At 41.8% G+C, this 72,089-nt stretch overlaps 1 protein-coding gene across 1 annotated transcript; it reads right to left on the bottom strand.

The window, feature by feature from the left end:
- Positions 1-39,212: 39,212 nt before the first annotated feature.
- LOC120026383 (T-box transcription factor TBX5-A-like) lies at positions 39,213-59,365 on the bottom strand. The gene is made up of 8 exons (XM_038971232.1): positions 59,222-59,365; positions 58,483-58,577; positions 56,706-56,825; positions 55,049-55,196; positions 48,414-48,566; positions 42,903-42,994; positions 39,976-40,208; positions 39,213-39,802 (listed from the first exon to the last, which is right to left on the bottom strand). The coding sequence occupies exons 1-8, from the start codon at positions 59,363-59,365 to the stop codon at positions 39,213-39,215; spliced, it is 1,575 nt and encodes a 524-aa protein (XP_038827160.1).
- Positions 59,366-72,089: the final 12,724 nt, after the last annotated feature.

The raw sequence follows: 72,089 nt of genomic DNA, 5'->3' as shown, positions 1-72,089 counted from the left end.
TAGTGTACTGTATTGTTCCCTACTTTACTCTAATGTAATCTATTCTACTGAACTAAACTGCATTGTACTGTATTGTACTCTACTGAATTAAACTATTATGTATTTTACCGTACTCTCCTGAATTAAACTATGCTGTACTGTAGTGTACTGTACTCTACTGTGCTCTACTAAATTAAGCTCTACTGTGCTGTAGAGTACTGTACTATACTCTACTGAATTAAACTATACTGTACTCTACTCCGAGTTAAACTCTACTGTAATGTGCTGTACTCTACTAAATACAACTACTGTCCTGTACCGTACCATACCGTACCGTATTGTACTGTGCTCTACTGTACTAAACTGTGCCGTACTGTACTGTGATGTTCAAACTTGTGAAACATAGCCTAGACAACTATGCTTCGTTCAGATTTAGATCTTGTCCGCACCAAATGTGTACTTGTTTTGGGGCGGAGCTCATTAGAACAACACCCAGCATACTTGGAAAGTTTGTTTTTACATTTACAGTTGAAGTCGGAAGTTTACATACACCTTAGCCAAATACATCCTAGTAAATATTCCCCGTCTTAGGTCAGTTAGGATCACCACTTCCTTTTAAGAATGTGAAATGTCAGAACAATAGTAGAGAGAATTATTTATTTCAGCTTTTATTTCTTTCATCACATCTCACAGGAGTTTACATACACTCAATTAGTATTTGGTAGCATTACCTTTAAATTGTTTAACTTGGGTCAAATGTTTCAGGTAGCCTTCCACAAGCTTCCCACAATAAGTTGGGTGAATTTGGCCCATTCCTCCTGACAGAGCTGGTGTAACTGCGTCAGGTTGGTAGGCCTCCTTGCTCACACACGCTTTTTCAGTTCTGCCCACAAATTTTCTATAGGATTGAGGTCAGGGCTTTGTGATGGCCACTCCAATACCTTGACTTTGTTGTCCTTAAGCCAATTTGCCACAACTTTGGAAGTATGCTTTGGGTCATTGTCCATTTGGAGGACCCATTTGCGACCAAGCTTTAACTTCCTGACTGATGTCTTGAGATGTTGCTTCAATAGATCCACATAATTTTCCATTCACATAATTTTCTTTTCTCATGATGCCATCTATTTTGTGAAGTGCACCAGTCCCTCCTGCAGCAAAGCACCCCCACAACATGATGCTGCCACCCCCGTGCTTCATGGTTGGGATGGTGTTCTTCGGCTTGCAAGCCTCCCCCTTTATGCTCCAAACATAACGACGGTCATTATGGCCAAACAGTTATATTTTTGTTTCATCAGACCAGGGGACATTTCTCCAAAAAGTGTGATCTTTGTCCCCATGTGCAGTTGTAAACTGTAGTCTGGCTTTTTTATGGAGGTTTTGAAGCAGTGGCTTCTTCCTTGCTGAGCGGCCTTTCAGGTTATGTCGATATAGGACTCGTTTTACGGTGGATATAGATACTTTTGTACCTGTTTCCTCCAGCATCTTCACAAGGTCCTTTGCTGTTATTCTGGGATTGATTTGCACTTTTAACATCAAAGTATGTTCATCTCTAGGAGACAGAACGCGTCTTCTTCCTGAGTGGTATGACGGCTGCGTGGTCCCATGGTGTTTATACTTGCGTACTAATGTTTGTACAGATGAACGTGGTACCTTCAGGCGTTTGGAAATTGCTCCCAAGGATGAACCAGACTTGTGGAGGTCTACAATTATTTTTCTGAGGTCTTGGCTGATTTCTTTTGATTTCCCCATGATGTCAAGCAAAGAGGCACTGAGTTTGAAGGTAGGCCTTGAAATACACCCACAGGTACACCTCCAATTGACTCAAATTATGTCAAATTATGTCAATTAGCCTATCAGAAGCTTGTAAAGCCATGACATCATTTTCTGGAATTTTCCAAGCTGTTTAAAGGCACAGTCAACTTAATGTATGTAAACTTCTGACCCACTGGAATTGTGATACAGTGAATTATAAGTGAAATAATCTGTCTGTAAACAATTGTTGGAAAAATGACTTGTGTCATGCACAAAGTAGATGTCCTAAACGACTTGCCAAAACTATAGTTTGTTAACAAGAAATTTGTGGAGTGGTTGAAAAACGAGTTTTAATGAGTCCAACCTAAGTGTATGTAAACTTCCGACTTCAACTGTACATTTTGATAATTCAACACACCCTTCCTCGTATCCAGAGGGACTTACATTCAGTGCATTCAACTAAGGTAGGTCTGTTGGTTTATCCCATATGTTTGACTTCTTTGAACATCGTCACTGCCGCTTTTTAAGCTTTTGAAAACTAACTTAAGTGCATGTGATAGAAGGGAGCAATAATCAATCTTTTGTTGTAATCTTCAACTAGCTCCTCTTTCCTATTAAGAGGCATGACAAATTATTATTGTGACATAATGCTTACTTAATTGAGAATGTATAGCAGTTGAAATTTGGCCAGGGACTGAATGACTGAAATATATGTTTATTCAGTGTCTGTAAATTACATCTTTTCAATGTCTGGAAAATATGTATTTTTATCTTTCATTCAGCACCTAAAATGCACTTGATTTCAACGTCTGAATTTTTTCAAATGTTCAACGTCCTGAAAATACGTCTTTTCGACGTCCGTAAAAGACGGCTTTTCAACGTCCATATAAGAATACAGGTTCACCGGACCCACTTATTGTATGGGATTCTTTTAATGTGCCTTTAGAGGCCATTCAATTTTCGTCCCCAAAACGGTATCGGTCAACGGAGAAAAGACTTATAACACAAGTAGAAAATCTAACATTATACATCAATGGTGTTGAGAATTTGTACTACAGAAGCACTCTATAATCTAGATATAAAATGTGTTTGAGGAATTTATTCAGGAAAGATCGAGTTTCATTTATCTAAAAAACAAAGAAAATTGGATGGACAATGGCGAAAAGTTTTTCCTCAACCGTCAATATGGAAACGCGACCAAAAAGAACCTACAGAAAATAATTACATTAGATGGACAAATACTTATCTTAACAAAGGAGATTCTGAATGAGGAAGTAAAATGTTTTAAACAAGTGTTATCTTGTCAAGTTCCTCCAACCTCACTCGACGATGAGTTTTGTGATATCCTTCTCCCAAAAAAATCTATCTGTGACATTAAACAAGATCTTGTGAAGCCCTATTTGCACAGGACGAACTATGGTTGGCAATTGATTCCTTTCTGACAAGGAAAACCCCTGGCTTCGATGCCATTCCAATAGAGATATATCAAACTTTTTATGAACTACTGAAATAGCCATTACTATCATGTTTTAATTACTTGTATCTAAATGGTAAATTGTTGGACACACAAAAAGAGGGACTGATCTCTGTCCTACTGAAGCAGGAGTTAGGGGGGCAGTACAAATACCCTGTTTCCTAAAAAATGTTGCAACGCAAAAATATTGGCAAAATGTATTGCTCATAGATTTAAAAAGGTCCTTCCAAACGTTATTCATCATGATCATCTAGGAATATTAAAAGGAAGATATATTGGAGACAACATTAGACAACAACTGTAACTAATTGAAAACTATGAGAATGTATAGAAACCAGGTATTATATTCATAGCAGATTTGAGAAAGCCTTTGATACAGTATGTCTAGAATCTGTGCCTGGAATTTTTCCACTTTGGAGAATCTCTCATAAAATGTACAAAATCCTTTGTGTAAAATAATAAATAATGGTTACTTCTCTGAGAACTTTGAATTATCAAGAGGATTAAAACAAGGTTGCCCTCTGTCACCATACTTATTTATATTGGCCATTGAACTGTTTTCTATATAAATCACATTTTAATGATAACATTAAGGGGCAAAACATTTATGGATTAGAGACAAAAGTAGCGTTATTCTGGACCTGCATAATTTCTCCAGTTTCTCTGGACTAAAACCCAACTATGATGTACTATATTACGGATTGGGTCTCTAAAAGATACAAACTTTAAATTGCCATGTGGTCTCCCAATTAAATGGGCAAATGGCGAAGTTGATGTGCTTGGACATATCCCAGAAAAGTTGAGCGATCTTGTAACTATTAACTTTGATAGAAAACTTTGCAAAATAGAAAGGATCTTGAAAACATGGAGAGGGAAACACCTGTCCATCTACTGGAAAATGACCCTGATAAATTTTCTAGTGATATTGCAGTTTACGTATTTATTCAAGGCTCTACCGACTCCAGGAGAATCTTTTTTCAAATAATGCATGAAAAAAGTATTACATTTTATTTGGAATAGCAAACCAAATAAAGTTAAACGGGCATATTTATATAATCAACATGAGTTTGGAAGGTTACAACTATTACACATGAAGGCATTAAACCTCTCTTAAAGCTTCCATTATACCTAAATTATATTTGATTCCAAACTAGTTTTCCAGCAGGCTATTAAGTGAGGCACATCTAATATTCAAAAGGTTTTCGCCATTATACAGATTAAAACCAACCATTTCAGTTGGATTGACAATGGATCCCTGCTTTTAAAGTAGCCTATCCTCCTTTTTAAATGAAGCCATACAGAGTTAGTTATAATTTCAATTTCATCCTCCTGATGTGGCAAAACAAATATTACAGCAAATAATATGGCTAAACTTTAAAGCACTGATAGAGGAAAGACCAATTATCATGTATCATGTTTATGAATGACATTGTACATAAAGACGGTAAAAAGTGTTCACCAAGTCCTCCAACCAGGGGAGAGGGTGTAGGGGCATAATAAAATAATAATAATAATAATTTAGATATAAAAAGGGGATTACAAATGATGCAGGTAATGTTATTTGTTAAAGACTTCAATTATATCTACTGATTTCATAGATCTAGTTATCCCCTATAAAAAAAAACAGGGACTTCAATCATTTTGGCGTAAGAAAATGTGTTAAAAGGTCTCTAAAAGACATGTTTTGTATTTGTATTTCCCATGAACAACAAATGTGATACACAAAAAACACGTCCGAGAGGAAGAGAAGAGTTAGGGATAGAATTGTTACACATGATTAATTCCCAGAAATATCCAATATTTTTTCTTGGTCTCAAGGATATGAGAGTTTCATTCCTTTGGGTTGCTAGACATTTGCGTTATACGCCCATCTATCCACCCCGACCAATCATCCTACTTTCATTTATGCCTTAAGTAACCATCTGTTTTATGTGACAATACCAAACATGTATCATACTAATTTGAATGTCCCGGATATACGTTTACTATGTTACATCTGAGACTAGGCTGGGCCTACAAGTGTATTTTCACGTGACACAATAAGCCTACAGTCCTCGAATGGCAACAGAGAAAGGGCATGCCCCATTTGTTTGTTTACAATTAGCACGGTTTCAGCGGTATCGTCCTTCGCGGATGACAAGCCACAGGCCAGAAATCTCCGTAGAAGTGTGGCGAGCAAATGTTTCCCGGTTGGGTAACCAAACAATGTCTGTCAACCATCTCCGTGTGACAAGACGGACAGGGTGCAGACATTTAATTAGAGATAGCGCGAGGAGCCCCCAAACCGCTAGTGTGAGCTGTGTTGGGTCATAAGCTTTTGCCTCCATCCTTAATGACTTTAGATGTTGTTTGTTTTGATAAATGACATACCACAGAATCCTGTAGCTGAACAGAACTGAACAGAACTGAATCCTGTAGCAGAACTGTTGAAAATTGACTGGGGAATTTGTTCAAAAATCATATTATATTTCTATCATTAAACAGGCCTATACTTTTTCATAGCCTACTCTCGCTTATTTGCATGCCTTTCTCTTTCTTACACACACTTTGCTCCTTTGTTGGTTTTGATTGTATTTTTCAAGATTTCATTTAAAACCATTGTAGTGTCTGGCATAACTAAATGTATTATTCGTAATTATGCAAATACTATCCTTCCATGGTGATGCCTGCTAACTTAGATAATGGAATACATTTAATAATACTTTTCTTATTGGTTATTGCTGACATTAAAACATTTCTACATTACATTACATATTGGACCAGTAATTGACAGATTTGTATAATCCAGAAGGAGCCATGTTCTGGGCAGCAGTGAAACAGTGTAACGGCTTTCGTCTTCCTCCTCGTCTGAGGAGGAGAAATTAGAAGGATCGGAGGACCAATGTGCAGCGTGGTAATTGTTCATCTTCATTTAATAAAAGTGAACACTCAAAATAAAAATAAAAAACAAATGTGAAAAACCGAAACAGTTCTGTCTGGTGCAGACACACGAAGACTGAAGACAAAACAAAGGAAATAAAGGTCAGAACGTGACAGTACCCCCCCCCCCCTCAAGGTGCGGACTCCGGCCGCAAAACCTGAACCTATAGGGGAGGGTCTGGGTGGGCATCTGTCCGCGGTGGCGGCTCTGGCGCTGGACGTGGACCCCACTCCACCATTGTCTTTGTCCGCTTTCTTAGCGTCCTTTGAGCGGCGATCCTCGCCGCCGACCTTGGCCTGGGAACCCTAATAAAGGGCCCCACTGGACTGAGGAGCGCCTCTGGACTGAGGAAACTCCTCCGGACTGAGGGGCAGCTCCGGACTGAGGGGCAGCTCCGGACTGAGGGGCAGCTCCGGACTGAGGGGCGGCTCCGGACTGAGGGGCTTCTCCGGACTGAAGGGCGGCTCCGACTGAAGGGCGGCTCTGGCGGCTCCTGACTGGCGGGCGGCTCTGGCGGCCGGCTCCGGCGGCTCAGGACAGACGGGCGGCTCCGACCGCTCAGGACAGACGGGCGGTTCAGACGGCGCTGGGCAGACGGGCGGCTCAGACGGCGCTGGGCAGACGGGCGGCTCAGGCGGCACTGGGCAGACGGGCGGCGCTGGGCAGACGGGCGGCTCAGGTGGCGCTGGGCAGACGGGCGGCTCAGGCGGTGCTGGACAGACGGAAGACTCTGGCCTGCTGAGGCGCACAGTAGGCCTGGTGTGTGGTGCCGGAACTGGTGGTACCGGGCTGGGAACACGCACCACTGGGCGAGTGCGGGGAGCAGGAACAGGGTATACAGGGCTCTGGAGACGCACAGGAGGCTTGGTGCGTGGTGCCGGATCTGGTGGTACCGGACTGGGGACACGCACCACTGGGCGAGTGCTGGGAGGAGGAACAGGACCCACAGGACTCTGGAGACGCACAGGAAGCCTGGTGCGTGGTGTTGGCACTGGTGGTACTGGGCTGGTGCGAGGGGCTGCCACAGGCGGACTGGTGCGTGGAGAAGGCACCGGATAGACCGGACCGTGGAGGCGCACTACAGGTCTCGAGCATCGAGCCTGCCCAACCCTACCTGGCTGAATACTCCCAGTGGCCATGCCAGTGCGGCGAGGTGGAATAAGCCACACTGGGCTATGTACACGTATGGGAGACACCATACGTAGGGCTGGTGCCATGTACCCCGGCCCAAGGAGACGCACTGGTGACCAGATGCGTAGAGCCGGTTTCATGACACCTGGCTCGATGCCCACCCTAGCCCGGCCGATACGAGGTGCTGGAATGTACCGCACCGGGCTATGCACACGCCCCGGGGACACCGTGTGCATCTCTGCATAACAAGGTGCCTGCCCGGTCGCTCTCTCTCCACGGTAAGCACGGGGAGTTGGCTCAGGTCTCCTACCTGGCTTAACACCACTCCCCGTGTGCCCCCCCCAATACATTTTTGGGGCTGCCTCTCTGGCTTCCAGCCACGCTTTCGTGCAGCCTCCTCATACCACCGCCTCTCCGCTTTTGCTGCCTCCAGCTCAGCTTTGGGGCGGCGAAACTCACCAGCCTGTGCCCAGGGTCCCTTACCATCCAGAATTTCCTCCCATGTCCAGGAGTCCTGTGTACTTTGCAGCTGCTGTCCTTTACCACGCTGCTTGGTCCGGTTTTGGTGGGTGGTTCTGTAACGGCTTTCGTCTTCCTCCTCGTCTGAGGAGGAGAAATTAGAAGGATCGGAGGACCAATGTGCAGCGTGGTAATTGTTCATCTTGATTTAATAGAAGTGAACACTCAAAATACAATAAAACAACAAATGTGAAAAACCGAAACAGTTCTGTCTGGTGCAGACACACGAAGACTGAAGACAAAACAAAGGAAATAAAGGTCAGAACGTGACAAACAGCATGTTCTGGGCAGCAGTGAAACAGCATGTTCTGGGCAGCAGTGAAACAGCATGTTCTGGGCAGCAGTGAAACAGCATGTTCTGGGCAGCAGTGAAACAGCATGTTCTGGGCAGCAGTGAAACAGCATGTTCTGGACAGCAGTGAAACAGCATGTTCTGGGCAGCAGTGAAACAGCATGTTCTGGGCAGCAGTGAAACAGCATGTTCTGGGCAGCAGTGAAACAGCATGTTCTGGGCAGCAGTGAAACAGCATGTTCTGGGCAGCAGTGAAACAGCATGTTCTGGGCAGCAGTGAAACAGCATGTTCTGGACAGCAGTGAAACAGCATGTTCTGGGCAGCAGTGAAACAGCATGTTCTGGACAGCAGTGAAACAGCATGTTCTGGGCAGCAGTGAAACAGCATGTTCTGGGCAGCAGTGAAACACCATGTTCTGGGCAGCAGTGAAACAGCATGTTCTGGGCAGCAGTGAAACAGCATGTTCTGGGCAGCAGTGAAACAGCATGTTCTGGGCAGCAGTGAAACAGCATGTTCTGGGCAGCAGTGAAACAGCATGTGTTGCAGTTAGAGCTAGGGGCCCAGTCAGTGTGTTCATGGCATGTGATCCCTAAAGGAGTTGCATATGTATGTTCACAGTGTGACTGCATTGTGCACCTGTAATTTATAGTAAACAGGTCTCTTGGTGTTTTTTTATAGCTTTTTCCAGTCTTGTTAATTCGGACACAGAAACAGGTCTCTTTCCTCGGGGCTCGCTGACTGCTCCATGAACATGCTTTTGTTATGGGAACCGTCGGTTGGGCTCCCTCACGGCTGTGTCAATACCAGGGACTGAAATCATATTTCTCCCACGCTTGGCCTAACACGGGACAGTGTGTCTGATTGGGGATGGCTGATCACTGACAGTTTGCTCAGGATCAAAACTATGTCTTTTAATTTCCCGTCAGCCACTTGGTTATAGGGCTATATATTTTAAAGAGGATGTACGGAAAATCCATAACATTATGTGGCTGTGATGTTTGTGGAGTAGCTAGCTAATAGTTATGTAAGAGATGTAGGTTAAAAGTAAATCTTTAGTCTGAGTGGTGTAGTAGGTTGCAGGTTAACTATTTGAAGCCCAGGTATGGCCATGTCCTATTCCAAATGAGAAAACAATCATGTTATGGAACCTGATATAATGTAATTGACTCAGGTAAAGTGGTGGAGCAGGACTGTAAGAGACTTTCCGGTAGCTTCTTGTTGTATAAATTATGGTCAATAATAATCTGCAAATGTGTCAGAGTAGGATGAGAGGGGAGATGGAAGAGGGTGGGGGGTAGAAGAGGAGGGTGGAAGCGAATTCTTGTCCAAACATCCTGCATTTAGATTTCTATTTATTGTACCCCTGCTGCTATTGATATCATTATGCGGGGCGCTCATGCTGAGAGGGGGGGCTGGGCGGGAGACGGGGAGGTCACGGAGCCCAGGGCCCTAACAAGAAGTGACACTGGCTCCAGGTCGGCCAAGCATCCATCGGAATTCAATGGGAGCCGCACTTTCTCAGTCAGCGCATTAGATCAAAGATCATTACCTGCTAATCACAACACATGAGCTCGAGGGCTTCCCTTCCCTTCCCTTCCCTTGGCTTCGCTACACTTCGCTGGACTTAGTCCGGCTTTACAAGAGGCGGCAACTACTGGATTGGGCAGCCGGACCTCCACAGCCCCCTTGAGAACTGGAGGAGGCTCCCCCACTCACCCACCCCATCCGCCTTGTCTCCCTCCTGTGTTGGTCAGATTGGGAGACTACTGCTAGCTTGATGAGAGACTACTGCTAGATTGATGGGAGACTACTGCTAGCTTGATGAGAGACTACTGCTAGCTTGATGGGAGACTACTGCTAGCTTGATGGGAGTCTACTGCTAGCTTGATGGGAGACTACTGCTAGCTTGATGGGAGACTACTGCTAGCTTGATGGGAGACTACTGCTAGCTTGATGGGAGACTACTGCTAGATTGATGGGACACTACTGCTAGATTGATGGGAGACTACTGCTAGCTTGAGAATCTGACTCTCCAATAGTATTTGAGCTGTTGTAGCGTTAGCTGGTCTGGGATAAATCTACAGTTACAGTTGAAGTCGGAAGTTTACATACACTTAGGTTGGACTCATTAAAACTCGTTTTTCAACCACTCCACAAATTTCTTGTTAACAAACTATAGTTTTGGCAAGCCGGTTAGGACATCTACTTTGTGCATGACACAAGTCATTTTTCCAACAACTGTTTACAGACAGATTATTTCACTTATAACTCACTGTATCACAATTCCAGTGGATCAGAAGTTTACATACACTAAGTTGATTGTGCCTTTAAACAGCTTGGAAAATTCCAGAAAATTATGTCATGGCTTTACAAGCTTCGGATAGGCTAATTGACATAATTTGAGGCAATTGGAGGTGTACCTGTGGATGTATTTCAAGGTCTACCTTCAAACTCATTGCCTCTTTGCTTGACATCATGGGAAAATCAAAAGAAATCAGTCAAGACCTCAGAAAACAATTGTAGACCTCCACAAGTCTGGTTCATCCTTGGGTGCAATTTCCAAACGCCTGAAGGTACCACATTAATCTGTACAAACAATAGTACGCAAGTATAAACACCATGGGACCACGCAGCCGTCATACCGCTCAGGAAGGAGACGTGTTCTGTCTCCTAGAGATGAACGTACTTTGGTGCAAAAAGTGCAAATCAACCCCAGAATAACAGCAAAGGACCTTGTGAAGATGCTGGAGGAAACAGGTACAAAAGTATCTATATCCACATTAAAACGAGTCCTATATCGACATAACCTGAAAGGCCGCTCAGCAAGGAAGAAGCCACTGCTTCAAAACCTCCATAAAAAAGCCAGACTACGGTTTGCAACTGCACATGGGGACAAAGATCATACTTTTTGGAGAAATGTCCTCTGGTCTGATGAAACAAAAATAGAACTGTTTGGCCATAATGACCATCGTTATGTTTGGAGGAAAAAGGGGGAGGCTTGCAAGCCGAAGAACACCATCCCAACCGTGAAGCACTGGGGTGACAGCATCATGTTGTGGGGGTGCTTTGCTGCAGGAGGGACTGGTGCACTTCACAAAATAGATGGCATCATGAGGAAAGAAAATTATGTGGATCTATTGAAGCAACATCTCAAGACATCAGTCAGGAATTTAAAGCTCGGTCGCAAATGGGTCTTCCAAATGGACAATGACCCCAAGCATACTTCCAAAGTTGTGGCAAATTGGCTTAAGGACAACAAAGTCAAGGTATTGGAGTGGCCATCACAAAGCCCTGACCTCAATCCTATAGAACATTTGTGGGCAGAACTGAAAAAGCGTGTGCGAGCAAGGAGGCCTACAAACCCGACTCAGTTACACCAGCTCTGTCAGGAGGAATGGGCCAAAATTCACCCAACTTATTGTGGGAAGCTTGTGGAAGGCTACCTGAAACGTTTGACCCAAGTTAAACAATTTAAAGGTAATGCTACCAAATACTAATTGAGTGTATGTAAACTTCTGACCCACTGGGAATGTGATGAAAGAAATAAAAGTAAAAAAATAAATAATTCTCTCTACTATTATTCTGGCATTTCACATTCTTAAAATAAACTGGTGATCCTAACTGACCTAATTTTACTTGGATTAAATGTAGGAATTGTGAAAACTGAGTTTAAATGTATTTGGCTAAGGTGTATATAAACTTCCGACTTGAACTGTATATGTCTGATCAGTCAAATACTAATAGCCTTTTTTTCCTCTTTATTTAAACATAAAAAATGTACAATTTTACCCAGTGTTCTATGTGGTCCGCTATGTTTAACACTGCTACTGTGTCTATGTAATTAACATGGGAACAGCCTTGGAGGTTGTGAAGTGCCTCTCCGCAGAGCACAGCGCCAAGAGGCCAGGCCAGCGAGGCCCTTCAGAGCTGTGGTCTAATAAACCCTCTCTAATCCCATTTGGACCTGCACCACTGGTGCCTCGTTAGGTCACATCCTCCACCCGAGCGTGGTCAAACAAGTTTGAGCTCCTGCACTCCACGAGGGATTGAGACGACGCTCTTAAGGCTGGATGGAGACTGGCTGGATGAGGGGAGATCTTTTAGCCTCATCTGTCCGACCGATTTTAACCTTTATTTAACTAGGCAAGTCAGTTAAGAACAATTTATTATTTACAATGACGGACTACACCGGCCAAACCTGGACGTCGCTGGGCCAATTGTGCGCCGCCCTATGGGATTCCCAATCATGGCCGGTTGTGATACAGCCTAGATTTGAACCAGGGTGTCTGTAGTGACGCCTCTAGCACTGAGATGCAGTGTTTTAAGTCACTGTGTCACTCGGGAGACGCCAGGATGACTGTACAGTGTCACACACACACGCATGCATTCAATCTGGTCCTCTGATAGGTCCACAATGAGTGGCCATGACAACACATTTGATTGCCATGGGGCTACAGCAGCCATAGAAGACCCAAAGGCTGTAGTTCAATACAAATGGCTTTCATTATGTTCATGCTATGTCTTTGTGTGGAAACATTTTAATTTGGTTTGACACCTGTTGTAGTACATATTACATAATGTCCTTGGGAAATGGCTGCTGTGGCATGGTAGCATCGCTCACTCCTCCTCTGTCCTTACCCTGCTGGTTCAGGGGGCTCCACAGAACACAAAGCGGAGGGGGAAAGGGTTGGCAGAAATATGTAGTCTCTGTGCAGTGGCCTGGGTCTTGAAATGCCAGCCTCTGAACCCCGACCTACATGGGCGTATGTGGACGGGAGGGATTGAGATGGGGGGTGTGGAAAAGGGGGGAGGTGTACTGAAGGCTCCATGAGCCATTAATCGTTTGTTTGAGTTTCCACCCTGGCGAGCATGTCATGTCTCCATTTGAAAGGGTTTGTATCTTCTTCCTGTCCGCCTCTTGGCAGCAGGGGGCTCTCACACATCTCACTTGGCTGTGTGCTGTTGTCTGGTGCCAGGCAGACTGTCCTCTGTGTGTGTGTGTGTGTGTGTGTGTGTGCATGCGTGCGCGTGTAGAGGAGTGGGAATCGGGCAGGGATTAATTGCATTGACTAAGGACTGGGAAGATGGGACGAAGGCTAGAGAGCTGCTCACTAATTCATTAATCCCATGTTTTGTATTTGGGCAGCCATTGTGTCTCAAGCATTCATTTCATGTACTATATCGGTTGTTGATTTGAATTGAATACAGACAGTCAATAGCATTATTGAATTAGCAAACTGCTATTCCTCACATGAACACAAAATAGCAGTATGAACAAAATGGATAAGTCTTCAATAGTGTAATTTAAATCCCTTGACTTCTAAAAAGTAAAGGCTTGCTTGATTTTGATATTCAGCCAACACAACAGAGTGTAAATTTACTACCTGCTAATGCTACAACCACTATAACACATCTATAATTGCTGTATTACACAATACAATATTACATACTGTAATATAATATAATGATGTGTTAACATCATAACATAACAGCCAGTCTGTGGGTCTAGCCAGTCACCCTGCTGGTCCGACGAGGCTGACCTGCGCTGTCATATCTTGATGTTAGTTTGACCTTTGACCATGTTATTTGCTGTAGACAGTGGCCTGCTGACCTTTCCAATGGACCCTTTTATTCCGCTGACCTGTTGAGCCTTTCTCTTTAACTTGAAATATGGCCGCCGAGCCGGCAGAAGCCAGCCAATTAGGGCCCAGACGGAGATCAGAGTGGCACAATGAGCCGAGACTAATGAAGAGTCCTCTTTATCTGCCTGCTGCCTGTCTGCCTTAACCTAGCCTACAGGGCTGGCCCCAGGCATAAGTGACATAGGGCTCGCCTAGGGTTAGAATAGTAAAATAGACAAGTGCAATTTCTAAATTTGATTGTGCATAGGGCTGTGCCGGTCATGCAATTTTGTCAGCAGGTAATTGTCATGCAAATAACTGCAGGTCTCATGGTAATATACCATTAATTAACATAAACATGTTTAGCATCTCCAGCCTTCCACAAATAGCCTACAAGCCACTGATGCGGACCTATGGAACATCTACATTTTAAAAAGTCGAATAAATCCATTTAATATAGCCTGCCTTACACCATCACAATAAACCCATTATTTATTTTAAGCAGTTCTAAAGATACATTATGATATGAAGAAAATGTAGCCTATTTAAGAAGAACAGAATAGCAGGTTCTGAGTAGTTGTTGAGCCCTGATCTGGCTATGCCATATGCCTGTGGGCTACGCTAGTTCATTGAGCAGACAAGATTTGCTTATAATTCCTGTGGCATTATTTTATAGTAAGAATAATACAATTGAACATAGTTGAATAAAACATATTTTTCCAAAATGATTTACAAGGGAGTGTGCACATGTATCTATTCTGTTTTGTGCAATTAACAAAGGGATAATTTGAAACAGGTCCCCCAACATGCTTAATTTAGATTTATTTATGCAACTTTAGTTGTGATACAAACCTTAGGCTATACAGTGCCTTCGGGATAGTATTCAGAACCCTTGACTTCTTACACATTTTGTTACGTTACAGCCATATAATAAAATGTATTAAATAAAAACAACACCCCATAATGACAACATGAAAACTGTTTTGTATGACATTTTTTGCACCTCAGATTGCAGCCCCCCAAAAAACAGAAATACCTTATTTACATAAGTATTCAGACCCTTTGCTATGCCAGTCAATATTGAGCTCAGGTACATCCTGTTTCCATTGATCATCCTTGAGATGTTTCTACAACTTGATTAGAGTCCACCTGTGGTAAATTCCATTGATTGGACATGATTTGGAAAGACACACACTTGTCTATATAAGGTCCCACAGTTGACAGTGCATGTCAGAGTAAAAAACAAGCCATGAGGTCGAAGGAATTGCCCGTAGAGCTCCGAGACAGGATTGTGTCGAGCCACAGCTCTGGAGAAGGGTATCAAAAAATGTGTGCAGTATTGAAGTTCCCCAAGAACACAGTGGCCTCCATCATTCTTAAATGGAAGAAGTTTGGAACCACCAAGCCTCTTCTTAGAGCTGGACGCCTGGCCAAACTGAGCAATCGGTGGAAAAGGGCCTTGGTCAGGGAGGTGACCAAGAACCCGATGGTCACTCTGCCAGAGCTCTAGAGGTTCTCTGGGGAGATGGGAGAACCTTCCAGAAGGACAAACATCTCTGCAGCACTCCACCAATCAGGCCTTTATGGTAGAGTGGCCAGACGGAAGCCCGCTTGATCTCTTTGTCCTGAATGCCAAGGGTCACTTCTGGAGGAAACCTGGCACCACCCGTATGGTGAAGCATGGTGGTGGCAGCGTCATGCTGTGGGAATGTTTTTCACCGTCAGGGACTGGGAGACTAGTCAGGATCGAGGCAAAGATGAACGGAGCAAAGTACAGAGAGATCCTTGATGAAAACCTGCTCCAGAGCGCTCAGGACCTCAGACTGGGGCAAAGGTTCACCTTCCAACAGGACAACGACCCTAAGCACACAGCCAAGAATAAACAGGAGGGGCATCGGGACAAGTCTCTGAATGTCCTTGAGTGGCCCAACTAGAGCCTGGACTTGAACCCGATCTCTGGAGAGGCCTGACAGAGCTTGAGAAGATCTGCAGAGAGGAATGGGGGAAACTCCCTAAATACAGGTGTGCCAAGCTTGTAGCGTCATACCCAAGAAGACTTGAGGCTGTAATCGCTGCCAAAGGTGCTGCAACAAAGTACTGAGTAAAGGGTCTGAATACATTCTGTTATAGTTGTTATATATTAAATTATATATTTCCATTTTCTATTTGTAATAGATTTAGAAATTTTTTGAAAAACCTGTTTTTGCTTTGTCATTATGGGGTATTTTGTGTAGATTGACGAAAAAAACATTTAATCAATTATAGAATAAGGTTGTAACGTAACAAAATGTGGAAAAAGTAAAAGGGTCTGAATACTTTCCGAATGCACTATATGTTTTGATTTCTAATACATTCTAATGAACTTATCCTCTGCAGCAGAGGTAACTCTGGGTCTTCCTTTCCTGTGGTGGTCCTCATGAGCGCCAGTTTCATCATTGCGCTTGATGGTTTTTGTGATTGCACTTGAAGAAACTTTCAAAGTTCTTGAATGCTTCCGGATTGACTGACCTTCAGGTATTAAAGTAATGATGGACTTTCGTTTCTCTTTGCTTATTTGAACTGTTCTTGCCATAATATGGACTTTGGTATTTGACCAAATAGGGCTATCTTCTGTATACCACCCCTAAACTGATTAACCTCTTAAATGTAAAGTCCTCATATTTGGGGACCCTAATAGATTTTTGGTATTCAATTCAGTCTGGTATGAGAACGGTACTCCCTATATGCAAAAGCAGGGTGTCTGTGGAAAGCTGAGTATCTTGGCTATTGATATTTGCCTTAAAATCTTTGGTGTGACTTACTACCATATATAGGCATACGGATGTGTAAGGGAAGGCCATGCCGATGATCTCATTTCAAGATGGCTGCTACCTACATTCCGGTTAACGTATTCTGTGTTTAAACAAAATAAACACGGAATACGTTGATTCACACCAAAAGCCGGGACTCCACAGATCATGAGGATGTCTTATTTGTCTGCCTGTGACCTACCGTTATTGATCACCAGCCCTGAGAGTCAAAATGTTTATTTTACACAACGTTTTCACCAAACAGCAAATATCTTACAAGGTAAGCTTCGATGTGGTCTGTGTTTGAGCTATAGCTACATGGGGGTATGAAATTAATCCTTAGGTTGGTAGGAACAAATCTAGCCTTTGCCAATGTTATCTAATGATGTATGACTTAATGGCAACATCGAATGTCCACCGAGTGACTATCTTTGCACATGAAAAATATGATGAAAACACTTGGATATCCCCCGACACCACAACCGTGTTTGAGAGAGGTTGGTGTTGTAGAAATTTAGTTTTTATAGTGAACAATAACTTTTAGGCACATCCAGTGTGCAAAAACAGTGCAATTACCACATTCAGACACTTTGGAGAGGTTAAAGGGCACTTGAATGTACCCTGGATACCCCATAACACCACAATGTTTGAGTGAGGTTGATTGTGTTCTTATACTGAACAAATAGCATTTAGGGATTGCAACTATGTAATACCACTGGAATTATCTAATTTGCAGACATATCACTTTGGAGAGGTTTAGGGACACTTGGAAACGTCCCATGACCACACCTGACAACACTTACTAAAACATCTTCCCATGTCTAGTTGTTAGGTCTATCAATCCCATTTTTTCTGATATTGTTTACATGTTGTGGAAGCCATCTGATGTGTTTCCAGCTCTGGGCATCAATAATAATAATAAAAAAAGGTTATTTTGAGTGTGCTTGATCTTGTGTCTTCTGAACTATGTAATTTGCCATTACATCAAGAGGTTTTAAGAAAGAAAGAAATTCCACAAATTAACTTTTAACAAGGCATACCTGTTAATTGACATGCATTCCATGAAGCTGGTTGAGAAAATGTCAAGAGTGTGCAAAGCTGTCTTCAAGGCAGAGGGTGGCTACTTTGAAGAATCTCAAATATAAAATATATTTTGATTTGTTTAACACTTTTTTGGTTACTATATGATTCCATATGTGCTATTTCATAGTTTTGATGTCTTCACTATTATTATACAATGTAGAAAATAGTAATAAATAAAGAAAAACCCAGGAATGAGTAGTTGTGTACAAACTTTTGACTGGTACTGTAAGTTAATTTGTCCCAATTCTTTTGGTCCCCTAAAATTGGGGGACTATGTTCAAAAAGTGCTGTAATTTCTAAACGGTTCACCCAATATGAATGACAATATCTCAAATTAAAGCTGACAGTCTGCACTTTAATAACCTCAAAGTCATTGTATGATTTCAAATCCAAGGTACTGGACTACAGAGCCAAAACAACAAAAATGTGTTACGGTCCTAATACTTTTGGAAATCACTGTATGTGTGAAATTAGTTTTGATTTAGAATGGGCCATCATCATGCACCTGTCAGAACGTACTGGGGGGAAAAAGCAAATGGTGGACGCTTTTCCCGTGGTTCATTTTAATGCCAACCGGGTAGGATACTCTGTTTGGAAAGCAAAGCTCTTTAATTATTTGTTATTTTTATTTCTTACTTATCTATTTTTTACCTAACACTTATTTTTCTTAAAGCTGCATTGTTGGTTTGTAAGGGCTTGTAAGTAAGCATTTCACTGTAAGGTCTACACCTGCTTTATTCGGTGCATGTGACAAATACAATTTGATTTGATTTGAAGCAATGTGCTTAGTATTAGGAAAGTTGACAAATAAGTATAGTAGGCCTAGCCTATAGAAAACTGATGGGATCCTCCTATTTTTAATCGAGGCCATCAAAACTCTGTTTTCTCACGGAATTACATAGCCTATTGAAATGTTGCACAACATGAGCTTATAGGAACACATTTCATTCCATGATCCTTTTCCACTCAAACTCTGAATGCCCGGGCTCTCATTAAGTATTTGATTTGATTTTCGATTGCATTTGTATTGATATCAGAGTGACTAGTGGGAAAATAGAGCGCTGAGTACCAGCCTGTTAACGACTGGCCGTTAGCAAGTTTGGTAGGCTACTAATGACCATCAGCGGCATCACCACGCAGTTTTGGAGAAGTGTAGTTTCCGTGACTCAACAGTCACATGGAATTTGACTGAGGCCATGACTTGTGACTGTCAGTGTGGGCGGTAATACGGTCACTGTAACAGCCCTAGTTGTGCATTATCAGTTTTTCTCTTGCTATGTCAGTCACTGACGGTCACTCAATCAGCCATGTCAGCTAAAATATTTTAGATTGTTAAGTTTGTCTAGCCAGCTATCTAAACGTGTGGTCCCTGACCTCTGGTGGGCCACCAATGACTTTATAAGTGACTCTCACTTAGATATCATTTACATGGCATAAGTCATGGCAAAATGTGTAGAATTTCACAAAATTATATGTAAAACTTCACATTTCTTCTCTCTGCACAATGGCAAAATTAGTAGAATTGCATGAAATGTGTTATAAAATTGCAACATTTTCTCTCTGCCCATTGGCAAAATGTGTAAAATTGCATGACATTAACTTTAAAACGTACATTTTTCTCTCCACTTAAAATGGATGGTCAGGACTCAGGACTGATCATTATTATTGGCATACTCATTTAATGTATCTCTGTAATCTATGAGAGGATTGTGATTGTATATGGTCAGTAAGCAGATGCTTTATAAGTGACTTAAAGTAGGGTATCCCCCCACTCTGCCCACAGTGGGTGAAGATGCGCTTTGCTGATGAAATTTCACTTTCTTATGTTATAAAATACATTTTAACGAGACAAATATGATTATTCATGTTCTGAATCATTCAGTGGGGTCTTTCTCTAACGTATCATTCACATTATATCCAAAAAGTTGGATTTTGTAACCCAGTACATTCGAAAATAGGCACCGAGCTCTGACATAGCGGTGCAGGTTTATCGTAAAACAACTTTTGAGGATTTTAGATTTTGTGGTCGTCGTCTTCAAAGTTGTTTCTGAGGGTTACAAAAAACTAAATTAGCATGACACGAGCTGAATTAAATGTAAAAGGCTTTAAAAATAAAAAGCTTGGTATACGCGCAGTGCTCTGTTGCCATTTCACAGATACGCTTGTTATTGTGAGAAATCTACTAAAAAGAAAAGGAATTTCAGATGAATATGAAAATCGTAAACTAAAATATGAAAATACTTCATGTCATGTCTCAAAATCTATGTCCACCTTGCCTCCATATTGTTTTATGTTCTGCAGATTTGAGAAGAAAGATGACAAGTTCAATGGGAAAGTGAGCCTGTCAGTTAGCCAGTAGCCTTAATTCTTACACAGAATCCAGCCTAGCTGACGAAATATTCCTGATTGTTGACCCCTTTTTTTCTCTGGCCTCCATTGATTTAGTCACCCTAATTCTGACCATCCTACAAGGGTAAAAACTCTAATAACTTTTGAACAAATAGAGACATGAGGTTTGGACCACTGGTTTTCTTCGATGATTATCTACAAATTAACATATTATTTTACCCATTGGTCAAAAGATGCCTATTTGATTGGACACGTGAATACATACATTCAATGCATGGCCCACTACTAGAGAATCAAACCCACTGATGTTCTCCTAACCTGCCGCCAAAATTCATCAACCAAATCAAGATTACTTTCTTGGCCTTATAGCAATATCGCTGAGTATTTTATATTTCAGCAAGTCAACAAAAACAGACATGAGGATAACACGTCAGCCTATGGTTCAGTTGGCTGGTGATGGGTAGAGAATCGCACCCTGCATTGTTAAGCCAAGCTGTCTGGCTATTGATTTTTGATATGTTGGTGGCTGCTGTGGTCTTACTGCTTGAGTGCCCCTGTCCCCTTCCACCTCTCATTGCATGTCGCTAACTCAGCCTGGCCCAGTGTGTGTATGTACGTGTATGAAGGACTACCATGTATCTCCTTTCTCCGCTCATACTCTTAATCCCTCTTTTTCTCTTTTTTTCTTTGCACCCCTGACTGACTCTCAGTAGCGTTGGTCGTCCAGGGACACGGCCACAGCCGGACTGAACAGACTCAGTTTAATAACAGCGACAGCATCTCCAGAGGTGTTCTTTGACTGGCTCGCCACACATTTGAGGTCCTTGTCAAAAGACAACATCCTTTTTCTCTGCCTCCCGGAGGAGTCCAGAGAGTGCCACCAAGGCCGCAGAGTGTCCTGTGCCTTCCAGAAGTCGAGGACACAATCAATAGCTTACTAGAGTGGAACCATAGTGGGCTGGGCTGTGAGCTTCCATTTGTCACCTTGTCACGGTGAAACCCAGCTAATGTTCCCCCATGTTTTTGTGTGCTGGATTGATATCTGTTGCGCTTTAAGGCTGTTGTCATAGTTAACCCACCAGGTTTGTCGATAGAGAGAATATACCGGCAGCCCAGTTGGCTGTACCAGAACAGCTTGTAACTATTGTATAGAGATCAACTTGTAGCTATTGCGGCTATTGCATAAAGCTTCTAGTTGCCTGATCAACAATTTTTTATTTAAATATCATGTTTGGAAATCCTTATGTACGTCACTCATTGAATATTGTTTTGGTGCAAAGATCTTAGATTGAAATGATGTACTGTAACTTTCTATCTCTTCTCAAAATGTACAGAAAACATTTATTTCACAATACTAAACATTAACACATGATCAAACAGAGAGATGCTGAAACACAATGGCAGCATGGGAACCATTCATTATTGTCTCACTCTCCAACTGTATTTCAAATGCTGAGATAAGAGATAAGCCCTTCACAGAGATGAGAAGCAGGCCAGGGTATTTTTACCCGAGGATCCACTTCTGTCCACAGGCTCAGATAATGAAGATGGCCCCGGAGCAAAGATTACCACCGATCCATTCCAGCCCCCCTCATCTTTCACAGCACTTTCTCTGGGCAGAAGCTACTTTGTTAAGTAGTTGTTAAGTGTGTTATTCTTTGTACACACAAACATTGCCCTGGTGATGGTCCATTCTGAGCGTGCCTGTCGTGTTCTGTGGGGGATGACTGAAGGAGAACGTGTGGGAGGAGACCAGACCAGAACAGACAACATAATTCACCACTTTGATCAGAAGGGAACATTAACCTTCCCTCAAGAGGCCTTGTGTATATTACAACTAGAGCCCGTGTTCTCATTATGAACATGTCTCTATGACTATGACTAATTTAACCCTCAACATGCCAACACACTTCATGTTGGACAAGTGTGAACAGCTAGAGACACTTCTCAGTGTGATGTGTAGTTAAGATGACAGACTCAGTTCAGTTGTGCTGTAGGTGGAACGGATGTGTAAATATGCATGCATGATGAATGAAGAAGGTTCCCCTGTCTTGGCATATGACAATAAACCCATTTGAACATTTCTACTGCAATGTTTTAATTCAGGATTCATCTTTTGTAATGACTCCACAACTGGATGGGAACTCTTTTGGTTTAATAACAATATTTAGCTTGTTTGCTTCTGTCATTCTAAACATGTCATGGAAGTCAGTCTTCAAAGGCTGCTTGAACCAAAGTGATGGTGGAAGATCTTTGTACAAGCCGTGCTGGGAACCGTCTTCTGTACTCAAGAACTGGGTCAGAGGAGAATGTATCTCCTCAGATATATATCTACCTGTCCAGAAGACATCAAACATTTGCCACCAAAGATGGTGATGATGATGCCTATGACAAAGATCATTGCCCCCCCCCCCACTATGACCTAATAACAAGTTTCTTAAGAAGTCTCCCCCATCGCTGCTTTTCCATAGACATAAAAGGCAAACCATACTTTGAACATTCCACTTTTCTTTCCATGATCTCGGCACCCTTCACGTCATCACAATACCTCCCGACAGATCCATGCACCCCAGCGAGAAAGGTTAAGAGGGAAAGCGGGCCCTGAAACAGAGCGCTGTTTAACCTTGACCCGGCTGGGAGTCTTCTGAAACGTGTCTGTGTGTGACTACAGCTGCCCCCTCGCCAATTCACACATTGTTTACATTCTGGGAGAATTCTTTATCTCCCATGGGCCTGGGGTCCCTCTGGGAGAGTTTACACAGCGAACACACACACATTGCCAGCCGGGCCCAGCCGCAGACCGGAGCCTCCCTGGGAGAGCGAGAGTAGCGCGCTGCCACACACTCATCCATCTCCACTGATTTCTGGGCCTTCTCCCAGACCCAAACACTGCAGAAGTAAGTTACCTGGAGTCTAGGGGTTGGAAGAGCTGAGAGCTGAGCAAGAAAGCCTGTATAAACTCCAGCAAATGGATGTGTTGTCTACCTGTAAGTGTAAATGTTTGAACAGACACCCTTTTTCTTTGGGATCACATAGCTTACATTTTGTTACAATTTAACCCTAACAGCTGTATGTAAAATAAATGAAACGACAAGGTGTAGGAAGTTACTATATTAACACTTCAATGATAGTGAGATTGAAGGGAAGAAGGGGAACCTACAGTTTCCCCTAAAATGCCCTTTTGTCATATTGAGGAATAGAACCTACTCTTGGTATGATGTTGAAGATGTACACATCAATACAATATGATTGGTATAACTGTGTGTCCGGGTGGCATCCAGAGTCCTGCCTATCACTGCTGTTGTCTGGGTGTCTGTTTGTTTTCCTATCAATAGCTGTCTAACCATCCACTGTCCAGCCAAGCCAATCTATATTGATAGGGCTCTCAGTTAAGATATGGGGCTGTGGGCTCTCTTCCACATTGTTATTGTCACCTGTCAAGTGTTAGGTTAGCAATTCTAACTATCAATCAATGCTGTTAACTAATTGGATTATAGAAGTAGGATCAATCTAGACATACTACAGTAAAGTGAGAGAACAAGACGTGAGTTAACTGTCAGTGAGACAAATGGGGACTCTTAAACCACTCTCTTTTATTAGAAACACAAACAGAAAACAAAAAACAGTCAAAGTAATGAATAGGTTAGAAAAGCTATCGTTAAGATGATGATCTTTTGATAGCCCTTGAACATTTTGTTTTACACAGAACAATCATTTATATTGTCTCAGGGCCCATTTGTTTTGAAGTGCGTGGGAGAATCAGACCACCAACAAGATAAAATGGACCCTTCAAACCCTCTCCAGAGAATGTTATGCACACGCACACCCAAACACACACGTTGCCTATACACATTGAGGCTAAGAAGAAGAAAGGGACTATTCTGTTCGGGTGATAGCTAAGCTGCTAGAAAAGCCAAACAACCTGTCACGGATAAGATAAAAGGAGCAGCTGATTCACTGCCCTGCCTTGGAGAATGATCTCTGTGATACTATGAAACACACCTTAGCAAAAACCTTCATCTGTGGATTTAGAGCTATGTGGTACCTTTCTTCAGACCTTATTTCTGGCTATTTCTCTCCATCCCTTACCTCTCTGGCCCTGTCACTCCTAACTCGCACGGTTTCACTTGGGCCGGGACCAATATCCGGCACCTATGATCTAAATGCCTTCTATGCTCACTTCGAGGCAAGCAACAATAAAGCAAGCATGAAAGCACCAGCCTACGACTGTGTGATAACGCTCTCCGTAGCCGATGTGAACAAGACCTTTAAACAGGTCAAAATTCACGAGGCCGCGGGGCCAGTTGGATTACCAGGACATGTACTCAGAGCATGTGCGGACCACTTGGCAAGTGTCTTCACTGACATTTTCAACCTCTCCCTGACTGAGTCCGTAATACTTACATGTTTCAAGTAGACCACCATAGTCCCTGTGCCCAAGAAAACAAAGGTGACCACCACACTGATCCTCACCATGGGGGCCCCTCAGGGGTGCGTGCTCAGTCCCCTCCTGTACTCCCTGTTCACTAATGACTGCACGGCCAGGCATGACTCCAACACCATCATTAAGTTTGCTGATGACACAACAGTGGTATGCCTGATCACCGACAACGACGAGACAGCCTATAGGGAGGAGGTCAGAGACCTGACCGTGTGGTGCCAGGACAACAACTTCTCCCTCAACGTGATCAAGACAAAGGAGATGATTGTAGACTACAGGAAAAGGAGGACCGAACACGCCCCAATTCTCATCGATGGGGCTGTAGTGGAGCAGGTTGAGAGCTACAAGTTCCTTGGCATCCACATCACCAACAAACGAACATGGTCCACGCACACCAAGACAGTCGTGAAGAGGGCACGACAAAACCTATTCCCCCTCAGGAGACTGAAAAGATTTGGCATGGGTCCTCAGATCCTTAAAAGGTTTAACAATTGCACCATCGAGAGCATCCTGACTGGTTGCATCACTGCCTGGTATGGCAACTGCCCGGCCTCCGACCGCAAGGTACTACAGAGCTAATCAAATTACTACCCAGACTATTTGCATTATCCCCCCCCCCCCCCCACGCTGCTGCTACTCTCTGTTATTATCTATGCGTAGCCACTTTAACTCTACCTACATGTACATAATTATCTAAATTACCTCAACACCCGTGCCCCAGCACATTGACACATTGACTCTGTACCGGTACCTCCTGTATATAGCCCCGCTACTGTTATTTACAGCTGCTCTTTAATTATTTTTTATTCTTATCTCTTACTTTTGGGGGGGATTTTCTTAGAACTGCATTGTTGATTAAGGGCTTGTAAGTAAGCATTTCACTGTAAGGCCTACACCTGTTGTATTCGGCGCATGTGACAAATAAAATTTGATTTGATAACCTGCCTAAATGACTACCGCCCCGTAGCACCCATGTCGGTAGCCATGACGTGCTTGAAAAGGCTGGTCATGGCTCACATCAACACCATCATCCCGGTAACCCTAGACCCACTCCAATTTGCATACCGCCATTACAGATCCACAGATGACTCAATCTCAAATGCACTCCACACTGCCCTTTCCCACCTGGACAAAAGGAACACCAAGGTGAGAATGCTGATAATTGACTACAGCTCAGCATTCAACACCATAGTGCCCACAAAGCTCATCACTAAGCTAAGGACCCTGGGACTAAACACCTCCCTCTGCAACTGGATCCTGGACTTCCTGATGGGCCACCCCCAGGTAAAGTTAGGCAACAACACATCTGCCATGTTGATCCTCAAGACGGGGGCCCCTAAGGGGTGCGTGGTTAGACCCCTCCTGTACTCATTCACATTGAAGGGGCTGTTATGGAGAGGGTCGAGAGTTTCAAGTTCCTTGGTGTCCACATCACCAACAAACTATCATGGTTCAAACACACCAACAAAGTTGTGAAGAGGGCATGACATCACCTTTTCCCCTTCAGGAGACTGGAAAGATTTGGCATGGGTCCCCAGATCCTCAAAAAGTTCTATAGCTATACTACTACTACTAAATGGCAGGTCCCTCTGCACCTCTGTCACCATGAACAAATGGCAGGTCCCTCTGCAACCTCTGCCACCATGAACAAAAAATATACTAAAATCCAGGGGAAACACTGACCAATCATTTCAATATTTTTGTTAAAGGCTGGACACTTCAAATGCAGCTTAAAGTGGAGTGACTTTTCCTGTTTGAGTATGAATTGTCACTCCACTGCAATGTCATTATCTCAGCATTACACAAATCACATGCTATTTGGTTGTGAAGAAATGTGGTAAACAGCTGCCAATTACAGCAGTTTATTAATTTATAGCCTGTAGTATGCCGTCATGTTTGTTCCCCCACCTCCCAAATCCCAATGTAACCACGACTACCTTCCATAGCTCACCTTGGACGTGCATAGTTCCAGATTTTCTCCTATGTAAGTGGCGCTAACCAATAACCCAAACCCTGAAGACCCAGAACACGGGGAGGGGAAAAAACTGAGACATGAACTTGTATGGATCCGAGAGAACAGACCTGCCGGTGAGATATTGAGTGTTTGTCTCCTAGAGGGCTGTCCTCCATTGAGTCACTGCAGAGAGCCTGTCTTACTGTGCAGGGATGTGACCAAGGTCCATCTCAGGCGGTAGTTTTATCGATGGCATCAAGTCACACGTTGGCCTCTGTGGAGGTGAAGGAGGCTCTGGCTGGCCCTGTTTGTGTGGTGGGGCAGAGGGAGAGAGGGAGAGGAAAAGAGAAGGAAAGGGGCAGAGGTAGCCATAGCAGGACGTTGTTCCTCCTCAGAGATCAGCATGGAGGCCCCTGCATTAAGGGAGATCAATACCCCTCAACTAACAGCTCAGGGCCTCCCAGGAGACAGGTCCGTATCGACTGAGCACTGGTGTTAATAGAATGAGCATGACCTGATATAGTCCACTCTAAGTTATTTGGTTATTTTGGATCCTTTACCTCCAACACAGTTAAAACACGTTTCCTCTAAATAAAAAAGCAACGTGTAAGAATAGAGTTTTTGTACCACATTTGATTGTGTTAAATGTGAATCATTTTCACACTGAAACACATTTCTTGGAAATAAATACTTAACACATACTCAATTCTTGAAAACACCTACTTTCAACTGAAAGGAAATCTGTTATTTGTTTTGAGGCATCACAATGTGCTCTTTCAAGAAATGTATTGTTGGTGATGGATACCAGGTCAAAAGGCTGCCATAGTGGGTCAACGTGCTGCCCAAAACACGCAGGCCCCATGCTGCTGTCCCCAGACTCATTGACTCATTGACCTGGTGCATTGTCTGTGTCTCTGTGGGCTCAGAGGGTTGGGTGAGGTTTTGCCATCACACCTCTGCTTCCCCTGGGCACCGCCACTCTGCAGGTACACAATTGATCTCTAGGCAGGGGTTACAGGGCTCCCTGTAGAGCTCCCCTATCCTCAGCTGGGCTTTTCCAATAGCCTGGTGGCCCCTTCCTAGGGTATCCCATAGCTGGGGCACCATGTCTTACAGGGCCTTTGCAAGAGGGCACAATCCTGCCCCATCGGCAGCTTTCCGTGACCAGATTACTTCCACCCAGTGTGTCCTGCTGGCATCAGATTAGATGTGATCAGCGCCCTGATTATTCTTCCCCACCTATGTACTGTGTATTGAGAGCTTTTCCAATACAGGCCACTTGAATCAATTCTGTCACTTCAAATGAGATGAAATCAGTGCCCCTTAATCAAAATACTATGGAAGTGCATATGTTGTATGTTTGTCAATAGTGATTCATGGACTGCTATTGTCAAAAATGCAAACTGAATCCAGGCCAACGAGAAAAAAGTATGAGTACATTTGAATGGAAATTATAGGCATCCTTGTTAAGTGATAAGGCTCATTCCCACAGCAGACAATTATTTGACCCCGGTTGACCCCTGTTTGTTTACTTGGTGTGAGACTAAACAGTCACTTCCAGACAAAACAGACCCAGTATCAAAAGGCTTGATGAAAATAATTAAAATGTAGCTCTTTTTGTAGTGACAACACCACTTTAAGTAGTGAAAATTCATGATCTTCTGAGAACATCATTTAAGAGTTGCCTGAAGCGTGAGAGGAAATTGAGGAATAAGGGAAAGGAAAGGGGGATACCTAGTCAGTTGTTCAACTGAATTCATTCAACTGAAATGTGTCTTCCTCATTTAACCCAATTCCTCAAAATCAGAGCGGTGCGGGGGGCTGCCTTAATCGACATCCAATACGGCAGTGCTGAGACAGAGGGCTACTAGTAAGGACGACTGGCTACTATTCTGAACTTTGTGTGGTGAGTTTCTGGTGCCCAGAGCTGCTGAAGCATCACCCAAGTGGTTGGTACACAGAGTGGAAGGGGAGAAGTCCTCCCAGACCTACCCTCTACAAGATCATCAGCAGACTCCATCGCCATCATCTACCATCCTCTGACCAGCTGTCTCCGCTTTAGCTATGAACTGAACCTCTCCATCTTCGAAGGATGCAACTTTCAAACACTTGGCCTCTATTTGTTGACCTGTCATGAAATATTGCTTGTTTGTTTTTCTTTCTCTTGAAGCGCTTTGAGATTCTATGAAAAAAGCCCTATAGAAATCTAATGTATTACTATTATTACACAAAGGCTCAAATGTTATGTTAGCCCTTAATCCCTGTCCCCTGCCCCACAGGAGGCCTCTTGTTCTTAATTGACCTGTAAAATAAAAAGTTAACAGCAACGTCAGGACTCTAGGCCTACTTTTAATTCCCAACAGACTTACAGGGGACTGTACTCTGCTGTGTGTTACCCCTTACCTCAGGATTCTACTTTTAATTCCCACCTCTGACAGAGAGTGGAGGGAGCCATGGTGCCTTATCAGCTCTAATGATGAGACAGCTGGAAGCCATTTTCCAGCCTGGTCCAGATTAGGTTTTGAAACCCCCATGGCCTGTCCTACCCACACTCCCCATGACAAGGACGGATGGGACCGCTCTGACATTAGCCATACATTAAAATCTGATATGAATGCCTTTCTGCACAAATGCCATTATTTCACTCATTCTTGGTTATCTCTTTATCGTAGACAGAGCATTCACCGTTGGAGTCGAGCGCTGCCCGTGTCATGGCAAGTCTTTGTAAATCCTTTTTGTATGATGAAAGCCTCATGTTAAAATTTTATGAATGATTTATTGTGTTGAAAATAAATCATTACTAAGATTCCACTGATTAAATGATAAATAGATGTACTAAGTAAATGATCAATAGATGTGTATCCCTTTCTCTTTTTTAATCCAAACTTTTTACAGTTCAAATTAGATATAATCTAATAATAAAGTTTGGCATTCCACTGATGGAGCTGATTAGGATAATAAATAGCTAAATTGCGTGAATAGCAATGTAAAAACACAAAAAAGGGAGGATTTGTCCATCAAATACATTCTATGTCCAGATACGATCTCGCTATCAATATTATTTTTAGTGATAGCAACACATTTTCCCACATCCAGATAGATATGAAAATATCTTGCTACCCATTCCCCTACTGTACTCTACTGCATTCTGTGTTTGCCAAGAGAGTTTTCATCCATACTTTTCGTGGCTGTTTATTTACCACCACAGACGAATGCTGGCACCAAGACTGCACTCAGTCAGCTGTATAAGGAAATAAGCAAACAGGAAACCGCTCACCAGAGGTGGCGCTCCTAGTGGCCGGGGATTTTAATGCAGGGAAACTTAAATCAGTTTTACCTAATTTCTATTAACATGTTAAATGCGCAACCAGAGGGAAAAAAATGCAAGATCACCTGTACTCCACACACAGAGACGCGTACAAAGCTCTCCCTCACCCTCCATTTGGTAAATCTGACCACAATTCTATCCTCCTGATTCCTGCTTACAAGCAAAAATTAAAGCAGGAAGCACCAGTGACTCGGTCTATGAAAAAGTGGTCAGATGATGCAGATGCTAAACTACAGGACTGTTTTGCTAGCACAGACTGGAACATGTTCCGGGATTCTTCCGATGGCATTGAGTAAACCATATCAGTCACTGGCTTTATCAATAAGTGCATCGAGGATGTCGTCCCCACAGTGACTGTACGTACATACCCCAACCAGAAGCCATGGGGCTGCCACTTTCAAAGTGTGGGACTCTAACCCGGAAGCTTATAAGAGATCCTGCTATGCCTGCCAATGAACCATCAAACAGGCAAAGCGCCAATACAGGGCTAAGATTGAATCGTACTACACCGGCTCCGACGCTCGTCTTATGTGGCAGAGCTTGCGAACTATTACAGACTACAAAGGGAAGCACAGCCGCGAGCTGCACAGTGACACGAGCTTACCAGACCAGCTAAATCACTTCTATGCTCGCTTCGAGGCAAGCAACATTGAGGCATGCATGAGAGCATCAGCTGTTCCGGACGACTGTGTGATCACGCTCTGCAGCCGACGTAAGACCTTTAAACAGGTCAACATTCACAAGGCCGCGGGGCCAGACGGATTACCAGGACGTGTGCTCCGGGCATGTGCTGACCAACTGGCAGGTGTCTTCACTGACACTTTCAACATGTCCCTGATTGAGTCTGTAATACCAACATGTTTCAAGCAGACCACCATAGTCCCTGTAACCAAGAACACTAAGGCAACCTGCCTAAATGACTACAGACCCGTAGCACTCACGTCCGTAGCCATGAAGTGCTTTGAAAGGCTGGTAATGGCTCACATTAACACCCTTATTCCAGAAACCATAGACCCCCTCCAATTTGCATACCGCCCAAACAGATCCACAGATGATGTAATCTCTATTGCACTCCACACTGCCTTTTCCCACCTAGACAAAAGGAACACCTATGTGAGAATACTATTCATTGACTACAGCTCAGCATTCAACACCATAGTACCCTCAAAGCTCATCACTAAGCTAAGGGTCCTGGGACTAAAGACCTTCCTATGCAACTGGATCCTGGACTTCCTGATGGGCCGCCCCCAGGTAGTGAGGGTAGGTAGCAAAACATTCACCACACTGATCCTCAACACTGGAGCCACTCAGGGGTGCGTGCTCAGTGCCCTCCTGTACTCCCCGTTCACCCACAACTGCGTGGCCAGGCACAACTCCAACACCATCATTAAGTTTGCAGACGACACAACAGTGGTAGGCTTGATCACCGACAACGACGAGACAGCCTATAGGGAGGAGGCCGGGTGGTGCCAGAATAACAACCTATCCCTCAACATAATCAAGACGAAGGAGATGATTGTGGACTACAGGATAAGGAGGACCGAGCACGCCCCCATTCTCATTGACGAGGCTGTAGTGGAGCAGGTTGAGAGCTTCAAGTTCCTAGGTGTCCACATCACCAACAAACTAGAATGGTCCAAACACACCAAGACAGTCGTGAAGAGGGCACTACAAAGTCTATTCCCCTCAGGAAACTAAAAAGATTTGGCATGGTCCTCAGATCTTCAGAAGGTTCTACAGCTGCAACATTGAGAGCATCCTGACTGGTTGCATCACTGCCTGGTACGGCAACTGCTCGGCCTCCGACCGCAAGGCACTACAGTGTCACGCCCTGACCAAAAGAGAGCCTTTCCTATTCTCTATTTTGGTTAGGTCGGGATGTGATTAGGGGGGGTGTTCCTATCTAGGTGTTTTTGTTTTCTATGTTGGCCTGGTATGGTTCCCAATCAGAGGCAGCTGTTTACTGTTGTCTCTGATTGGGGATCATATTTAGGCAGCCTCTCCCCACTGGGTTTTTGTGGGATCTTGTTTTTGTGTAGTGCCTGTGAGCACTGCATTTGCTTCACGTTTCGTTACTCTTTATTGTTTTTGGTGAATTTCATCTAATAAACATGTGGAACTCTACGCACGCTGCTCCTTGGTCCATTTCTAACAACAATCGTGACATACAGAGGGTAGTGATTACGTCCCAGTAGATCACTGGGGTTAAGCTGCCTGCCATCCAGGACCTCTACACCAGGCGGTGTCAGAGGAAGGCCCTAAAAATTGTCAAAGACCACCTGCCAACCCCTCTTTTCGCTACTGCTGCTCTCTGCTTATCATTTAATGCATAGTCACTTTCGCCATACCTATATGCACATACTACCTCAATTAGTCCGACTTACCGGTGCCTGTATATAGCCTCGCTACTGTATATAGCCTCGCTACTGTTATTTTTCACTGTCTTTTTACTGTTGTTTTTATTTCTTTACTTATCTATTGTTCACCTAATACCTATTTTTTACTTAAACATTTCACTGTTAGGGCCTGTAAGTAAGCATTTCACTGTAAGATGAAACCTGTTGTATTCGGCGCACGTGACAATAAACTTTGATTTGATCTGTCAGTACTGTATTGTAATGTGTTAGTGTTCAGATTCTGCCATGTACTGGTGGAAACACCCTGGCAAGAGTTGAGTTGAAAGCTCTATGCTACTGTACGTCCAGGCTTAACAGCTTTATCCCGGTTTCTTAGCGCTGCGACACTCTGGTTCTCACCCTATCAACACCCCACCTTCCTTCCCTGCCTCCCCCAGAGAGAAGCCCCCCTCCTCAGGCTCTGACAAAGGCTGGTGCTGAAAGACTGAATGGTGGGAGCTGGAGGGCCTCTGCTCCCATCTCAGCACTGGCTGGCCACAGAGCCAGAGCCGAAGGCTTCGTACACATGCTGGAGCCCCATCAGGGTGATGCATGTCTCTGTTGATACGCCCAACGTCTTTACATGAACCAGAAAATGTGTTATCTGATGGAGGGCTCTCCTAATTCCAGACCCCACTCCCACCTTCAGGCCTGGCCTCCAGCATGTGCCCTGGGAACTTGCCAAGAGATCGCAACTCGCCTCTCTTACCTGCCAGCACAGAGTAGAGCGAGCCCTCTACTCCGCATGTGCATGGCAGCCCAGGCCTCCGTGTGTGGACGGGAGCCCAGGCCTCCCTGTGCCGAAGCCCAGAATCAAGCCTCCAGATTGGGGTGTGACAAGAAGCTCAGCCCCTTGGTGAGATGGAGCTTCTCTCTTTCTTTACAGGCATGGAGAGCCCTTTGACACTATGGTCTCAGACTGCTGTCCAGGGGCTGTCAGAATAGGAATAGCTCCCAGTTTCGAATGATGCCTCTGAAGCTGCTACAGTTTGGCTCGGGCTGTCTTTTCAAAGCAGATGTGTGTCTCCAAAACGAGATGGATTTGTTTCTCCCCAAAACCCTGCTTTTTGAACTGCTCCATCTATCTTTGGCAAACAGCTTTTCAGTAAAGCTTAATAAAGTAATCCCTTGCTCGTTTTTCTCCCGGTAGGAATGCTCTTGTTCTTGCGCTCCTCTCCTTTGTCATGCGGGGCACCCTGGCTGTGATTTGTTTTGGTTTCACATTTAAGGTTGGCTAAGGCCATGACTCACTCTACGTTGACTCTGCTTTTTAAATATTCTCTCTACTGGATCTACAGTGTTGTGGGGTTTTCTACTGTACTGCATTTATGTTTAACTGTAATTCTACAGAACTATTATAAGATTAACTACCTGAGTTAATTGAAGAGAAGCAAAGCCACAACTCATGGCACAAATCAGTGAAGATAAGTATGCATTGTTTTTTTTAAATTTTACTTAATACTTTTCCTCCCTTTTCTCCATACCTATACGGTCGTCATGTAAATAAGTTTCAGTATCAGTGTTCATTAATCATTCAGTCTTTTGGTTCATTAGACATTCATTCCTTCTCCCTTCAACGTATCTCTCTGCTTTCAACCACTGACCATGATGACTGAACCAGTGGCCGACTGTTCTGGCTCCCCCCTTTGAAAGCTGACCTTCTTTAAATGTTTAAAGAGCCTTTTGCATCATCATCCCTGGCCGGGCTTGCCCACTCGTGCATGTTTGGGTAAATGAGAGTATGATGCACAGGCTGTGGGGTGGCGGTGGGCATCAAGATACATAACGTGGTAAGCAGTGGAGTGGAGGCCAGTCAATAAAGCACATGACATAATTATTATACCATGTTTTCAAATTCCCTCTTGTTTCTATATAAAGTGATCTGTGCATTTGAACCATAGCATAAATACGCCTATTTCACATTTGCCTGTTCAAAATCACCGTCGCTGCTAATGTGCTCTATTTTTAGAACGAGGCACAAGCATCAGCTAGCTCATAGTGCATCGGACAAGCAAAAGGAAAACTCAACGAGCACAGATGCGACGTGAAAACAAATGATCTAAACTGGGGCTAGCTAACATAATGTTACAAGCATGATGAGCTCGCCAGTAACTTTAGTTACACTTGAAAGTGACGTACGAGCTAGCAAGCTAGCTACCGGTAGACAGCTAGTTTGCCTGTAGCATCTTACGCAGGGGAAACAAAAACAGTGTTGCAAATTGGGCACAGGACCAAAGCCATGTTTTTTTTGTCCAACCAGATCCACGAGAAGGTTCTAGATAGTGTATCCCTCTGTCCTTTGACTGTTGATGGATGTGGATGTCCAGTTCAGGTCCCAGGCTCCCAATGATTGTCATGTTTATTTACAAGTTCATTGCACTTTTCTCTTTAGTGCCATCTGTTCAGTACCTGAGAGAGCCCACCCAGAAGACCTGGACATTCATTTCAATGGACACCCCTTACAAGTGGTGTAAAGCTCACCACCATTGTACTCTGGAGCAGTGGAAACACGTTCTCTGGAGTGATGAATCACGCTTCACCGTCTGGCAGTCGGACGGATGAATCTGGGTTTGGCGGATGCCAGTAAAATGCTACCTGCCCGACAGCATAGTGCCAACTGTAAAGTTTGGTGGAGGGGGAATAATGGTCTGGGGCTGTTTTTCATGGTTTGGGCTAGACCCCTTAGTTCCAGTGAAGGGAAATCTTAACGCTACAGCATGCAATGACATTCTAGACAATTCTGTGCTTCCAACTTTGTAGCAACAGTTTGGGGAAGGCCCTTTCATTTTTCAGCATGACAATGCCCCCGTGCACAAAGCGAGGTCCATACAGAAATGGTTTGTCGAGATCAATGTGGAAGAACTTGACTGACCTGCACAGAGCCCTGACCTCAACCCCATCGAACTCCTTTGGGATGAATTGGAACGCCGACTGCGAGCCATGCCTAATCACCCAACATCAGTGCCCGACCTCACTAATACTCTTGTGGCTGAATGGAAGCAAGTCCCTGTTATGGCTGTTATGGCACCAAAGGGTGGACCAACGCCATATTAATCCCCATGATTTTCGAATGAGCTGTTCGATGAGTAGGTGTCCACATACTTTTGGTCATGTAATGTATCATCTTGTGATATCCGCTTATACCAAGTGACACATCTGTGTGCTGGAATGTGAAATGAACTGTTACAGGTTTTGGATCTTAATTTGACCTGTATTGTCACAGCAAAATAATCCTGCAGCAACAGGATTTGAACATTTACTCCATAATGTTACTTGATCAGTGGTTAGGCTATTAGCTGGACAAAATGAGGCTACAGGCCTCCCGGGTGGCGCAGTGGTCTAGGGCACTGCATCGCAGTGCTAACTGCGCCACCAGAGTCTCTGGGTTCGCGCCCAGGCTCTGTCGCAGCCGGCCGCGACCGGGAGGTCCGTGGGGCGACGCACAATTGGCATAGCGTCGTCCGGGTTAGGGAGGGTTTGGCCGGTAGGGATATCCTTGTCTCATCGCGCTCCAGCGACTCCTGTGGCGGGCCGGGCGCAGTGCGCGCTAACCAAGGGGGCCAGGTACACGGTGTTTCCTCCGACACATTGGTGCGGCTGGCTTCCGGGTTGGAGGCGCGCTGTGTTAAGAAGCAGTGCGGCTTGGTTGGGTTGTGCTTCGGGAGGACGCATGGCTTTCGACCTTCGTCTCTCCCGAGCCCCTACGGGAGTTGTAGCGATGAGACAAGATAGTAATTACTAGCGATTGGATACCACGAAAATTGGGGAGAAAATGGGATAAAAATTTATAAAAAAAAAAATTAAAAAAAAATGAGGCTACATGAAAAGTGGATTACTGTTAATATAACTCTGTGTTTAGTGTGGATTTACAGTGAATTTATGCAAATCACAAAGCTCATCTGCACTTCCTGCAGCACAGGAAAATTCTCGGCAACAAAAGAGTGATCAAATTAAGATCCTACATCTGTATACCTCCACTAACCCTACCAAGAAAATAATTTCACATTGATTGATGGAGCTTTGCCACTCCCTGCGCTGCATCTCATTCTTTACCCGTTGCAACATCAAACTTGTTCACATCCACATTTTTACATAAATTGTTTGTAGCATAATGAATTGATATAGCTTTTAATTAGATAATTCTAAAAACTGTGTGCTATGTAGGAGAGGACACTTCATCATAAATGGTCCTGATCATGATCATGAAGTGAATTAATGTGAGTGAGAACCTTCCAAGCCTGATTTAAACTGCTCAACAACAAACTGTTCTGTAAAAGAATACAACGTGTGCATCAGGCTGTGGTTTGAAACAGTGGTCAAGGAGTGGTCCACTCTGGTCAATGTGTCCTCCATGTCTAAGGTAACCGGTCAACTGCACCCAAGGGGTTGACTAGAGGGTGTGAACCAGCACCACACACACACACAATTGATGAGGGGCTCAGAGGGGTTGGCCAGACAGCAGACCTTTAATCCTCAGGATTATCAGTTGAATCAAGAGATGCTGGGGACAATTAGGCACAATTAGTCACTGCTGCTACCTACACTGTGATGACAAGATTTTAAACGTGTTGCTTTAATACAAATTATGTGTATGTAAACAAAGGACAAAAAGCATCATCAAAAAAAGAGGTCAAATGAGAAAAGACAGAATGCTCTTAAATGTATTGCAAGTATTCTTTATTCTATTTACATGTGTTTATTTACAACAACGTAATCCATCTCTCTCTCTCTCTTAGACTTTTAACAACTAAATTAATGTCCTGATTTCTAAAGCAGTATGATTAAAAAAGAAAATAAATGGAGCCTAAATAACAAAGTAACAAAAAGAACAGGACCGAATAACACGTTTAACTTTTGATACAACAGGAGCAAGTTGATTTAGAATATGGGAAAAAAATAAATTCTATTGACAAGTAGCATTCTATCGACTACAAGTAATTTAAACATAAGTCTTTGTACATTCGTCAAACTCACCTTTAACATATACCATGACTTCCATATATTGGCAGAATGTATGTATTGATGTGCATGTTTAGATCGTGTATAATCTCTGCAGTGACCATGCTTTTATATTATCATTGTTTGTCATTAATAATCTGTGCCTCTCGTCCTTTACATTCCACATTGTTAAATCATATATACCATACATATCTTTGTTTGCTCAGTTTGAGTTTATGACTGTAGTCATGGGAGAAGTGCCAATTGTCAAAACATAAATGAAAATATTGATAAAAACACATTTGCTCGGTACAACATGGAAAATAAGTCAACTAATAAAAATAGGATAAAAAAAAGTTTTTTTAATATGCAATCACCTTTTCAGCAATGCTGGCTTCAATCTCTTATAAGGGCAGTGTCTGAATGAAAACTATACCTGCTATTTGAGAAGGTTTCTTGTTTCTTAGCTTTCTCCACATTACAAAATACTACAGTTTACTATAGAATACTACAGTACGTACTACATTATTCTGCAGTATACTGCAGAATACTATACTACACTGTAGTATCCCACGATCATGAGTAGTACTTACTATAGAATGTTGTAGTATACTGTAGAATACTATACTACACACTGTAGTATCCCTCGATCATGTGTAGTATTTACTGTAGAATTTTGTAGCATAGTGTATAATACTATAGTAAATACTACAGTATTATCCGCAAAAAAAACACTGTGGTAAATACTTGACCAATATCCTTAAACACTACAGTCCTCAAAAACACTACAGTTTAACTATAGTAAATACTAAAGTATTTAATTGCATATACCCTTCCCATTCCCCTTCCCATATCCCAATTTGTGCCACCCATAAATGAGAAACCTACATTCCAAGTATAGACCATATAATGTGTTCCCTTCAGGTTATAGAGAAGAGCTATCTGTTCAGACCCCAGTCGTACCTACAGGTTGTGGAAAATGTGGCCTTTTAATATTTCTCCAGTAGGTTTACTCTAGGAGAAATCCTCCATTTCTATGTCAAATATAATAAAAGAAAAACACTATAGTAAATACTACAGTAAATACTACAGTATACTACAATCTGCAAAAACACTACATTAATTACTATAGTATATACACTAGTTATTTTACTACAGTATTTATACTGTAGTTAACTGTAAATACTACAGTATACTACAGTGAAGTTGGCAAAAACACTTGTGAATACTTTTAGTATTCATGCCATAATATACTATAGTATTTTTCATGCGGGTTGCAGCAGGCGAATACTGGGTCCATTTTTCACACACTGTTCCTGGACTTAATGCAAATAACAAACTGTTTCCATGTCAAAGTGTGTGTTGCTACATGCCAGGGTTAGAGAGGATATCAATACACACTTCCTCTACAGTACATACTGTCACTTGCATATGACTTCACCATTATTTCTGTCTCTAATAAATCCCTTTTGTGGGGAAAAAACAATTCTGATTGGCTGGGCCTGGCTCCCCAGTGGGTGGGTCTATGCCCTCCCAGGCCCACCCATGGCTGCTCCCCTGCCCAGTCATGTGAAATTCATAGATTTGCGCCTAATACATTTATTTCAGTTGACTGATTTCCTTTTATGAACTGTAACTCAGTATATTCGTTGAAATTGTTGCATGTTGTGTTTATTTTTGTTCAATATAGAAGGAAGCAGTTAACAACAAAAAAAACAAATAAAATTAAAACCGGGAGGTATTTTTTTCCACAAAATTTTAAATCTACAAATCTACAGGATAAAGGTAAAAGAGCTTTCTATTGGCAGCAGAAAAAACCCATTGATAATGCAACACCAATATGTAAAATACACTCTCAAAACAGAACAGTTTTAAAATTGGGGTCTCTCGATGAAGCTACTTCTGTGCTTCTGTTCCTCATGCAAAAGCATTGGGTTTTAAACTTGTTTCGTTTCCTTATAAGTCTCCTTAACTTCATGGCCAATCCTTTTCTCCACCTTGTTTTGCCCATCCTCATGATGTTTGCCTTTAGGCGCAGTAAGAAGTCAACTGCAAAGACAGTCACGCAGTTCCTCTGAGCACCAAAGTCCAATGCTCTAGGCGGTCATGCCTCATTAATCTCACGAGACTGCACTGCCGTACTGTACTGCTTCAAAAATATAAATATAGATTTATCTAAAGCCCAACCATATCAAGAGCCTTTTTTAATCCAACTTCTCCATCCTTTCCTGTGAAGAAAGTTATTTTAGCTGCTCTCATTCCACTCTGGCATGATGCTGACGCTGTGCACTGTGTGGTACTGATGAGGCGACAGCGTGCGCGGGATCCCGTGCGAGTACAGGTACTCGTTGCCTTGGAGACCTGCGGTGGGCGACTGGATGCCTGCCCCAGGGCTACACTGGCGGCCCAGTGTCTGGTGGGCCATGGGGCCCTGGTACATGGCGTGGTGGGCTTCGCCCAGCTGCGGGGAGGCGTGGCTTGCCACCCCGCTCAGTCTGGACACCAGGGGCCCCGAGGTAAAGTGGGCGGAGAAGTGCTGGTAGGGCAGCCGCTCCATTGGCTGCATGGAGGTGACGGAGCGGCTGCCATAGGGCGAAACACCGGCCCAGGTGTTGCAGCTGATGTCCTCCAGGCTGGGAACGGGCTCGGCCCCTTGGGAGGCACTGGCGTACATACAGGCCTGCCTCTGGCCAGACTCGGTCCTGTAGGGCCCCCCGGGCAGGCCCAGGCTCTGTGGGTAGCTGACGGGACGGTAGTAATGGTCGTCCTCGCTGGAGGAGCTCTCCAGGTAAGCCTTCTTGTAGGTGTGCTCCCCTGAGTGACAGTCATCGTCCACTACAGACAGACAGGGAACAGTTACAGTTTCAGTATGTACACATACTGTAGACTAATCAGCTGAGCAAAACAATTGATATATTTATACATTAGTAATCAACTATGTTTTCCCTTTTTTATGCTTCCAACAACCCATCCCATTGGCATGCATATATCATGATAGCCTGGCCCACCTTTCCTCTTGATGCAATGGTAGTCCTGGCTGTGCTCGTGAGGGAGGGGGTAACAGCCAGACTGGGGCAGGAGGTCCTGTGAGGTGCTGGTGACCCCATTCTCACACTGGGTGTACTGGGAGGCCAGGCCACTGGGGGTGACCATAACCTGCACCTCCCCACTGAATGGGCTCTGGCTGGTGCCCACCCTCTGGCGCACCGTACTGCGAGGGACCACCGGGTATTCCTTAGTGCTGCAAATAGACACACACACACACACACACACACACACACACACACACACACACACACACACACACACACACACACACACACACACACACACACACACACACACACACACACACGCAGGGTTACGAAATTATCATAACACTTATCGTACTGTATGCTTCTTCAATTTACACTGAGTGTACAAAACATTTGGAACACCTTCCTAATATTGAGTCGCTTGTCCTTTTCCCTCAGAACAGCCTCAATTCACCGGGACATGGACATTACAAGGTGTCAAAAACATTCCACAGGGATGCTGGCCCATGTTGACTCCAATGCTTCCCACATTTGTGTCAAGTTGTCTGGATGTCCTTTGGGTGGTGGACCATTCTTGGTACACATGGGAAACTGTTTAGCATGAAAAACCCAGCAGAGTTGCAGTTCTTGACACGGTCAAACCGGTGCGCCTGGCACCTACTACCATACCCCGTTAAAAGGCACTTCAATATTTTGTCTTGCTTGCCAATTCACCCTCTGAGTGGTTCACATACACAATCCATGTCTCAATTGTCTCAAGGCTTGAACAAATCATTGAACCTGTCTCCTCCCCTTCATCTACACTGATTTGAAGTAGATTTAACTAGTTCCATCAATAAGGGATCACTTCATCTGGATTCACCTGGTCAGTCTATGTCATGGAAATAATGTTTTCTACACAGTATATATCACCACCACTAGTACTACTACTACAACTACTATAATTACCATTACTATTACTAATAGTAGTGATTATTAAAGGCCTAGTGCAGTCAAACGTGATTTTATTGTGTTTTATATATATTTCCACACTGAGGTTGGAATAATACTGTGAAATTGTAAAATGTTTGTGTAAGAGCTGTTTGAAAAGACGGCTTGAATTTCAGCCAGTAAATGAGTACATAGACAATAAGAAATAGAGTTCCATACAGCTAGTTTTCTGGGTTTCCTTCCCCATTCAGACCACTCCAAGACAGTACAAGAACAATTCTTGCTTGAGAAATTGCCCTTTGGTAAGAAGCTATTTTTAAACAAAAATGTTTACCATTTTAATTGAAAACAATCACTGTAAGGTACTTAATTGTTACCCAGAAATTATTTGATATTGAGATAAAAATGACTGCATTGGACCTTTAATCATCACCTAATTATCCTAAATCAATCATTCTAATTATCTTTAGTATTTGTTCATTTATTTGCATTCATCATGGTTTTTCACATGCAAAAGAAGATAGATATGTTACTTGAGAACTGCCCCTGACCTAAGTCATTAACCATGGCTGACTTGTATACACTGTCTCTTTCATCCAATGATCTGACACTATACCCTTCTCAATACTAACAAACCACACGGGCTATCAATGAGTCACACCCACTTAGGATCCACTGAGAAAGTGTTCGGGAGGATTAGTTTCCAGTGGAAAGAAAGGCATTTATTCCAGTTGCATTAATCTAGAGGATCTATGAATGGACAATTTTTGCTACTTCTGTTTCTTTTGAACCAGTGACCTCATCTTGCAATAAGCTCTCCCTTGGAAATATTAACCAAGACCAGATGTGCTGAGCTTACTGTACTTGGCAAGACAGGACAGTGGCATGTCGGAGTTATGGTGTGGTTTGGCCTTTGGCCAATTGAAATCAATTTACAAATGTCTATACAAAATAACTATCCCACTTACAGAAGTATTATATTGTGACATAAACCAACTTAATCAACATCTGACTGAGATAACCCAATATTAAATATAGAATATAGATTTGTGAACACCCCAGTGATGAATAAAAAATGGATGATGTGTGCAGGTGAAATAGTTTTGGAGAAAAAGGAAAAACATCCAAACTGTTCTGTCTTCTCTCACTAATTCCACTATAAAATTAGCTAAATGTGTACTATCACCTAATGTGGAAAAGCATAGTCAACCAAAACTACCAAAATTAGATTCACCTGCAGTGGCTAATTAGAGAGAATATTCTGTTCTCCCACTCCAAATAAAATGTATGGGAGGCAAAGTGTCACTTGCGCATGGTAAACCAAACTCCTTTAACATTTTTCTCAGATTTAGGAATCGTCTGTTTGAAAGCCCTTGCAACGCCTTTGTTGGCCGATCTGGGCAAGTTTCAAACCAGATTTTCTTCTTTGAAAATGTGTTTTCCACACTGTGTGGATGCATGTGAAAGTACTCATCTGGAGTGAATAGGGAAAAGAGCCATGTGGTCGATGCCGCTGCTGGACCAGCCATATCATCAATGCACAGACGACTGGTAGGAATATCCCTCCCGGTAAAGAGGGAGATGTCGCTAGTTCAGAAGGCCCTGCCAGATCAGCCATAAAAAGCCCTGGGACATGAAGACTGGGCCCTGCTAAAGAACTACACTTACTCAGCTGGGGAGAGGGGGGCAGGGGGGGGGGGTCTCACTGAAAATAACACTCATCTGGTTTGCATTTCACTGATTATGGGATTACAATGGTGCTTGTGAAGTGACACTGTGATTAGAATGTCAGTAATCCTTATCTAATCGTGGTTACATTGTCTAATGCATGCTTCCAGTTTACCATTTAGTGTGCTAAACAACCTCTAATGATGGTAATATTGGATTATTAGAGTTAGAAAAGTCAACCACTGAATCAAAGCTTAGCCATTGGCGATCATGGGTCTCTTTGTGACTGTGATAGGTCCTACCTTTGCATTCTGGACATCCGGTGGAGCTCCATGTCATCACTCCCACGGAAGCCTTTGGCAAACGGGTTGTTCTCTATCTTAAGTTGGGTTATCTGCAAAACAGAAAGCACATTTGTCATAAGTGATTCAACCGTCAATTAGCCTACAATATTATGTAAAAAGAAAACTTTGCATCCCAATGCCATACACATTTCCTTTTTCCTATATTCTGTGAGAAGGACTTGTTGTGTCCTTCAAAGCCTATAGCAGGACATCTTCACTCAAAACCAGCGTCTTTTACCCTCCCATGTGGAACATCATAAAGCCTCAAGATGGTTTTAGGATGAAACACTGGCCATAGGTCCACACACACACTGGTCAGTAGTTGTATGACAATCTTAACTTTTAAAATAAGCACTCAAAAGGGAAGAAACCTCACAAAAGCATTGGCATTTTAGGCCTACTGTACTACTTGGTTGCTGTGCCCCTGGTTTAGTTATTAACATGTAGATTAAATGACCATGTGCTCAGACCATTAAGCACACAATTTAATTCTGAAAAACATATTTCATTAATTTAATGTAAATATGAAAACTTTCTATCATCTAATATTAGCTTGCTGTACTATACAACTCTATACATATTAAAGTGGATCAGGCTACAGATCTAAAGTTGAATTCCCATGGAGCTATATACTGTAAAAGGTCATTAGTTCTGCTAACAGGGGGTTGTGGAAACCCTTGCCTAGAACCATTCAAGTAACCCAACTCAAATTATTTCAGTGTTCAATACTTAACCATATATGGTGATGTCACTTTATAACTTCATTTTTTAAGTTGTAAAATACTTAACTGTTTTTTTTGTGTGAACTTTTTGACACTAAATTGCATTGTTTTCTGAACTATAACTTTGACGTTACCTGAACATTAATTTTTGTTGTAGTGAACATGTACATTTAGGGTCCCTTCTACTTAAATGATTTACCTTTGTTACATTTTTTTCCAAGTGTAAGTAGTTCTGATTGGTAATTTTAAGTGATCGTGTCTTCATGTTTAAAATGTCTTATTCTAACCCACTTTAGCAGGCACTGTTGAGCACAGTACTCATTCCTCTAGCAGTAAGTGGAGGTAGAGCTGTAAGCATTACAGGATGCTACATATACCTCTCATTAAGAGCGCTGCACACACGTTGACCGTGGGAATGACTTGTCTCAATATTGAACATCAATTAGCCTAATGGTTTTGATATGCGTTCATCATGTTCAATTACAACTCAGCACAACATACTGCTTAATACTATTTTAGAAATATCATTCACTTTCTTCAAACATGCATACAACATCGTGTAGAAGTATCATAAAGTGTAAACATTTTGAATTACCCACAATCCTCTAAAAACAGAGCCACATGGCACTATTAGGAATTCATAACTTGCAAAATGTTTATAATTATACATCAGAACAACACAGATGAATCCAGTGTTTTTTACTCAAATATCAATGTCTACTACTTCATTATATTAAGTAAAGATGTAAAACATATTGAAATCAAGAAAGGACAACTTATTTAATAAATGCCAGATTGACTTTAAAACCTTAATTAATCATAATTTGTAAAAACGAACTAGATTAGCAGAACACAAAGTGATTTACTCAATAATAAACAGTACTAAAAAATATTAAGTGATAAGAAATCGTAATGACATATGAGTTAGTACGATTTGAGTTTTAATGACCACTGGATACATTTTTAGTAGCCATTACTCAATTTCTTTAATGAGTTAAGCAGTTACTTTTTACAGTGTAGAGAGCAAGTAGCCCATCTAGGAAACAATTATATTATTTTCCAGATTGGACCAAAGCCATAGATTTTGGATAATGGATAATGGAATGAAGTTCTAACAGCCGCCAAAATTACGATTTGAGATTAAACAGAATGCAGGGCACGCGGTTTCTGGCAGGTAGGCCTAATTAGTTGGCTGGTCTGCTGTGTTTCATGCCTCACAATAAGACTGGATTTTTGTCCACGCGCTGGCTTTCACTTTCTACGAAACCTTGTAAAATATATCTCATTGAGACATACACGTTTTTAGCTTCTCGTTAATGCACTGTGCGTTTGGCAAAAGTCTAGATTTTCTTTGGGAAGCAAATGTAGAATAAAGTGTGGATAATACAGGAGTATGAGGGTATTGAATCTTACTATATTTCAACAACATGATTCTCAAAATGATTTCTCAAAAAGTAACTAGCCTATTAAAAAAGCAATAATTTTGAAAATAACTGTTGGTGGTACAAAATGTTTGCAAAAATAACTTGTAGCCTACACATGCTCAACAAAATAGGCTATAGGCCTACCTAAAAGCCTAACTGATATTTAATCGCTTAATATCCCTATCTAATTGTAAGCCAATTAGGCCTATGCAGGATCATTTAAGGTGTTTCAGGTGAAAAGGCCTATGGAATTACAAAGGGGGGCATGAAAAAGAATGCTATCTTCACATTTGAATAGCATAGTAAATGCAAATGTTAATGGAACGAAATGTTAATGCAGGTCAACCAGGTTACATACAGTATATTTACACTTGGACAAATTCATAACCGACTATACAAATGTAGGACTTTTTCCAAACTGAGCACAAACGTAGAAATATTGTATAGTGTGCCGTTGCATGTAAGCGCCATGCATGAACTAACCCTGTTCGTGTGAAAAAAACTACAAGCCTGGGTGACAGTTTCCTAACAATTCTGGAGACATTTATAGGCCTAAACACCCCGTTTAATACAAAGCAAGTTGTTACCAATGATGGGTCGTTAGATAGCCTACTTGCCTTGACTACCAAGGATAGCAATCATGACAAACATTCAGTCATAATAGGTTACTGCATTTGTTTATCAGGCATTGCATGTGATAGGCTTTTTGGCTGTTGTAGGCCTATTTACCATAATGCAACTATAATTTTTAAGAGGTAGCCAATACGTTCAGATTCATAGGCCTGGGCCCAGTGTTTTCTGTAGCCTGTATAGAACTAACTCATTTGAGAACAGAAGATATGAAAAGGCGAGTTGTTTTCGAAATAGTTTATTCAGAAGGAAATGTTTTGTTTTCAATTCAAGTATAGCTATGGGCATGTTTGGCCGTTCTGAATAAACTGTTAACAGAGTTCCCCCAAAAGGCATGGCATGATAACTTTTTCTTAGCTTAACTGGCAGATGTAACATTCTTTGATTAGGTATTCGTGGTAAAAGTTGAGGAAATCAGAATAGAGTGTTTGTCTGGAAGTCTGGCAGGCTCTGGTAGCCTAATAATAATTAGCCCATGTTGCATTCTCAGGAGTCCTCAAACTCCCTGAATTTAATGAATGGTTTCTTCAGGGTTTCAGTCATTTGGATTTCCTGTTTCTCAGAGTCTTTGGGAATTCGGATTGGCTCAGGACACATTAAGGGTCCTTACCCTCTGCATATTCCCTCTTGTCCCACAGTAAAATCTGACTCAGACATAGTTAAAAACGGATGTTAAACGGACGCAGAAATGATTGGGCAACACTCCTAAGATTATGAGTAGGCCTGGTCGGATTTGAGGAAAATGTAATCGTTTGATATGATTTCTATATGTCTTCTCTTTGTAAATAAACGTTCCAATGCGCAGCCAAAATAAAGCGCATGCACCAGGTGGTTGTGAATGTTTGAACGTTCATAGAGGACAATATCACACTACATGATTGAAAATATACCCACTTTGGAATTTAAAACTTACTTAATAAGTAAATTACAACACTTTAACCAATTATCTTCCAGGGATTTATGTACAGGTTTGTAAATAGACTATGCCTATATTTTTCCTAGTGATTTCATTTCAGTCTGAAAATATTTTGAAAATAATTTATATAGGCCTACATCACATTTTAGTAAATAATAAATTCAAGTGAGGAAGTTGGCTTTCTGATAAACAACCCTGAGCATACCATGGGAGACGGATTGTGTCTAACCATAACAATTAATTGCATAAAGAAGAATAAATATTATTAAATGCTGAAATGCTCTTAATTCAGTGACAAAATTGCATTTTAAGAAAGCAGGACGCTAAACAGTTAATATTTTCGTTCATGTGCGAACTCATGTTCGAACCGGTGAATTATTAGTCTACATTTACATTATACAAATAAAATAAATGCATGCATAAATCGATTTTTTGTAATCGAATATTCATCACAATATATACTATTTCGAGATTTATTGCAACTTCGGGCAAAAAAAAACAAGTTGCTTTAGGCCTATTTCTTACAGGCTAACACCTAAATTTTCTCTAATATTATTAATAATATGCCTAGTCATAATAATAACTGTAGTAGCATGTTAATAATACACTATTTATAAAGCCTGAACATAATAAAGCACATATAAGCATATAATAAAACGTTCAAAATGTATGGACGTTATACTTACGCTCTGAGCCTTATCTGCAATCCGTATCATTCACTAAAATTTTATGAAACTGCACCAGTTGAAATTTCCTGTGTGTCTTGAGGTCGTGCCTAGTCCAATATTTCGGACATGCGGTTTCCCCGACCCATACTCACATCTGTCAATGATCTGAATATGATATCAGTGATAATCAGACGTGAACCTCGTGTTCTGCCACTGCTCATGGTGACATAGGCCTACGTCAGACTCCATTTGTGGCGAAAGGATACACTCCATCCGCTTTATCATTCAATCTTTAATAATCAGCTCATTCATCAGTTTTCAATCTTCCCGTCACGTCTTTAGCAGCAATGTGGGCCTACATTCTGATGTTCATGAACTGATTTCGATTTATCCATGAAGGGATTTTATAGACTATATGTGTTGTGACCTTGTTACTTTTAATTGAGACGGCAAGGGCAATGCAACAATTCGATTTCTGTAACGCTCGTCTAATGCCTCCTCCTCGGACGAGGAGGAGGAGTAAGGGTCGGACCAAAATGCAGCGTAGGTTGAATCCATAATGATTTATTATAAGACGAAACACGATGGACACTTGAATAAACTCAAAACAACAAAACGACGTAGACTGACCTAAAACATGAGAACTTACAAATACACGAAGAACGCACGAACAGGTACAGACTACAAACAAACGCTACAGTCCCGTGTGGTACGAACATACATACAGACACGGAAGACAATCACCCACAAACAAACAGTGTGAACAACCTACCTTAATATGGTTCTCAATCAGAGGAAACGTAAAACACCTGTCCCTGATTGAGAACCATATCAGGCTAATAGACAATGAACCTAAACATAGAAACACATAACATAGAATGCCCACCCCAACTCACGCCCTGACCATACTAAACAAATACAAAAACAAGGAAAACAGGTCAGGAACGTGACAATTTCTCTATATGCCAAAACGTTTTCATTCGTTCTAAACTGATTGTAATTAGGCCTATACATTTATAATGCACTGGCAAATTCACACCAATTTAGGCTATTCTTACATACATAATACCACGGCGTAAATATGTCCAAAATCGAAGGTTTAGACCTACCTTATGGTTCTGGTAAGATGTTACCGCAATGAAGGCAGTCTCGGGGAATACGTGGGTACAGAACGCCGTGTTTTTGGAGCCAAAGCCATTATTTTCATCCGCTTTCACGATGTGAATCCTGGGTTGGTATTTATGCATGGAGTTGAGGATAATCTGAAGAGAGAAATGTATTCCATTAAGCGCCTTTTGTATTTTGACAATTTCTCCTGAGAAATACCCTGATGCATAATCCCGCCAAAACCCAAATTCTGATATTATCAAAATCACATTCAGATAAATCCAAACCCATTCAAGACAGTGAAGATAAAGACAAAATATTATTGCTATTGCTTTGAATAAAAACATATAAATATAAAACATACAACGTATTTCATAAAATCATGAATATACCAATAGGCCTAATCATAGCAATTCGGAAGAAAAAGCATGTAAATATATTTGACGATAGAATGTACAGTCAAAATCTAAATGTGTGCATAGTTTATATGTTGCCTAACTCTACAAGCCCATCACTGAAGGGTATGACAGTAATACATTCAGTAATAAATAAACACATACATACAACACAACGCTGTTTACAGTACATGATAATGCACATATATCAAAAGAGATGAGTTCCCATTGTAACGGGTGAATATCTTCCCTTTCCCTGCTTTCCCCCTGACCCCTGACCTAGTTTGTGCCAAGTGATGACTACTACCACTGGCTAGGCTGGCGACATTAAGACGGCGGTCCACCCAGTTGAACTTGAGCCATGAACTCTTCTCAGGCTTTAGTCTTAATTGGTCTGACATACTATGGAGTCATGGGCATCAGCCGTGAGCAATCTAATGGTTTTTAATTTCATTCAATTTAGAGATAACAAAACAGTGTTTTTCTCCTTCACCTCCTCAGGAACCCCTGCCCCTCGGGTATTCCTCCTATCTGTTATCTGTAGTTTTTGTGCCTTTCAAGCACGCTGCAGAGAAAAGGGAGAAGATGCGCTGACTACAAAAACATGACCTCAATGGATTCTCACAACTGATGGAACAATTTAACCTCAAGATAGAGAGTAAATTGGGATCCACTGTGAATTTTCCAAAAGCACCTTGATAGTAGGTCAGTGTACAATGAAATTGATTGTCTTCTAAACAAAAATGGGTCAACGTCTTTCAACAGCCAACACTGGAAATGCATTATGACTCAGGTTGATTTTCTACATGATAATACAATGGGTCAAAGCTTAAGTATTTTTGAGATCTTATAAAACACTGAATCAGATAAATACTGTGGGAGAAAACAAACTACAGTGCCTTCAGTCATACCCCTTGACTTATTCCTAATTTCGTTGTTACAGCCGGAATTCAAAATGTATTAAATATATTTTTTTTCTGACTCATACAGAATACCCCATAATGACAAAGTGAAAACATGTTCTTAGAAATGTTTGCTAATTTACTGAAAATAAAATACAGAAATATCTAATTCAGATAAGAATTCACACCCCTGAGTTAATACTTTGTAGAAGCACCTTTGGCAGCGACTACAGCTGTGAATCTTTCTGGGTAAGTCTCTAAGAGCATTCCACACCTGGATTGTGCAACATTTGCCCACTTATTATTTTAAAAATTCTTCATATTGGTTGTTGATCATTGCTAGACAACCATTTTCAGATCTTACAATAGATTTTCAAGTAGATATAAGTCAAAACTGTAACGCGGCCACTTAAGAACATTCACTGTCTTCTTGGTAAGCAACTCCCATGTAGATTTGGCCTTGTGTTTTAGGTTATTGTCACACTGAAAGGTGAATTAATCGTCTAGTGTCTGGTGGAAAGCAGACTCAACCAGGTTTTCCTCTAGGATTATGCCTGTGCTTAGCTCCATACCGTTTCTTCTTTTATCCTGAAAAACTCGCCATCGTTAACGTTTACAAGTATTCCCATAACATGATGCAGCCACCACTATGCTTGAAAATATGGAGAGGGATACTCCCGAATGTGTTGTATCCAAAGTGTAATTAATAACTTCACCATACTCAAAGAGATATTCAATGTCTGTTTTGTTGTTGTTGTTTACCCATCTACCAATAGGTGCCTTTGCGAGGCATTGGAAAACCTCCCTGGTCTTTGTGGTTGAATCTGTGTTTGATATTCACTGCTTGACTGAGAGATAATTGTATGTATGGAGTGCAGAGATGAGGTAGTCATTCAAAAATCATGTTAAACACTATTATCGCATACAGCGTGAGTCCATGTAATTTATTATGTGACTTGTTGAGCACATCTTTACTCCTGAACTTATTTAGGCTTACCATAACAAAGGGGTTGAATACTTATTGACTCAAGCCATTTCATATTTTTATTTGAAATGAATTTGTAAAAATTTCGAAAAACATAAGTACACTTTGAAATTATGGGGTATTGTGTGTAGGCCAGTGACAAAAAAAAATCTAAATTAAATCCATTTTAAATTCAGGCTGTAACACAACAAAATATTGAACATGTCAAGGGGTGTGAATATTTTTGGAAAGTATTCAGACCCATTGACTTTTTTCATTTTTTGTTACGTTACAGCCTTATTGTAAAATGGAATAAAATGTAAAAAATCCCAATCCCCCATACTGACAAAATGAAAACAGGTTTGTAGAAATTTTTGCAAATGTATTAAAAATAAAAAACAGAATTCTTATTTACGTAAGTATTCAGACCCTTTGCTATGAGACTTGAAATTAAGCTCAGATGCATCCTGTTTCCATTGATCATCCTTGAGATGTTTCTACAACTTGATTGGAGTCCACCTGTGGTAAATTAAATTGATTGGACATGGTTTGGAAAGGCACACACCTGTCTATATAAGGTCCCAAAGTTGACCGTGCATGTCAGAGCAAAATCCAAGCCATGAGGTCGAAGGAATTGTCCGTAGAGCTCCGAGACAGGATTGTGTCGAGGCACAGATCTGGGGACAGGTACTAAATAGTGTGTGCAGCATTAAAGATCCACAAGGACACAGTGGCCTCCACCATTCTAAATGGAAGAAGACTCTTCTTAGAGCTGGCCGCCCGGCCAAATTGAGCAATCAGGGGAGAAGGGCCTTGGTCAGGGAGGTGACCAGGAACCCGATGGTCACTCTGACAGAGCTCCAGAGTTTCTCTGTGGAGATCAGAGAACCTTACAGACGGACAACCATCGCTGCAGCACTCCACCAATCAGGCCTTAATGGTAGAGTGGCCGGACGGAAGCCACTCCTCAGTAAAAGGCACATGACAGCCCGCTTGGAGTTTGCCAAAATGCACCTAAAGACTCTCAGACCATGAAAAACAAGATTATCTGGTCTGATGAAACCAAGATTGAACTCTTTGGCCTGAATGCCACACGTCACGCTTGGAAACCTGGCACCATCCCTACGGTGAAGCACGGTGGTGGCAGCATCATGCTGTGGGGATGTTTTTCAGTGGCAGGGACTGGGAGACTAGTCAGGATTGATTGAAAGATGAACGGAGCAAAGTACAGAGAGATCCTTGATGAAAACCTGCTCCAGAGTGCTCAGGACCTCAGATTGGGGCGAAGGTTTACCTTCCAACAGGACAACGTCCCTAAGCACACAGCCAAGACAATGGAGGAGTGGCTTCGGGACAAGTCTCTGAATGTCCTTGAGTGGCCCAGCCAGAGCCCGGACTTGAACCCGATCAAACATCTCTGGAGAGACCTGAAAATAGCTGTGCAGCAACACTCCCCATCTAACCTGACAGATCTTGAGAGCATCTGCAGAGAGGAATGAGAGAAATTCCACAAATACAGGTATGCCAAGCTTGTAGCGTCATACCCAAGAAGACTCGATCTGTAATTGCTGCCAAAGGTGCTTCAACAAAGAACTGAGTAAAGGTTCTGAATACTTATGTTAATGTGATATTTCAGTTTTTTTTATTTTTGTATAAATTAGCAAACATAAAAAAAACTGTTTTTGCTGTGTCATTATGGGGTATTGTGTGCAGATTGATGAGGGGGAAAAAACAATTGAATAAATGTTAGAATAGGGATGTAACGTAACAAAATGTGGAAAAAGTCAAGGGGTCTGAATACTTTCCGAAGGCACTGTATCTTCACATTCACCAATCCCATCACAAAGCCTTCAATGGAGGTTGGTTGGGGACTTAAAAATAAATTATGAACATCCGCGTATATCACTTGCACTGCAAATGTACAAGTTACTGACAAGGTAAAAATCTGCCGTTCTGCCCCTGAGCAAGGCAGTTAACCCACTGTTCCCCGGGCACCGATGACGTGGATGTCGATTAAGGCATCCCCCCGCACCTCTCTGAATCAGAGGGGTTGGGTTAAATGCGGAAGACACATTTCAGTGGAATGCATTCAGTTGTACAACTGAAAGGTATCCCCTTTTCCCTTTATCTGGCTAACAGATTCACAATGATACAAACCATTGGGATGATTTGATTTACAACATGTAGATAGAAGACAAGGTTACAATTAACACCCACGTCTGTCATGTAACCTATACACTAAAAGTATTGTGTTAATTTCTTACAAAACAACATCATGAAGCACAGACAGACATACATGTCTGTCTGTCTGTCTGTCTGTCTGAAGGGGTGACCAGAGTAGAGCAGACCAGACCACCCACTAGGCCTCCAGCACACGCCTTCTCTGCTGCCTGGCTCTCTGCATCTCCATTCCCCCCGACTCTGTATGATAGTATTTAATGATAGTGAGGGATCACCCTGGGTCCCCTGCGGCTGCCTTTCAAGTTCCTCCACATCAGAGAGCTTTCTGAAGACTTTGGATTAGCAGAATTTGTACACCATCATCTATTGCTCATCTCACACTGCCATTCGAACATAAACAGTGAGATATCCACAACCCACCCAGCTGGCAAAAACATGTGTGGGGAGGACTGGACGAGCGCACCAGCACATTTTGGAGAAGATGAATAACGTGGAAAAATGTTTCGCAAGTCTAGAGGAAGATCAAAGCCATAGTTTAGGCTTGTGATAAGTGTTGTGTTGGATAAACCGTAGGTGCTAAGTTGAAAATGGGTAATCATACTGTATGTTTATATGCATACTATTGGTATCAGATAGAAACGAAAGGCTCAATTAGCAACATGTAACCCAAATAGCTGAGATTATACCATCTAAATTATTGAGAATAAGAAACAAAATATATAGATAGTCATTAAGATGCATGTTAACATTGACCATATACAATTAACTGTAGAAATCTATCATAGGAATATCAGAAATCCCTTCAATAAACCCACATTCATAATCAATTCCAAACATACTGTAATAAAAAACATTAATTTCAACCAATGGAAATAGTTTCAAAACGCTATAGGAGACACTGGTCTATAGCAGCATGCTCTCTGGCTGAGGAGGTGAGGTCCTGCTCTGCTCTGTCTAATTTCCAGACCGTTTCAGGTCCCTCCTGGCTCAAGCTACCTCACCGACATGTTTTAGCTCCACGTCCGAAGCTAGTAATTATAAATCGTCTCAAAGTTATTTCAGCCAGCTGGACCAACAAGCTGATGGAATATTTTTTTGGCCCGGCACCAGTATTTCATTTATGAATCCCATGGTACTTCCTGGACACGAAAGAGGGCAAGCCAGGAACCACTGCAACCAATCAAAAATGCATTCTGGCCGCGAAATTTACAACACCGCTCATATTCCAACTGAACTGAGCTCCAATTTCATTCTACTAGCTGGGTTTTGGCAAGGCAACAATCACTATCAATTCTTACACACCGCCAATGGAGTCATGTGATCAGGCTGAAGAAAGTGCTGTAAGTGATAGTCAATGAGAGTAAAATCTGGCCTATTACTGACTTCAACACATGCAAACAATACACAATTATTTCCAATCAACATACTCCCTACTACAGCTATCATCAATTAAATCTATTAAATCTGTGACTGATTTTGTGCTGACCTTTTATAGTGTTATGGTTTGCACCCAGTGTGTTATGTTGAAGTAATATCACATATTTGCTTCACTCTGAGCAGAAAGAGTAGGTTCCACCAACTGCAATTCTTATCAGCTTCATACAATTAGAAGTAACAAGGAAGTAACCAATATTGACACTTTCCTGCCTGTCATAATTCAAGAGATGGATAGAGGAAGTTTATCAAGTTTAGCTTTCTATAATTTGTAATTGGTTTATTTGTGCATAATCTACTTCCTTATTTCAAGTTACATAACAACCACTATTGTTTTTTGGGGCTGTCAACTATAGCATGGGGCTGTTGTTATGTCCTATACGGGATATGACTGTTGTATTGTATTTTATTGTAATCTGTCCAATCCTGCATTCTCTGTTGAGATGTGTAATTTGGCCAAAATGTCACCCACACCCCGACCCCATAAAATATCTAGCCAAGATCACCATTTTTAACATCCAAGCAAATAGATGATGTCATTTATGTTTTTGTTTGCTGTTTTGTTTCCGACATGGATCACAAAATCTGGGGTCTTGGGAGTTCACAATAATAGGTCGTTAAAAAGAAAGAAACGGATGCCATCTGACTTCTAGTCTGTACTAATGCATCAGATACTGTGTTAATCATTATAATCCTTTACGAAATTCACCGAGCATCTTGCAGACAAAGCCGTAACATATGAAGAGTTAAGTAACACATACGTGTCCAAAAGGATCCAGGTGGTTATTCGTCAGTTTCAGCTTCTGGAAAGAGACAAGTTGCCTCATCCAATGCGCCCCCGTCGCAGGAGAGTCCGGGTGAACGTAGAGCCTCCCGGGCATGGCAGGTTCTGCCTTCCCGGTCACCGACCTGAATCACAGCACCAAAGTCAGCGTTTTACACTCAAACCACAGCTACATTAACCCAACTATAAATGGTACGATAGGCCTACGCTTATCTGAGCAGATAAAAGCGACCTCTAACCTACAAAGTTGTTCCACTCATGACAATTACTTTCTCACAATTAAAATATGCTGTTCATGAAAATGCATAGGCTCCCTTTCCCTTTTCATCGGAAATAGTGGTTTAGCCTAATATGTAGCCAAGGCTTCTTCGAAATAAATTCAGTTAGGCTATTTGGAAGTAGGCTTGGGGTTTGTTCCAAAACTGGAGATTTTATCAAGGTTATCCAGTTAATGAAATTTAAGGTTGGAGAAATGCCTTTAGTTGTAGCCTAGCCTATAGTTTGTAGTATTATCCGCGAAGGCTATAGCCTAATTTTGTTTAGCCTGTACTCTCAACCCGTTGGAATAAGAATTACAAAGTATTGTAAAAATGGCTATTGCGTGACAATAATTAAAATATTATTTTGTATTTTTTATTTAATAGTCTACATTAAGTGTGTCGTGCTACGTGGACAGTTGGGTTGGGTCAGCCTAATTAGCATAACCAATAACCTGCATGCTATTTGGCACGGGCGAACATGATTTTCTTACAGTAACCTAGGCTACTTGACCAAAAGCAGATTAGTTCCACAACATGCGCTGAACGGATCATTATCGGCGGTATTCGCCATTGAAAACCACTGACCCAAACAAGGCATTCTTGACCAGATGGACATGACACTAACAACTAGTGTTTATAGGCTGTGTTTCGCTGATGGTAAAGATTGTATTTCAGAGCTGTCTAAAGAGATCTACACCCTCACCAAAGGAAACATCAACACAAATACGAGTTCATTAATTCGCATAAACCACCTCTAGTCGGTAGTCAGAACAACTCCCCATCATTTGCCAGGGATCCCCCTACACCACACGGAAGCTACTTCTTCTTCAGAATTGGTAAACGTTTAGTACTTAGGCTAAGGCTGCATATCTCAAAACATCAACGTTTTGAGACATTTGAGCAATAATTAATAGTTTGCTAAAGAACCAGTAAATGCACTCGAACATAATTTGAGCCATAAATCGTAGGCCAACCTAATTTCAACAAAAAACGTTTTTAGTCCCAAGACTGATTATAAATCTAATTCCAATGTGTGATGTATAATGCTTTATTTACATAAACTGGATACGACCTAATACTAGGCTACTTTATTGCACATTGACTACAGTTTCCTTCTATCTATATGCAATAGTCTGATAGCTATAGACCCATATGCTCCTGAAATGCATTGTAAAGTTATTAAAACTCAGTAGGGGTGTTGCACTCTGCAAACAGAAAACACCTCATTACAAGGTGAAACATCCTGGATCAAAAATAGGCTACATATGATATGTTCCTATCTTGTATACAGGTAGGCTACTTATTGTCATAAGGCTGTGGACATTAGCTCTGATGCGATCCCAGAGGAACATTATTTGTAAAAGTCTTACACACCATTTATTATCCGCGAATTTGTAGCGATGGTCGTCCGCAGGCACGACATCCATTAGGAGTATGTATTTCGTTTTAGGGTTCAATCCAGTGACCTTCACTTTGAAGCTGGGAAACATTCGCCTGCAAATGAAACAATATAGTTACACAATGTAAGTGCATACATGAATACATTATGCCTGCTATAGGCTATTGATGATTAAAGTTACCGTATATTTCCTTAAGGAAATTTCTGATTATTTACAGTCTATGCTATCACATTATGAAATTATACGACCTTGACGCACAGTCGTTGCATAGAAGCCCACAACTTGTTCCAAACTTAGCAAGCTTAAAAGATCAACATATGACCAACTACACTGCACGTCTTTTGGGGTGGGTCAGGGTGTGAACCCACTGGTTCACAATGCATGTATATGCTATCAACGTCAGATAGCCTATGCATAACCAAATGAAAGGTAGAACAACAATCAATCAAACATAATAAAATGAAAGGGAATTAGGTAGCCTAATATATATTTTGTTCGTTTGGAAGCGACTGCATACTTCAACAAGATAAAACATGTATTATTAAGGAAGAGCCTGTAGTTTCACGGGGAAATAACGTTAGCTGCTTTTGCATCAAATGCGTCACTAAAACCAGATACATGGTAGCCTGCACATGCATTTTCATACGTGCATATGTTCAGAACTTTTACACAAGTACCCTGATGAAATAGGGTCTATCCGGTTGGAAAAACGTCAGTAGTCAGTGAGTGGCTGAGAGTATTGAAATTGCTCAGGAAAAGATGTCGCACGCCGATTGGGATCCAAGCCTCCAGGCCTACAAGCTGTTTCTCTAACGGGTGACCTGCCTGAATAAAGAGGCAGCCGCGAGGTGATGGAAAGGGGTAAGGGCTGGTTAATAACGAGGGCGGGAGGGATAATAACGTCTCAAGCCAATAACGGGGGAATGAATGGACAGAATATAAAGACTGCTTTATGCAGTTGAGAAAAAAAACACGAACCTAGTGCAGACTGGAAGGATATTGAGACATAGCTGAAATGAATAATAAATAGGCTACCTAAGAGCCACAAGACGATTTGTTAACATGAGCAGAGACCACCGACCATCATGCATATTCAAGTTCACACTAAGTTGAGGTAGAAGAATATCTCAACCACTCTGAGCAGCACAGGTCTACCCAATAAGCCTAATTGCCGTGTTGGCCTTTTTGTCTTGAAAAGTCACTCGATAATGTTTTCAATATGGCAAACGTGAAGAATATAAGGAAATAATAAATAAATAAAAAGTAATATCATACATCCAATTCGGAAAAAGACAACAAAAGGGTGGAAAAAATTACAGGATTAAAATAATTGAGGATATATAGGCTATAAAGCATGTTTCGTGTACATTTATCTACCCAAGGGCTAGTCTCAAACCGACTATATCCCTTTAGATGTATTTAGGGAACTATGCCGTGGTACATTGGTAAAGAATGAAGTGTAAATACAATAGGCCTCCCTCCAGAAAACGAGTACAGCATCAGTATAGCTATCACTATTGCAACACAAAAAGATTTGTAAAAATCAATTTTCTCCGTGGACATAGGTCTACAGCAAATGTATGGACGAAATAACTTTTTTCAGGCAGCGCTGTCAAAACTAAAACCACTAAATGCTGACCATTCTTATTTACAAATAATGATTAAAAAATAACCTCACATGCAATTGTATGTTTCTCAAACGTATTTGCATAATCCGTTAATGCCAGTATAAGCAGTCGTTGATCTCTTACCTTCCCGCTTTGGTGATGATCATCTCCGTCCCCACCTCATGAAACTTCGCCCACAATTCCCTCTCATGCAGGTACACTTTTATCCCCTCCATTCCCTTCAAAATTAGACAAGTAAAAGGAATATCAATATTACTTTTCTTGCAGTGGAGACCAATTGGTAAGCTTATTTAGCCCAGTTAGTATTATGCATATGTCATGCCATTCATACAGGATAAATGTTGCACTGTGGTATAAATTCCATAATAGTTTAACAAAAACCTAGACATAATATCATTTCATATTAGCCTACTATTCACATTGGGCTACCTCGTGAAACAATAGACTACTATTCTGAAATAGTATACCATCATTTTCCATTAAGCCTATTATATAACTAGCCTATAAATTCTGTGATTTGACTATAAATAGGCAGATAATAAAATCTCACAAAGAAAATACACGAAACTGCAATAATTGCAGCACTAGACTACCGTAACCAACTACCAAGCGATTAATCGAGTTGATTGACATGATAAATTCACGAAACTTTGTAGCCTATAGGCTATAGTTCAAAACAATGGTAATTCTACGTTTTTATGCACACTAAGGTCTGAAAAGTTGGCAGTGCACGTACTTCTCTTATGAGTCGTTTACAGATATCCATATTTAATACGTAGGCCTAGATACAGGTCCAGAGCAACACATAGGCAGTGACTTGAGACCTGAAGTACATAGGCTCAAAATAGCGTGTAAAGCTGACCTGTTGAATATATGTCGTCTGGGAGGATGGAGATTTGCTCGAAGTTCCATTTTGTTTCTCTGGTTTACTCTCAGTGTGTAATTCCTTTGACTCTGACCCGCTGGGCGAATTTTGCAGTCCAAATGTTTCCTTCTGGTCTGCCATGTCTGGAGCTCCGGAGACCAAGGCCCCAACTGTCAGATCGAAACAAAAGTGCATTTCAACCTTCCATTCTCTGTCCTGAATATGCCCATAACTTTTTGATGTGACATTAGCCGTCTTTAATGAGTTGTAGGCCAAAATAAAATGTATCCATCATTAGACAACATGGCCTGCTATTAACATGGCACACACACACACACAGTTGCTGATCACAAATAACTTATTTAGGTTAATTTTGTGAATATATCAATCAATATTTTTCTTTAAAATATAACTTAATTGCCAGTAAAGAGAACTATTAATAAGGATAAGGACGTTTTTGCACTGTCTTTATTCTTCTAATACATTTCACCTTTTGGACTCTTTCAATGAACAAATGACGTGCGTTTCATTATAACTGATAGCCCACAATAAAGAAGTATATAAAGACTTCAATAACAGCACAAATTATTACAAAACAAATAATGATGAAGGCTACTTGTAAAAAGTAGGCTAGGCTATAATGAACATACCAATTGTGATATATTCATAGCAAGGACACCACTCATTGAAGGTTTCTAAATTCGATGATGCTGACATTGTTCGTATTTATAGGGAATCTAGACAACTGGTCACAAAAAAACATCAATTCGGGACAGATCCTCTAGGTTGTGTATTCCTAAAATGCCAATGGAAACAAAAAACAACAGGCTACCATAGATGGTGTTGGTAACAACCATCACTGCAAAACATATACATGTATTTGTAGGCATAAAAAACAGAGAGCACGACGTGGCTCCATGCAAAAACAGACTATTTTCTTCCACTACGAGGTCCTACACTAAAATGAACTGCGATAACAATGACAATAGTGAACCACTGACCACGGAAACGCGGAATACTCCGCACAGTAAACACGGATTTACCTTGTAACCAGATACGTCACTTTCAATGTCGTGAAGATATGGCACAGCAGAGGTCGTTTCTTCAAAAATGCGAAGTGTTTGCGAAAAATTTCCACCCAATTCAATGTATAATCCCAATGTGTAGCCCGAAAAGGCTATCTAATATCCCCATAGATTTTCTCTATCTTCCGTGCAAGTCCAAATGTACAGTGACCAAGCGAAAACACAGGTGAAGGAAGATTCAGGAGTCTAGCAAAGATGGCTAAAATAAGCACGCGGTGTTACTTTATTGTACATTTTAGAGTCGATGACCGTTGTTCGGGAAGCCTTCCCTGGTGATAGCACATAGCAGTATAGCAAGTTTACAGAGGAGCAGATCCGTCACCACCTTCTCCCCTCCCTCCTCTCACTCTCTCTCTCTCTCTCTACGCACCAATGGCCCACAGTAGTACGCGTTATGACGCGGAAGCGCTGAGTCTGTGACGAACAGCGTAGGCTAGTTTGGATTGTCCTCTCTGCCTATCAAGTGCCTGAACAGCAATGGTCTACCCCAAGAAAAGTCTTCTTCAGGTCCCCCCTTCCCCCTCCCGCGTCCCTCAACCCCTTCCGTCCTCTCTCCAAAACCTATCCTTTACTGCTAAGTCTTCCGGATATATATTTGCCATTGAGCAGACTCAGTAACGTTCGCCATTGGGATTTTGTTTACAGAAATAACTAATCACCGTCAATTTAGTCAAACACAGATACAGACATGTGTGAGAGCACATCCATCATATTGAAAAAATTGTATGTGCTTATAAATTTGGCCTGGGCTATGTCATGCGTCCTGCATCAGATAACTGAAAAGTACACTTTTTGATGGGATACTTTGGGAAGATCGAAAAACAATGCCAACAAAAGCATAGGCAAATGGGAGTGCATGTGGATAATAGGCAACAAGAAGTAAATGTGGATTGTACAGAAAATATCCATGCAATGTGTGAATGTGTAACATTAGGTGAAGTTGGAGTGGGCCACGGCAGCCCAGCTTTACATTCATAGACGAACATTCTATTGAGTGAATAACCTTTACAATATAGCACAGCACAATTGTATAGGCTATGCCCTCACTTCCATGAGGATGAGTAGGCCTATAATGTACATTGAAGGCCAGATATCGTACAAATCGATATTGAATACAAAATCACACGGAAGATTCTCCATTGTTCGCAGGGATATTGGCATATAATATAGAGAGCTTTGTCGTTGATCTCGCAGGCAGCATCAGGGATCACAAAATGACGAAATACTAGTATTTAACTGGACATTACTCTTATGTGGACAGCACCGAAATCTCTATTTTACATGGATTTGTTTATTGTGAGCTTCCTGCTTTTTTGTCAAGATGAGCACTGTGCACAGTACATCAGGTTTGATTTTCCCGAGGCTATTGTTCCAGAATGCAGGCGCCCTGCCTCTGATAAAACCACATTTGGTTTACAGGCAATTTCCCTGACTTAATTCAGCGCGTTGTGACACACGTCGAATGGGAAGAACTGTGTGACAAAAACAATATGGGACGAAAGCCACCTCACACTGCGTGGTATGACCCCATATGCTGTTCTGGGTCAGTTAAGTGGCACGATGTCAATATTTAGACTTCTAAGATGTCAGTGGTTCTTATGCCAATTACTATAACCCTGTAGCCCACACCCTGGCCCCACGTACACCACACATGTGACGACTGACCGCTACAGTTAGGCTAGGACTCATAAACAGCATTTCTATTCACACGTGTCAAAATATTACACATCACCAAAGTAGAAAGTCGGCCTACCCCCAAAAGACAACGTTTGTAATTAAATGAAAGTCCTTTAAATTAACTCATCAGCTTTAGGCCTATAGGCCTAAAATAGCAAATGATAACCCGTTGCTTCACACAGGCGTGTATGCGAACCGGTTGTTTGCAATGATAAAATGCAGATCCAGGAAACTCATGATAAAGTAGCCCAGTTCTTGGCCGCCGGGGGAAAAGCAAGAGCTTTCCTTAAGATATGTACTGAACTGTAGGACTACCCCACACTAGGACGCCCCATGACATTCCTCTTTTGACAATTCTGAGGAGAAAAATAAAGTAGCAAATCTAATTGAATGAGAGAGGCTGTACCAATGTTTAAAATACTATATTGGTGTAAGTCGTTGTAGAGCTACTCTCAATATTCCATTTACTACTACTTCTGTGACCGCTAATAATTAATACTGTAAGATCTTCGTGAAATTAAAACCAAGTGATGAATAACTATTCAATAATAAATACGCCACAATACCCGAGGGCATATAACTGCTAGGCTACTTAATGCTTTCTGTCAAATAAATATGGACGTTACATGAGGCAACAGCAGTAATGCATTTAGTAAAATTAGCGTTACAGGAGACAGTCGTTATAAAAAAGAGCAAAAAGCGGTGCATTTTGTTGTTGTTGTCAAATACACTATTTCCATTCAAGATCGTACACAGTGCATGTGCGTGAGACAAAATAAATAATCATTATTACCGACTCCCTAAGGGAAACGTAACTTTTGAATTGTGTTTAGGCAACACAACTTTATAGGAGTGATGCACCACTCACTGCATTCTGTGTCAACATTACACCCGACGCACCACTGGAATGTAAACTCTCATAATGCATTGTTTAGCATGGAGGTGATATAGGGCTAATTATGACAGATTGCGTAATTCCAGCTTGGTTCCAATTTGACGAAATACACAAGCATGTTCATGATATTGTTTTTTCCTCCTCCAAATGATTCACCAGAACATTCACTTCCCATGAGAACACGACTACTGATGCCCAAAAGTGCAACCACAATCTGCTAGAATCATCACAGTCTTCATCATCATAATCCTCACCATCACTATCCTTATCGTCATCCTCAATATCATCATCATGGCATTATCCTCATCATCATAATCATATTCGTCAACAACAGGTAAACATGTGCGTAATGGGACTCAACCCTTGTTTTGACAAATTAGTCTGGAAGTAGTTTTACGGACCAAACGTTTTCGTTGAACGTTACTGGCTAATGACTGTCAGTTCGGAAGATATCAAATTATCAGAGATTATACTATATATAAAGCAATTAACTTTCAACATGGGCTTGCCTACATTCTGATTCCTGACATTTAATGAGGTAATAACGAAAAACAACAACAACAACAACAAAACACCAATCAACTTAGCTGTGTAAAAGGACTGCATCTAAGTCGTTTCAAAATAACTGTTGGACATTAACTTTAAAATGTAAAACTGTTATTAATTGACTGCATATTTTATTGCAATGAATGATATTGAAAGTTCAACAACATGCCAATTCCTCTTGATTGTTATGTTCGATAGCCTGTCTATAACGCATGAACAACACCAGTGTGAAGATATCTCACGATCAAACGGCCAAGTCCAGAAACGCAGAATGGTCGGGTAGTTCAAAACCAAGGATAAAGTGTCAACCCTTTATTATGTTACATTTATGCCATGTAGTTAGTTACTCTATAGCCTAACTACGTTTACAACAAGAACGTTATTACTCAGCAAGGCCTTTTGGAGTCAGCCTACAATGAATAATGATTGATTGTAATGAAATGAAACGGGGAAAACACGTATTATAGAGTGTAATTAGACCTACATGTAATTGCATCGAGATGTAAATAAATAATGTAAGCGACATGGCACTGCATCTTATTTTTGGAATTGAATGTAAAGTCTGATCAGAAAATAATATAGATTGAATTAGACATATGAGAGCCACTCAATTCCACACAAAAAAAACAACAAATGTGTATGCTATTGTGCTTGGTTGTCAGCATCAGGCTTATTTTCGAATGCAAATATTCAAAAAATAACTGTTTTAATACAGTAGCCTAAACGATGACAATCGTGACGCATTTGTGTATGATTTGAATTTGTTTCAATACACTGTAATTCCGATGAATTTATCGAAGTCTGTTCTTACTAATTGGTATCTAATTGCACGTGAACAAAGCTGACAAATGAATTAATCGCCAGATAAAGGTGTAGGTCACTGCCAGAGGTGTGTTTAGAATAAAATGGGCCTTTTGGCAATGCTCAATGGAAAAGTGCAAAATGTATGCAAGAAGTGAATTTCAGACCTAGAAATCAAACGCTTTTTTTGCATAAAAAAATCTAAAATATTTACTTATTTGTAATAATTTGTGAATAAAGGCACTGTCCCTCATTTTCACTTTTGCCGAAGAATTGTGGTTGTGTTCATATTGAAAGTTTAGGTCTATTACTCATAAAACTGATCGAAAAACATTTCATATTATTAACACCACATATTTTACAAACGCACACTGCAACTCATGCAAAACATCACGCTTGTGAACATTTGCAGCAAAAGTTTTCAAAAAGGTTATCTTCAAAAAGGTAAAACATTTGGCTATATTTTATTCATGTTGAAATAATGAACTAGTCTTCACGTGGTGAGAGAATATACATAGCATTTACAATAACGTTTAAATTAAGACCATCGAACACTTGCACCAATTAGGGCCGTACATAATGCAGGTATATTTACCATGTTATTGCCTACGGAAGAGACCATTGGGAGCCGAGAGCACAACTTAATCAAAAGCATTGTGTCTAAATATGTTCTGATAGTTGTATTATATGCGGAGTGTACAAACCTTATTAGGAACACCTGCTCTTTCCATTACATAAACTGACCAGGTGAATCCAGGTGAAAGCTATGATCTTCTTATTGGTGTCACTTGTCAAATCCACTTCAATCAGTGTAGATGAAGGGGAGGAGACAAGACAAAATGTTTAGGTTCCTTTGAACGGGTAATAGTAATTATTTATTGTGTGTCCCTTTTGGTGTCTTGCATCCCCACAAACAACAGCACAGCATCACCAATAGATGCATAAATACATAAATCCCTAGCAATAACTACAGCAGACAACACATGTGGATACAGTTCGTATCACGTCCATTATATTGTAATGAAACAGCAGGGAGCAGGTCTCGAACCCTCGACCTCCTAGCCCGAGGTCCGGCGCGCTATCGACTGTGTCGCAAAAGCATGCTCGTGCGGCAGTCGATTTCCGCGCGTATAAACCCAGGGTCGTTACACTACTACCTCCTTTCAAAGAGCAGGTCTCGAACCCTCGACCTCCTAGCCCGAAGTCCGGCGCGCTATCGACTGTGCCGCAAAAGCATGCTAATGCGGCAGGGTCGATTTCCGCGCTTATAAACCCAGGGTCGTTACAATATGTATAATCCACAAAGGGGTAGGGGAATAATGCACATTTGGGTATCATATAGAACAGGAAAAAGCGAACTGAAACCACAAAAAAATGGCCGTGCAGCGCCACCGGAAGCATGGTAGTAGGTGCCAGGCAAACCGGGTTGAGTGTGTCAAGAACTACAAAGCTGCTGAGTTTTTCACGCTCAACAGTTTCCCGTGTGTATCAAGGATGGTCCACCACCTAAAGGACATCCAGCCAACTTGACACAACTGTGAGTCCACATGTGCCAGCATCCCTATGGCACGCTTTTCGACACCTTGTAGAGGCTGTTCTGAGGGCAAAAGGGGGTGAACTCAATATTAGGAAGGTGATGCTAATGTTTTGTGCACTGAGTGTATGTTATATTCATTCCCTTTAAAAGGCTAATTATAATGCATGAATGACTGACGTTTAATGCGCTGGTAGTGGGATTGGTAATTGTAGCCCCTTTAATAATAACGAATTACGATAATGCAAGTTCCCTCCAAAGACAAAACTACAAATTCCATTCACCCATGCAATGATCACAGGTTGCCCAAAATCTCATATTATGTTAGGTTGAGGCTTGCATCTGATTTCCCAGTGGAGAGAGGCACACATAATAGGTACATGGAAAGCCTAGACAGAATTAAATATGCAAAGGGATTGGCTACATATTATTCGCCCTGAGGAGAAAATGGACACACACACATACAGACATTGTGCGTGTTCTATACTTCAGGGTCATCCAGTATGTTTGGTGATTGTGTGGTCTGATATTCCGCTCCATGTGGCGCTCCCATGGTGATGGATGGCCTGGGAAGCGTCTGGAATCTGTCTGGAATCCCACAGACAGGCAGGTGAAAGCGCTGTTGGGTAACTGCAGGTCTGCCCCTGACTTGGAGGTGAGGAGAGCTGCTCCTAACCAGCTGTGGTTTGTGGGTGAAAACCCAGCTATGGTTTGTGGGTGAAAACCCAGCTGTGGTTTGTGGGTGAAAACCCAGCTATGGTTTGTGGGTGAAAACCCAGCTGTGGTTTGTGGGTGAAAACCCAGCTATGGTTTGTGGGTGAAAACCCAGCTGTGGTTTGTGGGTGAAAACCCAGCTATGGTTTGTGGGTGAAAACCCAGCTGTGGTTTGTGGGTGAAAACCCAGCTATGGTTTGTGGGTGAAAACCCAGCTGTGGTTTGGGTCACAAGACCTGGGGAGAATAGTAGAAAGAAGAAGAACAAAAGTTGTTGAGATTGTATTTTTCAGGCTGAGACTTTTCCATGTGACTGTGACATGGAGTTTGTCATTGATAGGGCCAGAAGAGTCAGTCTGGGACAGAGATACAGGACATGTCAGAAAGCAACCTGGGTTCAATCAACCTAGTCCACCTCAGGACTGTGTGACCCTTCTGTGATTGAATGAATATGCACAAATGTGATTCTATTCTTATTAGGCAAAACTACTTTCTGTTCACCTAGGTCCAATCCAAAACATATACTATAGAACAGCATTCATCATTCGATAGAGAATGTTTTTCTGTTAACAAGTTTTTGAAATGTAAACATCCATCTTTCCTCTAACATTCCAAGAAAGTAAAATGAGTAAATAGTGTTAGGATATGCTATGAAATGCACCTTCAAAGAATATGTCAGAGCCAAAGTTTCATGGACATACTGTAGCTCCAGCTTTCAGTCTTGCATAATGACTAGAAAGCGATGTGTTGTGTCCTGATTGATGCCTCATTTGTCTGTGTGCCTTGTGTCCTCCTTCCTGATTAGATCCCATCACAGAGTCTCCTTCTCCTGCCAACACAGTTCTTCCAGCTCCAGGCCTCTCCAAGAGAGGGGGTGACCCACCGAATCCTCCGCAGAATGGGTAGACCCTCCTTGGCCACACATGGCTCTACGCTCAGCCTTCCACTAAGACCCCTTCTTCCTCCTCCCTGTGGGTTTATGCTTGTTCCACTAGAGACAGGGATGATAAGTTATCTGGGGCTGCACGGCACTGCAGCGTTCAGAGGCAGAGTCCCCCACACCTCTAGCCTGGCTCTGAGTTGTGCAGGCTGCACGGAGCCCTGCTCCGAGGCGTGGTGGGGCTGGGCTGACACATTTCTGCTAACAATCACATCACACACAGGGACCCACATTCCAACTTCCTGATCCCGTTCTCTACCCACAACCTCTCCTTCACAGCCCTCCTCTTCCCCCAGCTGGCTCTCAGTGGAACTCTGCAGCTGTAGGCCAGATATGCTCAAATCAAACATGGGGATTCATACATAAATAACAACATATTATTAATCATAATAATATTGATGGTAATTACAATATTATTAATTGCAAGCATATTTTATATTCCCTGTTTCCCTATCATCATTTAAATTGATTTGATTTGATCTTCTGACATAATTTCCCCTTTAATTATGGGACATTATTTTACATGTCATGTACTCTGCTGCCCTCTATTGGCCTTTCACTCTTAGTTCATTGGCTTGTGAAAAAGAGAAAAGACCGACGTACCAAAATCGACTTCAATAGAATCAAGCGAGAAAGCAGACATTGCACTACATACATCACAAGAAGTATTCAGTTATCAATCAGTCAATAGTTAAACACCACGTGCATACGGTGCCTACTTGAAAACTATGAACAACTGAGATATGAGTTGGATGTCGCCCTGGCCTGAATGTTGTTTTGGAAGCTAAATCGGATGGTGCCTGCCCATTTGTCCTGTTTGAAGACACCATGAAGATTATTTCAGCAGAACAGAACACAGTTAGGGGAGACTGAGTAAAGTGAGTTGCGTGGGAAACTTATGGTGTGGTATGGGATGGGAAACTTCTGGTTTGGTCTGTCTGGTCTGGTCCAGCATTGGCAGTCCTTACAGGGATTTAGGGTCTGGGAGTCCTTGTGAGTACCAAACAGAAAGCATATACGTGTTCCTTAGAGTCATAGCTTTCAGGAAGGGGGTCATAATATGTTGTACCAAATTCCAATATGAAGAAAAAATAATCAACATGCCACATAGGTGCCAAAAGCCTGTAAAAACCACTAGAAACCTCACTGTAGATAAGCAATACTACTTGTCATTTTGGCACTGAACTCATTTTGATGGGGATTAACCCTAACAATGAAGAGAAAGTAAACGTTGAAATCCAGGAACACCTTTGCCTCTAAGTGTAGTGCAGTGGAGGCTGCTGAGGGGAGGACGGCTCATAATAATGGCTGGAACGGAGCAAATAGAATGGCATCAAACACATGGAAACGATGTGCTTGATGTATTTGATAACGTTCCACTTATTCCACTCGAGCCATTACCACGAGCCTGTCCTCCCCAGTTAAGGTGCCACCAAACTCCTGTGGTGTAGTGAACATCCATGAGTTCATATGTAAAGCAGGCTACCCACTTAAACCAAGCACAAAACAATGTTTGCTAAAAAAGTTGCACTAGGCTAGCCCGAACTGAAATGTTAGCCTAATTGTTCTATGGCTTGTCTGTGTGGTTGGTTGAAATTTGAGACGAAAGGAAAATATGTTTACCCGACTTATTAGAGCGCCAGTTCTGAAGTTGACAGTTATATCACCTGACACATGTGCAAAACCATGTGAACACCTGCAGACTTTAGTCTTGTGCACATGACATCCATCTTGTGCATTTGGTCATAAGCAAACAAATCTTGATTGCCACACACAAAGACACACTTTATTTTATAGTCAGGTTAATAACACTTTCCTGTTCCTGTACTTTCTGTAGTGTTTCACTTATACTGAACAAAAATATAAACGCAACATGCAACAATTTAAAAGATTTTTCAGAGTTACAGTTCATATAGGGAAATCAGTCAATTGAAATACATTTCTTTGGCCCTAATCTATGGATTTCCCATGACTGGGTAGGGGCGCAGCAATGGGTGGGCCACTGAGAAGCCAAGCCAAGCCAAGCCCAGCCAATCAGAATTAGTTTTTCCCCACAAAAGGGCTTTATTACAGACAGAAATACCCCTCCCCCCCCCTTCTGAAGATCCCGCAGGTGAAGAAGTCGGATGTGGAGGTCCTGGGCTGGTGTGGTTACATGTGGTCTGCGGTTGTGGAGCTGGTTGGACGTACTGCCAAATTCTCTAAAATGGTACGTTGGAGGCGGCTTATGGTAGAGAAATTAACATTAAGTTATCTGGCAATAGCTCTGGTGGACATTCCTGCAAGTCAGCATGCCAATTGCACACTCCCTCAATTTGAGACATCTGTGGCATTGTGTTGTGTTCTGGGAAATTTTATTTCAACTCATTAAACATGGGACCAGAACTTTACATGTTGTGTTAATATTTTAGTTCAGTGTATATTATTGCAGTAAACCCATAGCCTAACTCTGGAGGGATCTCTGTTGAACATAAGCATCCTTCAAAGCATTTCAGACAATTGAAATACACTAAGAGTCTGTGAATTATATTTATTCCTAAAGTACATGCTCATTGCTCCTTCAAAAGAAGGAAGTCCAGTGAATCTGTCATTGATTGAAGGTGGCAGGTGAAAGGCCAAAGCTGTTGTCATGCTACACACTTCACATTACTTTCATAGTGTGTGTGTGTGGTATGACTCCCTCTAATCTGCAAACAGTGGTTGTGTATGAAGTGCTGCTGGTGCTGGAGACTATTAGGCCTCTCAGGAGATGGAGATTTGCCTTTTATCATTCCCAGCAGCTCATCTACATGTGCCGACTGACATTTTTGCTTATAAATCGATCTGTGGATCCCGTAGATGGAAATTGCTTGCATTGCGCATTAGCCCTGGTTCCCACCGACACAGTAGTATGTTCCTGAGCCTGTGTGACGTAGGATGTGAACTCTGAAACCACTTGAAGCTGGGATGTCCCTCCCACCATTTAATTCGCTCTTCCGACTGTTCATCAACTCCTGGCTGAACCCTACATCACAGCCACAGACGAAGCACATGTCTGCAATTGTTATATTGTAGAGCAGCAGGAGAGAGTGGTATATTGTAGAGCAGCAGGAGAGAGTGTTATATTGTAGAGCAGCAGGAGAGAGTGTTATATTGTAGAGCAGCAGGAGAGAGTGTTATATTGTAGAGCAGCAGGAGAGAGTGTTATATTGTAGAGCAGCAGGAGAGAGTGGTATATTGTAGAGCAGCAGGAGAGAGTGTTATATTGTAGAGCAGCAGGAGAGAGTGGTATATTGTAGAGCAGCAGGAGAGAGTGTTATATTGTAGAGCAGCAGGAGAGAGTGTTATATTGTAGAGCAGCAGGAGAGAGTGTTATATTGTAGAGCAGCAGGAGAGAGTGTTATATTGTAGAGCAGCAGGAGAGAGTGGTTTCATCATGGTAGCACATTCAGAGGTTGATTTATAGCCATTCATCTGAAATAATTAATTGATGTGAAACAAAAACACTTTCTGTTTGCCATAGACGGACAAGATTAATATGAGACTGAAGGTGAGTTCCTAAGGAGTTCAGGAACCTCGAGCTCTGTGATACTATATTTTCACAATGATGGGGGCAAACTTTTTGATCAAGAGAGACCTTTAGAAAATATGCAAATTTTCTCTAACACTAAAAATACAAATACGTATTTTACAATTATTAGGAAGGTGAAATCTTAGTTAGTCATTTTATAATTTGATTATGCTGTATTTAGAAAACATACAAGTCATTTCAAGCCTTATTCATACACCTTTGTTGAATAGGAAATAAAAAATATTACATATTTTCATATTTTTTTATCTTATTTGTACTGTGTACTTGAGCTTGTGTCCTCCAAAGTGACCAAGCAATTTACAACTATTTTTTTTACCAGAAAGGTGAGATTTTAACCTTTCTTTGAGTTTGCAGCATTACTAATTATTGTTTATGGACCTCTCATGATAAATAATTACTTTTGGTGATTATGTAGATTACTTTTTCGATTACATTTAGTTACATTTAACTGGTTGATTGTGAAATGTACATTCAGTGTAGGCCTACATCATGCAATGCACATACATGTTGCTTGCAATGATGCAATTACATGCGTGTAGTCTGGAATTTCACTTATTTCCAAATCTTGATGTTGCAATGACGAAATGATGTGTAGGCTACCCCAAACTTCCTGTTTGTAAAAAAGTGTTGAGTAAAATAAATGTTCCAAAAATTATAAAGATGACATCAAAGGCTTAACAAGATAAAACATGCTTAGTAATTCTTATAGGACACATCACTGCACTCTATACTCCTCTGTAAACTGGTCATCTCTGTATACCCATCGCAAGACCCACTGGTTGATGCTTATTTATAAAACCCTTTTAGGCCTCACTCCCCCCTATCTGAGATATCGACTGCAGCTCTCATCCTCCACATACAACACCTGTTCTGCCAGTCACATTCTGTTAAAGGTCCCCAAAGCACACGCATCCCTGGGTCGCTCCTCTTTTCAGTTCGAGGCAGCTAGCGACTGGAACGAGCTGCAACAAACACTCAAACTGGACAGTTTTATCTCAATCTCTTCATTCAAAGACTCAATCATGGACACGCTTACTGACAGTTGTGGCTGCTTTGGGTAATGTATTGTTGTCTCTACCTTCTTGCCCCTTGTGCTGTTGTTG

Source organism: Salvelinus namaycush, chromosome 31 (genome assembly GCF_016432855.1).
Source record: "Salvelinus namaycush isolate Seneca chromosome 31, SaNama_1.0, whole genome shotgun sequence".
In the NCBI taxonomy this organism is placed as follows: Eukaryota; Metazoa; Chordata; class Actinopteri; order Salmoniformes; family Salmonidae; genus Salvelinus; species Salvelinus namaycush.
Note: the sequence above shows the minus strand (reverse complement) of the source record. Positions and strands in the feature narration are given on the sequence as shown.

Coding starts and splice junctions, on each gene's coding strand:
- LOC120026383 (XM_038971232.1), bottom strand. CDS start 59,365: ATGGCAGACCAGAAGGAAACATTTGGACTGCAAAATTCGCCCAGCGGG. Junction 56,826..58,482: donor ATCATCACCAAAGCGGGAAG/GTAAGAGATCAA, acceptor TTTCATTTGCAG/GCGAATGTTTCCCAGCTTCA. Junction 55,197..56,705: donor AAATTCGCGGATAATAAATG/GTGTGTAAGACT, acceptor GCTGTGATTCAG/GTCGGTGACCGGGAAGGCAG.